Source organism: Bufo bufo, chromosome 4 (genome assembly GCF_905171765.1).
Source record: "Bufo bufo chromosome 4, aBufBuf1.1, whole genome shotgun sequence".
NCBI classification, from domain to species: Eukaryota; Metazoa; Chordata; class Amphibia; order Anura; family Bufonidae; genus Bufo; species Bufo bufo.
In genome coordinates this window covers 85,549,464-85,621,552 of record NC_053392.1, presented here as the reverse complement: position 1 = coordinate 85,621,552, position 72,089 = coordinate 85,549,464, and positions in this window count along the sequence as shown.

Sequence of the window (72,089 nt, the reverse complement as noted above, 5' to 3'; positions counted from 1 at the left end):
GATAAGCCTTCTATGTGGGACAGTATCAAAAGCCTTACTAAGGTCCAGATAAGCGATGTCTACTGCACCTCCGCCATCTATTATTTTAGTCACCCAATCAAAAAAATCAATAAGATTAGTTTGACATGATCTCCCTGAAATAAACCCATGCTGTTTTTCATATTTCAATCCATGGAATTTTAGATGTTCCACAATCCTCTCCTTAAGTATGGTTTCCATTAATTTCCCCACTATTTATATCAGGCTGACTGGCCTATAGTTGCCCAATTCCTCCCTACTACCTTTCTTGTGAATGGGCACAACATTTGCCAATTTCCAATCTTCTGGGACGACTCCTGTTGCCAGTGATTGGTTAAATAAATCTGTTAATGGTTTTGCTAGTTCGCCGCTGAGCTCTTTTAATAGCTTTGGGTGTATCCCATCAGGCCCCTGTGACTTATTTGTATTATTTTTGACAGCTGACTTAGAACCTCTTCCTCTGTAAAGACACATGCATCAAAAGATTCATTAGTCTTCTTTCCTAACTGAGGTCCTTTTCCTTCATTTTCCTTTGTAAAAACTGAACAGAAGTATTCATTGAGGCAGTCAGCTAGTTCTTTATCTTCTTCCATATACCTTCCTTCTTTTGTTTTTAATTTGGTTATTCCTTGTTTTAGTTTCCTTTTTTCATTTATGTATCTGAAGAATGCCTTATCGCCGTTTTTTCACTGACTGAGCTAATTTCTCTTCTGCCTGTGCTTTAGAAGCTCCTATAACTTGTTTGGCCTCTCTCTGCCTAATTTTATAAATTTGCCTGTCATCCTTGTTTTTTTTTTTTTTTTTTTTTTATAATTACTAAATGCTATCTTTTTGTTTTTAATGATTTTGGCTACTTCTGCTGAGTACCACAGTGGTCTCTTCCTTTTTTTGCTTTTACTGACAAGCCTAATGCAATTTTCTGTTGCCTTCAATAGTGCCATTTTTAAGTAGTCTCATTTCTCCTGGACTCCATTGAAACTGTTCCAATCTGATAGGGACTCGTATACCACTAATCTAATTTTAGAAAAGTCAGTTTTTCTAAAATCTAAAACTTTTGTTTTTGTGTGGTGTGACTCAGTCACTGTACTTATAGTAAACCACACTGACTGGTTGTCACGGAATCAAGAATAAGAGATAAGTGAAAAATAAGAAGGCTTTATTGAAAATAAAGCTGTAAAGCAAAAGTCCAAACGGATGGTGAAACCGAAGCAGAGTCTTTGAGAGGCCAGGGGTCAGGAACCAGAAGGGTAGTCAGACGAAGCCAGGATCAGGAACCAGCAGGGTAGTCAGACGAAGCCAGGATCAGGAACCAGCAGGGTAGTCAGACGAAGCCAGGATCAGGAACCAGAAGCAGCAGCAGTCTTAGAAGCATGTGAACACAGGAGGACCAAGCAAGGAACTGAAGCCACAGACCTCCTATATATATGAGCTAGGCATCCAGCTCCTCCCAGTGGGAAGGAGGAGCCGCAGGGTGGAAGGCTACAAGAAACCCAGAAACCAAGATGGCCGCCAGCACATGTCAAACGAAGGAGAACAGCAAGAAGGTAAGACCATGACAGTACCTCCCCCTCAAGGGCCCCTCCTCCGCGGAGCAAAAAACGGTTTCTGAGGGAAGCGTGCGTGGAAGGCTCGGAGCAAGGCAGGAGCATGGACATCTGCGGAGGGAACCCAGGAACGCTCCTCTGGACCATAACCACGCCAATGGACCAAAAACTGCACCCGACCGCGGACCAGGCGTGAGTCCAGGATATTGCTCACCTCATACTCCTCACGATTGCCCACTCGGACCGGACGAGGCCGAGGAACCGAGGAAGTGAAACGATTACACACCAGTGGCTTCAACAGGGAGACATGAAACACGTTAGAGATCCGCATGCCAGGAGGAAGCGCAAGGGCATAGGCTACCGGGTTTACCCTGCGAAGCACTCGGAAGGGACCAACAAAGCGAGGCGCCAGCTTGGGAGTGGGCACTCGAAGGTTGAGGTTGCGGGTGGACAACCATACACGGTCTACGACCTGGTAGGAAGGAGCAGGCGCTCGTCTGCGATCAGCCTGGAGTCTCTGGCGCTGCGCAGAGGCCTCAAGGGACTTCTGGATCTGTACCCAAGAAGCACGTAGGAGGGAAAGGTGATCCTCCACAGCCGGAATATCCTGGGGAGAGAATACCTCCGGTAACACGGCAGGTTGGAACCCATAATTGGCCATGAAGGGAGACGTCCCAGAGGAAGAGTTCACCGCCGTGTTCCTGGCAAACTCAGCCCAAGGCAGGAGGTCAACCCAATTGTCTTGGTGATCGGAGATATAGCAACGAAGGAATTGCTCCAAGGCCTGATTGGATCGTTCTGCGGCCCCATTGGACTGAGGGTGGTAGGCCGAGGAGAAGGAGAGATGAATCCCCAACTGGGAGCAAAAGGCGCGCCAGAACCTGGACACAAACTGACTCCCCCGATCCGACACAATCTCCTTGGGCAAACCGTGCAACCGGAAGACCTCCCTGGCAAAAATCGTGGCCAACTCTTGTGCAGAGGGTAACTTCTTGAGAGGAACACAGTGGCACATTTTGGAAAACCGATCCACAATCATGAGAATGACCGTATGGCCTCGGGATGCAGGGAGGTCCACAATGAAATCCATCCCCAGGTGTGACCATGGGCGCTCCCCGGTGGCTATGGGTTGCAGAAGACCCAACGGAAGGTGCCGAGGGGACTTACTCTGGGCACAAACGGAGCATGCCGCTACATATGCGGCGATGTCGGAACGTAGGGAAGGCCACCAGAACAGACGTGAAACAGCCCAGGACAGCTGATTCTTTCCAGGATGCCCCGCGGTCTTGGAGTTATGGTAGGTTCGCAACAACCGAGTGCGCAACTCCTCAGGCACAAAACATCTGCCGTTGGGTCTCCCAGAGGGAGCACCAGATTGAGCCGCCAAAATCTGCTCACCCAGGGGAGAGGTCAGGCTGGTGCGAATGGCGGCCAGGATCTGATTCGGAGGTATGACCGAAGTCGGAATCTACTCCTCCCTGGACAGCTCGGAGTACTGCCGTGATAGGGCATCCGCCCTGATGTTCTTGGAACCGGGTAGGTAGGAGACCACGTAATTAAAACGTGACAAGAACAGAGCCCATCTGGCCTGACGTGGTGTCAATCTCTTGGCCTCAGAAAGGTAGGTCAGATTCTTATGGTCCGTCAGGATGAGAACCGGAACCACCGAACCCTCGAGCAAGTGCCTCCATTCTTTAAGGGCCTGCACGATGGCCAATAACTCCCTGTCACCAATCTGATAGTTGCACTCCGCGGAAGACAGTTTCCGGGAGTAAAACCCACAAGGAAGCAGAGGACCCTCTGGTGTTCTACGCTGAGACAGAAGGGCGCCTACTCCCGTCTCAGACGCGTCCACCTCGAGGACAAAGGGCAACCCAGGGTTGGGATGCGACAGAATCGGAGCCGACACAAAAGCGGACTTTAGGGCCTCAAAAGCTCGGATGGCCTCGAGCGGCCAGACCTGGGAATTACTGCCCTTCCTGGTCAGATCCGTGAGAGGCTTGGCCAGCATGGAAAAGTCCCTGATGAACTTCCGATAATAATTGGCGAAGCCCAAAAAGCGCTGCAGGGAACGAAGACCACTGGGCTGGGGCCACTGTAAGACAGCCGAAACCTTCTCAGGATCCATGGAGAACCCCTCAGCGGAAATGATGTAACCTAAGAAGGTTACCTGGGATCGGTGAAATTCGCATTTCTCAAGCTTACCGAACAGCTTGTTCTCTCGTAACCGTTGCAACACTCGTCTGACATCCAGAATGTGAGCCTCCATGGATTCAGAATATACCAAGATGTCATCCAAATAGACCACCACACACTGCTGCAACAGGTCACGGAAAACATCGTTGATGAATTCCTGAAAGACTGCAGGCGCATTGCACAACCCAAAGGGCATAACCAAGGATTCATAATGACCGGTCCTGGTGTTAAACGCGGTCTTCCACTCATCGCCCGCCTTGATCCTTACCAGGTTATATGCCGCCCTCAGGTCGAGTTTGGTAAAGACCGTGGCCCCTTTAAGGCGATCGAACAGCTCGGAAATCAAGGGTATCGGGTAAGCGTTCTTGATCGTGATGCGATTGAGACCCCTGTAATCGATGCAAGGCCTCAACTCACCGCCCTTCTTTTTCACAAAGAAAAATCCAGCCCCTGCCGGGGACGAGGATTTGCGAATGTGTCCGCGTGAAAGCGCCTCCCTCACGTACTCCTCCATGGCCTCATTCTCCGCTACCGACAGTGGATAGACTTTGCCACGAGGAGGAACGGCACCAGGTTGTAACTCTATGGCACAATCGTATGGGCGGTGCGGAGGTAGGGCAACCGCGCGCACCTTATCGAATACATCCCGGTACTCCTCGTATTCAGGAGGCAACAGAGAGTCCGAGGAAGTACACAGCAACTTGACAGACCCATGGATGCAACTAGCCCCACACTGCGGTGACCACGAGAGGATCTCGGCCGATCTCCAATCGAAAGTCGGATTATGCTTCTGGAGCCAGGGGTACCCCAAGACCACCGAGTAGTGTGGAGACGAAATAACCTGGAGGCAGACCGACTCTTTGTGAACGGCACCAATGGCTATCCCCACTGGAAGGGTCTCATGAGTCACGTGTGGCGGCAGAAGGGGTCTGCCGTCTATCGCCTCAAGAGCCAGTGGGGAACCTCGAGCCTGCAGAGGAATGGAATTGGCGGCAGCGAACACACTATCAATGAACAAACCACCAGCACCAGAGTCCACCAACGCCTGGGTCGTCACCGAGCCCCCGACCCAGGAGAGGACAACAGTGATCAGTGGTTTGTCAACACGGGAAACCGGGGACGAGGAGACTCCACCCAAGATCTGCCCCCGACAGGATCTCAGGTGCGAGCGTTTTCCCGGACGGTTCGGACATGCCAACCGAAAATGCCCACCGAGACCACAGTACATGCATCGGCCCTCGCGTCTCCGGAGAACCCTCTCCCCCTCGGACAGGCGAGCAAACCCCAGCTGCATGGGTTCACCCCCAGACAAGTCATCCCCAGGAGGCGTGGGAGGAGAGGGAGGCACGGGTGGGACAGCAAACGTAGGCGCCAATCTGTTAGAAGACCTCCGCAGGCTCTCCTTAAAGGAAGGTCTCTCCCTGAGTCTGGTGTCAATCAAAATCAGGAAAGAAATAAGAGACTCGAGCTCCACTGGTAGGTCCTTAGCTGCAACCTCATCCTTCAAGGCATCCGAGAGACCATGAGAGAAAGCAGCGACCAGAGCCTCATTATTCCAGCCCACCTCTGCTGCCAGGGTACGAAACTCAATGGCGTATTCAGCTACGGATCGTGAACCCTGTCTGATGGACATAAGGAGCTTCGCAGCAGAGGCAGCACGAGCCGGCACATCGAATACCTTCCGAAGAGAAGCAACAAAACCGGAAAACTCGGCAACCACCGGATTGTTGTTCTCCCATAAAGGGCTGGCCCAGGCCAAGGCCTTGTCCGAGAGCAGCGAGATCAAGAAGCCCACCTTTGATCTCTCAGTAGGAAAGGCATGTGGCAGCAACTCGAAATAAATGCCCACCTGGTTAAGGAAACCTCGGCACTGAGTTGGCTCTCCCCCAAAGCGCTGTGGAAGAGGGGCAGAACCGGTCATACCCCGAAACACCGCAGGCGCAACAACAGGTGTCGGGGTAGACTCTGGCGCAACAACCGGAGCGGCAGTAGGAGCGACAACCGACCCATCGGCAACGGGAGCGAAATGAGCCGTGCGTTCAAGCAGGGTTAGCAACGCCACAGCGAACCGACCCAACAGGTGATCCTGCTGATCAAGTCTGGCAACCAGCATGGGTAGCGAGGATGGCCCTGTACCGTCAGAATTCATGGCTTGGTCCTAATGTCACGGAACCATGAACCAGACGTACAACAAGAGATAAGTGAAAAATAAGAAGGCTTTATTGAAAATAAAGCTGTAAAGCAAAAGTCCAAACGGATGGTGAAACCGAAGCAGAGTCTTTGAGAGGCCAGGGGTCAGGAACCAGAAGGGTAGTCAGACGAAGCCAGGATCAGGAACCAGCAGGGTAGTCAGACGAAGCCAGGATCAGGAACCAGCAGGGTAGTCAGACGAAGCCAGGATCAGGAACCAGAAGCAGCAGCAGTCTTAGAAGCATGTGAACACAGGAGGACCAAGCAAGGAACTGAAGCCACAGACCTCCTATATATATGAGCTAGGCATCCAGCTCCTCCCAGTGGGAAGGAGGAGCCGCAGGGTGGAAGGCTACAAGAAACCCAGAAACCAAGATGGCCACCAGCACATGTCAAACGAAGGAGAACAGCAAGAAGGTAAGACCATGACACTGGTGATCACTAGATCCCAAGCTTTCCCCTACAGTAATATCATATACCAGATTCCCATTTGTGAATACTAAATCTAAAATGGCCTCCTTCCGGTTTGGCTCCTCAACTACTTGCTGTAGAGATAATCCCAGTAGGGAATTTAGAATATCTGTACTCCTGGCAGAACTAGCTATTTTGGTTTTCCAGTTTACATCAGGAAGATTAAAGTCTCCCATAATGATAACTTCCCTCTTCAATGTCATTTTAGCTATTTCCTAAACTAGTAGATCATCTAATTCTTTGACTTGGCTAGGTAGTCTATACAGTGGCGGAAATAATTATTTGACCCCTCACTGATTTTGTAAGTTTGTCCAATGACAAAGAAATGAAAAGTCTCAGAACAGTATCATTTCAATGGTAGGTTTATTGTAACAGTGGCAGATAGCACATCAAAAGGAAAATCGAAAAAATAACTTTAAATAAAAGATAGCAACTGATTTGCATTTCATTGAGTGAAATAAGTATTTGAACCCTCTAACAAAAAAAGACTTAACACTTGGTGGAAAAACCCTTGTTTGCAAGCACAGAGGTCAAACGTTTCTTGTAATTGATGACCAAGTTTGCGCACATTTTAGGAGGAATGTTGGTCCACTCCTCTTTGCAGATCATCTCTAAATCCCTAAGGTTTCGAGGCTGTCTCTGTGCAACTCTGAGCTTGAGCTCCCTCCATAGGTTTTCGATTGGATTAAGGTCCGGAGACTGACTAGGCCACTCCATGACCTTAATGTGCTTCTTCTTGAGCCACTCCTTTGTTGCCTTTGCTGTATGTTTTGGGTCATTGTCGTGCTGGAACACCCATCCACGACCCATTTTCAGTTTCCTGGCAGAGGGAAGGAGGTTGTCGCTCAGGATTTCACGATACATGGCTCCGTCCATTTTCCCGTTTATGCGAATAAGTTGTCCTGTGCCCTTAGCAGAAAAACACCCCCAAAGCAAAATGTTTCCACCCCCATGCTTGACGGTGGGGACGGTGTTTTGGGGGTCATAGGCAGCATTTTTCTTCCTCCAAACACAGCGAGTTGAGTTAATGCCAAAGAGCTCTATTTTGGTCTCATCAGACCACAGCACCTTCTCCCAGTCACTCTCTGAATCATTCAGGTGTTCATTGGCAAACTTCAGACGGGCCTGCACATGTGCCTTCCTGAGCAGGGGGACCTTGCGAGCCCTGCAGGATTTTAATCCATTGCGGTGTAATGTGTTTCCAATGGTTTTCTTGGTGACTGTGGTCCCTGCTAATTTGAGGTCATTAACTAACTCCTCCCGTGTAGTTCTAGGATGCTTTTTCACCTTTCTCAGAACCATTGACACCCCACGAGGTGAGATCTTGCATGGAGCCCCAGAGCGAGGTCGATTGATGGTCATTTTGTGCTCCTTCCATTTTCGAACAATCGCACCAACAGTTGTCACCTTCTCTCCCAGCTTCTTGCTAATGGTTTTGTAGCCCATTCCAGCCTTGTGCAGGTCTACAATTTTGTCTCTGACATCCTTGGACAGCTCTTTGGTCTTTCCCATGTTGGAGAGTTTGGAGTCTGCTTGATTGATTGATTCTGTGGACAGGTGTCTTTTATACAGGTGACTAGTTAAGACAGGTGTCCTTAATGAGGGTGACTAATTGAGTAGAAGTGTCTAACCACTCTGTGGGAGCCAGAACTCTTAATGGTTGGTAGGGGTTCAAATACTTATTTCACTCAATGAAATGCAAATCAGTTGCTATCTTTTATTTAAAGTTATTTTTTCGATTTTCCTTTTGATGTGCTATCTGCCACTGTTACAATAAACCTACCATTGAAATGATACTGTTCTGAGACTTTTCATTTCTTTGTCATTGGACAAACTTACAAAATCAGTGAGGGGTCAAATAATTATTTCCGCCACTGTATATCACACCTACACAAGTTACCTTATGATTGTCAAGCTGCAAGGTAACCCAAACTGACTCTAAATTGGTATCGCTAACTTGTTTCAAATTAGATTTCATGCTATCTTTCACATACAGGGCCACCCCTTCCCCTTCTCGCCTTCTCTGTCTTTCCTGTATAGAGAGAACCCTGGTATTGTTATATCCCAGTCATTACTCCCATTGAACCACATCTCAGTAACAGCCACTAAATCTATATTCTCAGATGCCATTAAAGCCTCAAGTTCATTGATCTTATTCCCTAAACTGCGAGCATTTGTAGACAAGAATCTGAGCTTGTCATTTCTTAACCTTTGTGCTACTGGCATCTTCTGGCATTGTTCGGGGGGCAGTCAGACTGCTGGATTATCACTCTTTTGCCCCCCTTTCCTAGTTTAAATGCTCCTTAGCAAATACTTGGAACTGTTCACTGAGGACATTTGTTCCCTTGAGAGAAAGATGCAAACCATCTTTCTTGTACAGTTCTTTTCCATTCCAACGAGAGCTAACATGAGACACAAAGCCAAACCCTTGGTTCAAACACCATTCACCAAGCCATACATTGAATTCCTTAATGCGCATCTTCCTGTCATGCTGAAGGTTATGCACAGGCAAAACTGCAGAGAATGAAACAGTTGATGCAATCTCCCATATATCATTTCCAAGTGTGTGAAAAGCTTCCTTCACCTTTGAAAGCTCATTGCAAGCCAGATCATTTGTCCCAAGATGGACAATAACATCCACCTCCCTTTCCTGCTTTGCTTGCCTAACAATATTAAGGATCCGTTGTCTATCCCTGCTAGCGGTAGCACCAGGGAGACATCTCACAACAACATTTTCCTCAAACTTCACAACTCTTATGATGGAATCGCCCACCAACAGCTGCCTAATATCAGTCCTCACCTTCTCCTTTTTGTCTTTGGCTGCAGTTTTGCATACTTTAGGCATGGGAGATGGTTGTTTCTCACCCACTGTGCTTGAGCCATCCTCCATGTTGCTCTTGCACTCTGAAAGTGCTGCAAATTAATTATGGAGAGCCACAGACTGTGGGACATGTCTTCTATCAACAACTCTCAGTCTACCAGAACCTGCAGTAACCCATCTTCCATTTCTAGGGGGCCTCTGTGGCAGTGGCATTGCAACGTTCTCAGACTGAGTTTGTTTAACGGTTAAGTTACAAATCTCAGATTTCAAAAATGAAATTTCCTGCTGCATTATGGAGAGCTGTCTACAGATCAGACAGCATCCAAACCTCTGAAGAGTGGAACCTGAAATAAAAGCACAACAATTCCTGCACAGAACCAGATCTGCCATTTTAAAGAGGGGAAAGATTATAAACAAACAAATCTTACTTATTTAGATTGTATCCACCTCCAGAAATTAATGCTCGATTGGCGACAAATCTGGTGACCAGGCAGGCAAGGAAGTGTTTTATTGCTTTGTGTGGGCAAGCATTATCGTGCAAATGCTAGTTAAAAGCCCTGGCATGAGAGACAAAACATGTGGCCGCCTGATGTCCTGCACATATCGCTAAGGTGTTAGTGTCCCTTGCATAACTCCTAAGAGTGACCGAATGTCATATGTGATTGCTCCCCAAATCATCATACCAGCAAATGGGGCAGTGAGTCACGCCACATGAAAGGAATAAAGCACTTAACACGAGGCCTCCATACTATAACCCAACCATCATCTTTTCCTAAATAGAGCCTTGATTTGTCATTAAAGACAATATAGTTCCAGTCCTTTGCAGTCCAAGTTTCTTGAACATGACACCACTGCAAACAAAGACAATGGTGGCTGACTATCAATGGCAGGACACATAATAGGTGCCATGACACCAAATTTCCTTCTGCTGAGCACCTGGACACAGCCTGTGCAGAGACAGGGATGTGTAATGAAAGTCTCACCTGTCTGGATGGTGGACAACAGATCTGTGGGAGCTGCTTGTGCTTGTTGGCTGATCATACAATCCTCTCTCTACTGGTGGTCTGTCTGGGCTATCTGCAGCCTGTTCTACATGTGTGTCCATCCTCACATAACTACTGCTCCCAGCACCTTCTAACAACTAGGTCAGAATGGCCTAGATGGCGAGAAATTTATTTAAATGACCATCCTGCTTCTCAGCCCACTGATTTGACACATTTCAAAATCTCTCAGCTCAGCAAAATGTCTTCGAGTGTGTCATAGAAGCATATCTAGCACTCAATGATCTCTCATCAAGAGTTACACCCAAAAGTATCCTCTGAGAGCCTTTTTGTAGGGCAGTGGGGGGAGTACTTTTCTACCCTCTTGTATCTAATCAGACCACACCCGTCATTATTTACACATCTGACACAACTGCTTGCTGAGTTTTGCAAAAATCTGACATTTCTATTTTGGTGCGTTATTTTTTTGGCAATAAGTGTATTTACAAAGTATTAGGATAAAGGGAAAATGGCTTCCAAGTCACATGTAATATGACTGAATAAATAAAATATATATATATATTTTTTTTAAACGAATAAGCTACAAGTGTATTAAGCTTACCTAACCCTTCAACAAACTAGTAGTAATGTGTGTGTACATGAGGAGCAACACAATTCCTGACCATTATATCATGTGTATCTGGTATTATTAGATTTCTTATGTGTATACTTGGTCTTTAGTTTCCCGTCCACTGCACACAGAAATTAGAAGAGAATCTACTTACTAACTTTCTCACACTGACTCAAAAGCAGCCCTATGATCAGGGAGAACATTGCAGAGAAGGACTGGCATGTACTGATGTGAATAAAACACTTGGACTGAGATATACTGTAAACTTCCTATTTAGCAGCAGTCTCTTTGGTGTCTCTAATGAAGTTCTGTCTCACTTAGCTTTTGCTCATTCATCTCCCTTTCCCTCTCCATAGACTTGTACAAAATGATAATCTGATCCTTCAGTAAGTAAATATAGGAATATAAAAAAAGAGGATTAAGGTACAATTGAAGTTCTCTGGTCTTGGAGGCGGACCAGGCAATACAAAAAGAGTACCTGACGTAGAGGCTAGCAGAGGCGCCAAGGGGTGGAGGTGAAATTTCCAACAAGTAGTGTATATAAAAGTTATGCTCGTTTTCAACTATAGAATAGGGTAGGCCGCACAGGTGCTTCGGTGGGTCAAGGGTGTCCTTGCCCACTGTGGAAAGATAGAGGTGGTGTGGAAAGGAAAAAAAAAAAGGGGGAAGAACCCTTCACACCCGTTAAAAAGAAAAGGAAACACGTAATAGGCGCCTCCTTCAGTAAGTAGACAGAGACAAAGTCATTTTAGAAAAGGAGGGGCGGGGAAACAACTGCTAACTGTAGAACAAGGCATTTTCTCTGATAAGATATATTACACAGTTTCTTACTGTTGTTTGTACTATTGCTTTATGCAAAGTTGTGTGAAAAGTTAGTGACGATTTAACATAATAGATAATAATCATTTTCTGGCCCTTAGACACACCACTATATACATAGTTTAGGGTATAAATAAGGTAAAAGATAAGCAAATTTAAGTTCAGAGTATAGCTACAGTAACAGGGTCAAGCTTACTACATATAGAGTATATACTAAACGAAGCAAGCCCATAACAACTACCAATTGTTACCAGATGACTGATTCCTTAGGATCAACCAAATTTTTATTCCTAATTAGCTTTCCACTATTCTTTTCCTTTTCAAAGTTCTTTTTATTATCGTTTAAAATATATAGAACAGCAACTTGAGTAGATACAGGTTACCAAAGTTAGATATGCAGGTACAGAGGTCAAATTAGCCACACACAATTGGGCCGAGGAAACAATGAGACTTCAACTAATGAGAACAGTAAGTTGCTGTATAACATAGCAAGTAAGACCAGTTAGGAGGAGCTTTCCACTATTCTGTGCTGTTCTACAAACCAATTTTTTTTGTGTGTTCTTGGTATTGTTTCTATTTCTTTATTTTTGCTATAAATTCCTTGTTATAAGACCTGACGTTGACATTTACCAACTCTGTTCCAATTCTCCCTAAATTCCAGCTGATATGTCTTGCTATTCCATGAGTGAGACTAGCCAATGCTGTTTACAATACATAGCTCCTGTTAGGACCACAACCAGTGAACCCCTAAACAGACACCAATATTCTAAACAACTCTGGGTGGAAAATAATGCACTAACACAATAGATGCAAACATTATATATGGACTAAGCCCTCACTCTGATATGATAAAATCTGAGACTCTCAGCCAATATATTTTGATAAAACACATCTGTGCCCACCTACCCGCGCCAAAGCGGTCTCAGTCAGGCAGGTCCTACTCTAAACCTACCTATGCCGTTGGGCATCTATATTCAGGAGAGCAAACCCTGCACATATAGTGTGCTGCTCCAAGTTACCTCTATGTGTATCCAGCAATCAATGAGAGGAGGAGCACACACAGCTATATGTACCACCTAATCAAGGTCGCCTGTGGTATAGGCTGGGCAAAAGTGCACAAGAATGATACTTCCAAGATAAAATAGGAGTGCATTCACACCTCAACTCAGCTCTTTGGCTCTGCTCTAACAGACTTTAATGGAATGTCTGCTTCTGCAGGATGCTGCAACTTTTCTCTGTAGTCTGACTCTGGATTATGCAGGACATAGGTTAGAATCCTGGCAGGTCCAACATGGAGTCTCAACCAGAACACACCAGAACTTCCTACCTCCTTCTGGTAGCAAACGGGACTGGCCCACTTATGACCAAGAAAGAAGGGAAGAATGGAATGGTGAGTTCCATTCTCTCTAAGTGTAGCTCTGCCATAGTTGCTGCCACCTGCTGTTGAACCAGGCACATTATATGAACAATTACATAACATTATTATAAATGCACAATGTCTAGGGACCTGGAAATAAATGCATAAGATAACATTATATTAGTATTCACAGATAGAAGCAGGGCGTAGGAGTGGTAATGCGCCAAACTGCTATCCGCCTCAGGCCCAGCCACGACTGCATTTACCCAGTGTGAAGTTAAGGGAGATATAATGTCCCTGCCCGTGCTTACTGGTCCACATATCGGTTGCGCAGTGCACACCTGATTTTGTCCGCCGCTTGGTTGTGCAGGGCAGGGATGGCTCGCTTGGAAAAGTAGTGGTGGCTGGGAACCACGTACTGTGGGAAAGCCACTGCCATAAGGTTTTTAAAAGTCTTTGTCTCCACCAGATGGAATGACAGTATTTCAAAGGCCAGGATTTTTGAAATGCTAGCATTCAGAGCCAGGGATCGAGGGTGGTTAGGAGGGTACTTTCTCTTTCTCTCCAGTGTTTAGGGGATGGACATCTGAATGCTTCCATGGGACAGTGTGGACATGCTGGGTGACAGTGGTGGTGTCGCTGCCACATCATCTGTTTGCGGGTGGCAGGTGCCACTGTCACTCCAGAGGGGGAGGAAGAGGCCGAGACCGCAGCAGAAGAGCGAGCAAGAGGAGCCTGAGATCTTTTGTGGTTTTTCAGGTGTGTACTCCACTGCAGCTCGATCTTTGCATTTAGATGCCTGGTCATGCAGGTGGTGCTCAGGTTTAGAACATTTATGCCTCGCTTCAGGCTCTGATTGCACAGCATGCAAACCACTTGCGTCTTGTTGTCAGCACATTGCCTGAAGAACTGCCATGCCAGGGAACTCCTTGGAGCTGGCTTTGGTGTACTCAGTCCCTGGGTGCGGTGGGCAGTAGCAGGCATACTGGCTAGGGGATGGTCACTCTGCTTTTGCACCCTGCTCCCTCTTTTGCTGTGCGGCTGGCGCTGTGTGACCACCACCTCTTCCTCCAAACTGCACACTTCACTCGCATGACCTTGATTCCATGTGGGGTCCAGGACCTCATCATCCTCCACATCATCTTCCACCCACTCTTCACCCCTGCCCTCCACATGGCAGAAAGCCGCAGCAGTTGGCACCTGTGTTTCGTCATTATCAGAGACGTGCTGCGGTGGTCCTCCCATGTCCACATCATGAAGCATAAGTGGTTGGGCATCAGTGCACTCGATCTCTTCCATTTCTGGGGCAGAGCTAGGTGGATGGCCCACGGAAACCCCACCAGCAGAGTCATCAAAAAGCATAAGTGCCTGCTGCATGGCTTGGGGCTCAGACTGCTTGGCTGATTTGCAAGGGGGTGAGGTGAAAGACAGATGCCCATGGTTTCAGCAGGGGACCGGGTGCGACACAGTGTGAAGGAACTGGAGGCACTGTCAGCCATCCAATCTACTACCACCTCTACTTGTTCTAGCCTCACCATTCGTACATCGGTATTCGGGCCTACAAAATGACGCTGAACGTCCTGTCGCCTATGTGAACCTGAGGAAGGTGTTTCATTTGTGCGTGCAGCTGGCACAGATCGACCACGTCCTCTCCCTGCAACAGGAGCTCCACCAGCAGCACCACGATCAGGGCCACGTCCCTAATTTGATGCTCTCCTCATTCTTTGAGGTCACTCACCGAACTAACAGACAGATTAACTATATTAATTTCCCTGTCACTTATGCAGTGCAGATGTACCTCAAACCAAAAATGGATTTATGTCACCCAACGAACTAACAGACGGATTAACTATATTAATTTCCCTGTCACGTATAAAATGCACGTGTTTCTCACACCAAAAATGGGAATATGTCACCCACTGAACTTACCGACAGATTAACTATTGGTATATTTCTGTGGCAGGGGTACAAAGATGGTGTATTGCACCCACAAAAAATCATTATAGGTCACCCACAAAACAAATAGCCAGATTCCTAACACTTTCCCTCACTTCAGCTGCCTGCTGCCTGTCCCTGCACTACTCAGAGCTGATAGGCGGCGCTACACATAATCCAGCTTGTATAGAGCCTGAGCCACATGATGCATCGGCCAATCACAGCTATGCCATTACTAGGCATGGCTGTGAAGACTTCTAAGTGCCCGCAGCTTAAAAGCTTGTTGATTGGCTGCCATGCAGCCTTTCAAAAGTTTTATTAAATGCCCGAACACCGAACTCGAGGCCAAACTTTTCCGGCACTTTTTCGCTCAACACTAATTCTGAGCACAAACCAGCATGCAACACCATGTAAACATTGAAGAGGCTGCACCTATCGCTTGAGCCCCGCAGTCTCTTCAAACAGCTGATTGGTGAGGGTACCTAAATTCGGACATCCACCAATCTAATATTGATGGCCTATCCTGAGGATGGGTCATCAGTTTTACTTAGCTGAATAGACTTCTTTTACATTTTACTAGTCCATTTTTATTTAAATGGTTTTACAGGCTCCTGATAATGATTACTAATTCTTAGAATAGGTCATCAATATCTGATCAAAGGGGGCCCAACAACCTGCACCTCCGCAGGTCAGCCATTTCCAGCAGAATGCAACAGGAAGAACATGCTGAGTTACTACAGTTCAGCTCCCATTTACTTCACTGGGAGATGAACTAAAGAAATCTGACACAACCACTACACTTTGAATGGAATTGTGCTCCCTGCTCCATTCAAGAGCTAGTTCCTGCACTCGAGGGATCAATTGATTGTGCGTGGGGGAGCGGAGTGTCGGACCCTAACCAATCGAATGTTAATGACTTATCCTGAGGATAGCAAAGACAAAACATTGGGGGTTAGTCAGCACATCCCAGTATGCAGGTGCACGTCGCCAAAGCACAAAAGCAAAAAACAAACACAATGCAACAGCACTCTGCAAACACAAATAATGTAAATACAATCATACCATACTCACTATAGAAACTGTACTAATGCTAATTCTAAGTTATAAATGTAATATTCTTGGCAAATACATTTAGTACAAAATTATTTGTGCCTGTCTGCCAACAACAAGGCGATCTCTTTAGGACAGGAGCCTACACTAAATACTACCTCCTCTGGTGCAATACTGGCCTCCATTAAATTCAGGGAATGCAGGTTCCACGTGCATGCTGATCCCACACTATATCATACCTCTTTTGGTGCCACAGTGGTTTCCATTCTGTTCAGGGAATGTAGGTTCCGGAGGATAGGTCATTAATAATGTTGAGCGAAGTAAAGCATTTGAGGCACGCCATCCTCAGGACAGCGATACAGATGGCTGTGCTGCGGCAGGGGAAGGAGAGGTGTGTCCCTTCCCCTTCCTCTGATAGGCTGACTTCATCGCGCCGCCTGAGCCGTACAGCGCGGGACACAGGCCGGAAGAGGCCTGCATCGCTGACATGGAGGTAAGTATAAGTGTTTACTTTTTTGATTTTTTTTATATGTACAATAATTTTACTGTCACATTAGGGGGGCTCTTGTTACTGCCACATTAGGGGGGGCTCTTGTAACTGGCACATTGGGGGGCTCTTGTTACTGGCACATTGGGGGGGCGCTTGTTACTGGCACATTGGGGGGGCTCTTGTTGCTGGCACATTGGGGGTTCTCTTGCTCCTGTCACATTGGGGGGCTTTTGTTACTGGCACATTGGGGGGCTCTTTTTACTGGCACATTGGGGGGGCTCTTGTTACTGCCACATTGGGGGGGACTTGTTACTTGCACATTGGGGGGGACTTGTTACTGGCACATGGTTGGGGGCACTTATACTGGCACATTATTGGTGGGCACTATAGGGGCATCTACTGAGGCCACAAAGAAGGGGTATTTTATATGGGGGGCTCTGTACAGTAGCATTTTATACTGGGACACATAATGGTGGGTACTATGGGGAAGGGGGGAGAGGAGTATTATGGGCTCATCTACGGGGGCACTAAGAAGGGGTATTTTATACTTGCAAATTATGAGGGACACTAAGGGCATCTACTGGGACACTATATATGGGGAATTTTATACTGGTACATTATGGGGGGCACTAGGAGGAAGGGGGAGAGGAGCACTATGGGGGCATTTACTGGGGGCACTATATAGGGGTATTTTATACTGGCACAATTTGAGGACACTATGGGGACATTAGCTCAACTGGGGGCATTACAACGGGGTATTTTTCTACTGGGGGGCATTATGGTGGGCTTTATTACTTCCCCATGGTATGACCCCCTAGTAGCAGCACCAGCCTCTCCCTGCTCTGCTATCCCTCTGCCCCTTCTCCAAATCCTTATTATGATATCTTTCTCATTAGGATAAAACACAACATCAGCTCCACCGAGCCCCCGGCCAAAGTGTTGAAGTGGTGTCCGAGATCCCCAAGGGCCAAGCCAAGTAATTGTAAGTTTTTATGTGAAATGTTTGTTATACACATATAGCATACTACACTGTGCCACACAATATACAGTATACCTCTACACTGTGTAGTCTGTTCTATAAGCACCATTGTTTTGTGGCGGCGTAAAGAAAATAATCTGGAAACGCCCCTCCCGAGACCAGGCTCTGCATCCGCCACTGATTTGAAGCAGAATTCAGTACAAAGTTTAGAAAAACTTTGATTCGCAATGAAGCCAACTTTCCTCGAACTTCGTGTTAATGAATCAGGTTTCCCTAAAATGGCGGCTGCACATGTTACAAAGTGAAAGTAAGAGGCCCGGGAACATCAGATCACCCATAATGCCATGCAGCCAGCCAATCCGCAGATAGCCATCCCCTGTGATGTTACAGCCCTATAAAACCCTCATCCTGTGCAGTCCTGCCATTGTCCTGTGAGCTGAGCATAGGGAGAGACGTGGCAAGCGCTATTACGCTAGGGACACTGTTGCTGCAATAATCCAGCAGCCATGTTTGATCCATCCACAATGTTTGGCATCTGGTTTTAACCCTAATAATTTTTATTCATAGGAGGTAGGGATCCACATGGGATTATGGTCATCCCTGTTGTGAATACCTCAATTTTATCGATTTGAGGAAGGTTTTCTCGCCTAAATGCTGTGTACCATCACACAGGAGGACTGGGGCTGCTGCATACACGCCGGGGGGAGCCAGAGCACAACCGAATGACCACGACATTTGAAGGGTTAAGAGTCCACGACTGGCATTACCGCCGGTCGTGGACATTAGTGCCGGGTGTCTGCTCTATAAAACAGTAGACATCCGGCAGCGGGCACCACTTTAAAATGATCATTTAGGTGGAAATCATGATAATGTTCATAATTTATTTTGTCTATTTTTGAATATGCAAATCAAGGAACTTTTCTGAAAAATGTACAGAATGGGTGGTACTGGCACCATATAATATATAGTGGGGGGGGGGGTGTCTAGCTGAGTTAATTGAGATTAGAATGTAGTCATAGTAAGGAGAAGCAAGTCCATGGAGGAGAAAGACAGGCCAAAGTCACCATGTAGCTGCTTCACTTTCCTCTGGGCCCTGATCAAGCCTAGAGAATATATCTACAGAGGACAAGCACCAGACAGTGAGTCTATACACCAAGATACAGAGAGACTAGTGAGGGTAACAGCTAACTAAGGCCTCATGCACACGACCGTTGTGTTCATCCGTGGCCGTTGTGCCGTTTTCCGTGATTTTCTGCGGACCCATTGACTTTCAATGGGTCCGTTGAAAACTCGGAAAATGCACCGTTGTTCATCCGCGGCCGTGTTTCCTGTCCGTCAAAAAATTATGACCTGTCCTATTTTTTTGATGGACAACTATTCACGGACCCTTTCAAGTCAATGGGTCCGTGAAAAAACACGGATGCACACAAGATTGGCATCCGCGATCCGTGGCCGTTGGCAACTTTCACACAGACGGATCGCAGATCCGTCTGCATAAAAGTTTTTTCAGATATGAGTTTTCACTTAGTGAAAACTCATATCCGACAGTATATTCTAACACAGAGGCGTTCCCATAGTGATGGGGACGCTTCAAGTTAGAATATACTGAGAACTGTGTACATGACTGCCCCCTGCTGCCTGGCAGCACCCGATCTCTTACAGGGGGCTGTGATCAGCACAATTAACCCCTCAGGTGCCGCACCTAAAGGGTTAATTGTGCGTATCATAGCCCCCTGTAAGAGATCAGGTGCTGCCAGGCAGGAGGGGGCAGACCCCCTCCCTCCCCAATATTATATTCATTGGTGGCCAGTGCGGCCTCCCCTCTCCCCCCCCCAAGTTAAATTCACGTTTCGAATCCCGCATCATTGATGGCCAGTGCGGCCTCACATCCCCCCCCTTGTTAAAATCACGTTCCGAATCCCCCATCATTGGTGGCCAGTGCGGCCTCACCTCTTCCCCCCCCCCTTGTTAAAATCACGTTCCGAATCCCCCATCATTGGTGGCCAGTGCGGCCTCACATCTCCCCCCCCCTTGTTAAAATCACGTTCCGAATCCCCCATCATTGGTGGCCAGTGCGGCCTCACCTCTCTCCCCCCCTAGTTAAAATCACGTTCCCCCATCATTGGTGGCAGTGGAGAGTTCCGATCGGAGTCCCAGTTTAATCGCTGGGGCTCCGATCAGTAACCATGGCAACCAGGACGCTACTGCAGTCCTGGTTGCCATGGTTACTTAGCAATTTTTAGAAGCATTATACTTACCTGCGAGCTGCGATGTCTGTGACCAGCCGGGCGCTCCTCCTACTGGTAAGTAAAAGGTCTGTGCTATAAGCAATGCGCCGCACAGACCTTTCACTTACCAGTAGGAGGAGCGCCCGGCCGGTCACAGACATCGCAGCTCGCAGGTAAGTATAATGCTTCTAAAATTTGCTAAGTAACCATAACAACCAGGACTGCAGTAGCGTCCTGGTTGCCATGGTTACCGATCGGAGCCCCAGCGATTAAACTGGGACTCCAATCGGAACTTTCCACTGCCACCAATGATGGGGGAACGTGATTTTAACTAGGGGGGGGGAGATGTGAGGCCGCACTGGCCACCAATGATGGCGTGATTTTAACAAGGGGGGGAGATGTGAGGCCGCACTGGCCACCAATGATGGGGGATTCGGAACGTGATTTTAACTGGGGGGGGAGAGGTGAGGCCGCACTGGCCACCAATGATGGGGGATTCGGAACGTGATTTTAACTGGGGGGGGAGAGGGGAGGCCGCACTGGCCACCAATTAATATAATATTGGGGAGGGAGGGGGTCTGCCCCCTCCTGCCTGGCAGCACCTGATCTCTTACAGGGGGCTATGATACGCACAATTAACCCTTTAGGTGCGGCACCTGAGGGGTTAATTGTGCGGATCACAGCCCCCTGTAAAAGGGGGCAGTCATGTACACAGTTCGTAGGATATTCTAACTTGAAGCGTCCCCATCACTATGGGAACGCCTCTGTGTTAGAATATACTGTCGGATATGAGTTTCACGATCTAACTCAAATCCGATGGTATATTCTAACATAGAGGCGTTCCCAAGTTAAAATATACCATCGGATTTGAGAAAACTCTGATCCTATGGTTTATTAACTCCTGACTTTACATTGAAAGTCAATGGGGGACGGATCCGTTTGCAATTGCACCATATTGTGTCAACGTCAAACGGATCCGTCCACATTGACTTGCATTGTAAGTCAGGACGGATCCGTTTGGCTCCGCACGGCCAGGCGGACACCAAACAACTTTTTTTTCATGTCCGTGGATCCTCCAAAAATCAAGGAAGACCCACGGACGAAAAAACGGTCACGGATCATGGACCAACGGAACCCCGTTTTGCGGACCGTGAAAAAATACTGTCGTGTGCATAAGCCCTAAGGCTTATGGATCTCATTAGCACAAGTGACCAGGAGTAGCTTTCCGAGTACCTGGACACAACTAGACGATTAAGGTCCAGAATTGTCTCTATCACTAACTAAACCTTCCGGGTAGTAGTGAAAACCTAAACCTTTCTACAAGAGTTTCCTGCCAAAGAATGAAGCAGATGTGTTTGCCTGTGAGGGGAACGACCTTAAAGGATACAGTTGTGTTCAAAATTATTCAACCCCCAATGCTGTAAAGGGTTTTAGGGAATTTAGTGTACATTTGTAATTGTGTTCAGAATGAAATCTTACAAGGACTTTTTAAAGAACCAAATGCAACTAAAATGACATCAATTGTTTTTGTAATACAGTATTAAATGTTTTTTTTCTGATTTCTTTATTGACACAATTATTCAACCCCTTAAAGACTACCACTCTTAAGAACAGAGGTTCATTCAAGTATTTTCGATCAGGTATTGAAAACACCTGTGGATGTCAAGGAGCAGCCATCAAGCATAATAAGCACCAATTAGGCAGATTTAAAAGGACTGTGATACTCAGCTCCTTCTAGACATTTACTGGTGTGTTTACAAACATTGTGAAGTCAAGAGAATGGTCCAGGAAGACAAGAGAAGAGGTGATTTCTCTTCACAGGAAGGGCAATGGCTATAAGAAGATTGCAAAGATGTTAAACATAGCAAGAGACACCATAGGAAGCATCATTCGCAAATTCAAGGCAAAGGGCACTGTTGAAACGCTACCTGGTCGTGGCAGAAAGAAGATGCTGACTTCGACTGCTGTGCGCTACCTGAAGCGCAAAGTGGAGAAAAGTCTCTGTGTGACTGCTGAGGAACTGAAAAAAGATTTGTCAGATGTGGGTACTGAAGTTTTAGCTCAGACAATAAGGCGCACACTGCGTAATGAAGGCCTCCATGCCAGAACTCCCAGGCGCACCCCCTTGCTGTCTCCAAAGAATAAGAAGAGTCGACTGCAGTATGCCAAAAGTCATGTGGACAAACCACAAAAGTTTTGGGATAGTGTTCTGTGGACTGATGAAACAAAATTAGAACTGTTTGGGCCCATGGATCAACGCTATGTTTGGAGGAGGAAGAACAAGGCCTATGAAGAAAAGAACACCTTGCCTACTGTGAAGCATGGTGGGGGAGGGTCAATCATGCTTTGGGGCTGTTTTGCTTCTACAGGTACAGGGAAGCTTCAGCGTGTGCAAGGTACCATGAATTCTCTTCAGTACCAGGAGATATTGGATGAAAATGTGATGCAGTCCGTCACAAACCTGAGGCTTGGGAGACGTTGGACCTTTCAACAGGACAATGATCCCAAGCATACCTCCAAGTCCACTAGAGCATGGTTGCAGATTAAAGGCTGGAACATTTTGAAGTGGCCATCGCAGTCACCAGACTTAAATCCGATTGAGAACCTCTGGTGGGACTTAAAGAAAGCAGTTGCAGCGCGTAAGCCTAAGAATGTGACTGAACTGGAGGCTTTTGCCCATGAAGAATGGGCGAAGATACCCGTAGATCGCTGCAAGACACTAGTGTCAAGCTATGCTTCACGTTTAAAAGCTGTTATAACTGGAAAAGGATGTTGTACTAAGTACTAAGATTGAATGTCACTTGGGGGTTGAATAAAACTGATAATGATGTGAGCACAGAAAAGACATTTGTGGTTATTTCATTATAAATGTTATGTTATATTTGTCTGACTTACAAGTGCCTCTTTGATGTAATTGTAAACAAGATGACTGAAATGATCAAAATCAATGTCAAACTGGCCAAAACACTCAATTTCAGTGGGGGTTGAATAATTTTGAAAACAACTGTAACTCCTAAATAAATAGTTAATAGCATCTTTAGTGCCAGAGTACGGTAAAGAGTGAACTTAGGATTACCACCAGAATCCTTGCCTGTAAAGAGTCTACATTAAAGGGACAGTCCCTCCATGCCTGACTATAGGAATACCAGTGAACTTATTACTTATGCTATGTAAAAAGCTTTCCATTGATGAACTGTACCAACTATCCAGAGACAATTGATTTAGTAAATGTTCAACTGGTTTACAATAACCGACTCCTCGTTCTTACTACTACGACTCTCAACATTTGCACCTAACGGTGCTGGCGTCACGAACAAGGGGCCCAGCCGCCACAAGCACCCTAAACACCACCACCATCAAGGGCACCTCAACTTCCATCTGACTGGTGTTCCCTGTAACAGAGAGTGCCCCGGAGGATTTCGTGCTGTCTTCCCATCAACTGTATGCCAGCCCAGGGAGGCATCTGTTAACCGTGAGTACATGAACTATTGCACCCATTGGCCCACCGTGTTTTTCCCTGTGGTTTGGTATGCTACAATTATTCCTATTGCTTCCTTTGCTGGCTGGATTCATTTTTCCATCACATTATACACAGCTCGTTTCCATGGTTATGACCACCCTGCTATCCATCAGTGGTGGTCATGCTTGCACACTATAGAAAATAGCACTAGCCTATGTGCGTTCCCACAGTCCCAGCCACCAGATAGGCCGGCACTTTTTCCTATAGTGTGCAAGCACGACCACCGCTGATGTATTGCAGGGAGTTCGTGACCATGGAAATAAGCCTATAAGGCGATGGAAATATGAATCCAGCCAGCAAAGGAGGCAATATGGACAATCACAATACATTAGTAAGTGCCTTTTATTTACTTCCTCTACATAAACTTTCACACTCGCGTTTTGGCTTTCCGTTTGTGAGATCCGTTCAGGGCTCTCACTAGCGGTCCAAAATGGATCAGTTTGCATTCTGAATGGAAAAGTATCCTCTCAGAATGCATCAGTTTAGTCTCCATTCCGCTTTGGAGACGGACACCAAAATGCTGCTTGCAGCGTTTTAGTGTCTGTCTGATGAAACTGAGCCAAACCAAATCTGGCACAATAGAAAACGGATCTGTCCTCCATTGACTTTCAATGGTGTTCAAGACGGATCAGTCTTGGCGATGTTAAAGATAATACAAACGGATCCGTTCTGAACGGATGCAGACGGTTGTATTATCTGAACCGATCCGTGAAAGTAGCCTAACTGCTATTTGCTTAAGTAACACAACCCCTTTAAGTATTTCATGTCTCATAAAACAGCTATGAAATAAATAAAAAATTCTCCTCATAATTTCGTACAAACAATAAAGGTACTTGCACATTGTGCAGATTTGTATGCAGAAAAATTGTGTGAAATCCGCACCAAAACAGCACAAAAAACGCACATATATTCTCACTATTTTGCTGTCTTTTTTCGGCTTTTGTTGTCGACTTTCATTCAGATTTTCACTTTGTTAACAACTCCATTGAATTCTGAGGGGAAAACCCCTTTACATGCTGAGGATATTAAAATCCGCACAACAGGTCGATTTCTGCACCGAGTTAAACCGAGCACCGAGTTAAAAAGCAAAGTCTACATGAGATTTGTCTATTCTCATACACTTCACTTGTACTGTGTAAGGGCTCTTTCACACTTGCGTTATTGTCTTCCGGCATAGAGTTCCGTCGTCGGGGCTCTATGCCGGAAGAATCCTGATCAGGATTATCCTAATGCATTCTGAATGGAGAGAAATCCGTTCAGGATGCATCAGGAGGTCTTCAGTTCCGGAACGGAACGTTTTTTGGCCGGAGAAAATACCGCAGCATGCTGCGCTTTATGCTCCGGCCAAAAATCCGGAACACTTGCCGCAAGGCCGGATCCGGAATTAATGCCCATTGAAAGGCATTGATCCGGATCCGGCCTTAAGCTAAACGTCGTTTCGGCGCATTGCCGGAGCCGACATTTAGCTTTTTCAGAGTGGTTACCATGGCTGCCAAGACGCTAAAGTCCTGGCAGCCATGGTAAAGTGTAGTGGGGAGCGGGGGAGCAGCAGTACTTACCGTCCGTGCGGCTCCCGGGGCGCTCCAGAGTGACGTCAGGGCGCCCCAAGCGCATGGATCATGTGATCACATGGATCACGTCATCCATGCGCATGGGGCGCTCTGACGTCACTCTGGAGCGCCCCGGGAGCCGCACGGACTGTAAGTATACCGCTCCCCCGCTCCCCACTACTACTATGGCAACCAGGACTTTAATAGCGTCCTGGGTGCCATAGTAACACTGAACGCATTTGGAAGACGGTTCCGTCTTCAAATGCTTTCAGTACACTTGCGTTTTTCCGGATCCGGCGTGTAATTCCGGCAAGTGGAGTGCACGCCGGATCCGGACAACGCAAGTGTGAAAGAGGCCTTAGGCTACTTTCACACTACTGTTCAGAGCGGGTCCGTCTGATGTCTGCTCAGACGGATCCGCTCCTATAATGCAGACGTTTGGATCCGTTCAGAACGGATCCTTCTGCATTATAGTTTAGAAAAAATTCTAAGTGTGAAAGTTGTTCAGACGGATCCGTCCAGACGGATCCGTCCATTGAATGTCAATGGGGGACGGATCATTTTGAAAATTGAGCCATATTGTGTCATCTTCAAACTGATCCGTCCCCATTGACTTACATTGTAAGTCTGGACGGATCCGTTTGCCTCCGCACGGCGTTCGGGTGTCCGCCTGCTGAGCGGAGCGGAGGCTGAACGCTGCCAGACTGATGCATTCTGAGCGGATCCGCATCCACTCGGAATGCATTGGGGCAGTACGGATGCGTTCGGGGCCGCTTGTGAGAGCCTTCAAACCGAGCTCACAAGCGGAGCCCCGACGCTAGTGTGAAAGTAGCCTTATGCTGCGGTTTTGCCGCAGAAGAATCCTGATGGATAAACCGAGCATAATCCGCAACATGTGCATGTGGCCTTAAGGGATCATTTATTATTTGCTGTGTTTTTTGTGTCAGTTTTAAGTCTGTCTTTGGTTTGTGAGGTTGGTCCTAATTTATAAAATGCTGCATAGTGTAATGAACTTGGCGTAAGTGTAATGTGGTTTAGCCACTGTCAGTGAAAATACTCCAAGGAGCTGCCTGGCGTGGAGAGGTGACTTTAAAAAAAAATTGCATATCATAAATGAGGCATAAAAGTGTAGTAATCTGTAATCCCAACCAACTTTTCACTCCACTTTTGAAAGTGGCAAAGCTTATCAAATGTTGCAAAATTTGACGAAAATTGCAAAAATGCTAAACAAATCATATAGCAGATTTGATAAATGTCCCCCTAAGAACCTAAACCTTCATATAAATCACTGTAAAACAAATGCTGTAATAGCATAATATTCTAATAGTCTAAAAAACAGAGTCGACATAGTCTAATGGCTGAGTAAGGCCTCATGCACACGACCGTTCTGTTTTTTGCGGTCCGCAAACCGTGGATCCCCAAAAAACGGAAGCCGCCCATGTGCCTTGCGCAATTAGCGGAACGGGAGGCCCATTGTAGAAATGCCTATTCTTGTCCGCAAAACGCACAAGAATAGGACATGTTATATTTGTTTTGCGCGGCTACGGAACGGAGCAACGGATACGGACAGCACACGGAGTTGCTGTCCGCATCTTTTGCGGCCCCATTGAAGTGAATGGGTCCGCATCCGAGCCGCAAAAACTGCGGCTTGGATGCGGACCAGAACAACGGTCGTGTGCATGAGGCCAAAGTCTAAGAAGGGAATCTATAAAATGAGCTTCTTCTGATACTGGAAATTGTCCAGTAATTGTCCACCATGAAAATAATGGTTCTCCATTTTTCACGCTTGTTCTCTCATCACAGCAGCCTTCTGTTGATTAGTTTTCTATTAAAATGAAGTTGTGGTAGGAAACGTTTGAGGTGAGGACCTTTGATTCTGTAGGTATTAGATGTACAGCTATACAGTATATTAGTAATGAGGAGCTGTAACTGTCACCAATAACTTACGTCCATAGTGAAGATGAAGCCTGAAAATAGACATTTCCCCTACTATATCCGTAGCATTTGTCCTATGGATTTGATTCTATTTACTTGATGTTTAAACACAGGAACCAAAGTGATGGAAACCAGATGACACCCATGAACACGTCTGATGTACGGCCATACACAATCTGATGTCACAGCCTTCCTACCTTAGATTGAAATTATTTTTACAGCCTCTTCAGGAATAGGTACGCTACGCAAGAGTTGCTGCCTTCACACATAAAGACCTTGACACAAAGAATTCTGTTATTAAAGTGGTTGTCTGGGATAACAGTTTTTTGTCTTTTGTTTTGTTTTGTTTTTTGCTTTTTTTTTTCATTGTCATCTTATTCAAGAAGAATTAAAAGTGCCCTTTTTAATATAAAGCTTTTGTCGTGGTCTTGGCTGCATCAAAAATGATAAAATCCCTATCTCTGTATATGCGATAAGGGTACTTTCACATTTGCGTTAAAGTTTTCCGGTATTGAGTTCCATCACAGGGGCTCAATACCGGAAACAAAACGCTTCAGTTTTATCCTAATGCATTCTGAATAGAAAGCATTCAGTTGAGGATGCATTGGGATGTCTTCAGTTCAGTCACTCTTACGGTATTTGGCCGGAGAAAATACTGCAGCATTCTGCTGTATTTTCTCTGGCCAAAATTCTGGAACACTTGCCGGAATGCCGGATCTTTATGCGCAGACCTTTAAAAATGTGAAAAAAATAAATACTGGGTCCGTTTTTACAGATGACACTGGAGAAATGGATCAGGTGTTTCAATGCATTTGTCAGTCGGATCCGGATCCGGAAACAAATGCTAACTATTTGCATACGGATTTGTGCCTGCCGGAGTCCAACAACGCAAGTGTGAAAGTACCCTTAAATGTATTGGCTCTGATGGCGATTAGAGATGAGTGAATTTCTAAAAAATTTGATTCGGTAAGTTCGCCGAATATTCCAAAAAGATTTAACTAGATCTGAATTTATTTGTGGCGAATCGCATTAAAAAACAGCTATTTCCTGGTTGCAGAGAGCCTTTCTAGTGGTGTAGAACACTGTGCCTTGCAGTGACATGCATAGGGAGTCTGCTGTGGTAGTGAAACAATACTGTGAGTCCATATGACATGCAGATGACAGGCGTCACTCTTAGAATCACTGCACACTTCACTTATTTGGCCAAAACTGACCAACTAACTCTAGTATGAACTCAGCCTTACAGGTCGATGTTAGCGTCCAGAAGAAGCGCACTCCTTTTACACCGTCGTCAGCTGATTCCACATAGATGTCTACAGAACCTGTTCTATTAAAAGATTATACAAGAAGAACCCCCCCCCCCGAACAGAGTGGAGAGGGTGTCAGCAGTAAGTTTGTGTTGACGTCACTCACTGATTATTTTGCCCTTCATCTGAACCAATAACCCACAAAAAAAGGATCCTGTCTGTTAAGCATCTGCCTTCACTCGGTCAGCATTTGGTGAGTAATCCATCAGTATTGCTAATGCCAAAAAAAACTAAAAACTGCAGTGGATCTAAAACAGAGATGACGCATGAATGGAATATTTGCATGTCTTCTGTGTTTTTACCCACTCCTGCTTTTCGCTACCAAAACATAAGCCAATTCTGATGGGACCATACAGGCCTTACAGCTGCTACATAGACAGGATCTGTTGTGCGTCTCATTTTTCCTTCCTTCTGACAGATCAGAAGAAGGGTCAAATAAATGATGATGTCAACCAGGCAAAAAAGGCAAAATAGTGGACCCATTCATGAAGTGGGGAGGGTGGCAACCGCATGAGATGTCCACAGAGTGGCCCAATGACATAGTGAGGAGGTGGCAGCAGCATGAGGAGACCGCAGAGTAGTGATGTGGCAGCAGCATGAGGAGACCGCAGAGTGTGGTCTCCTCATGCTGCTGCCACATCACTACTCTGCGGTCTCCTCATGCTGCTGCCACATCACTAGAGTGGCCCAGTGACATAGTGTTGGGGTGGCAGCAGCATGAGGAGACCATAGAGTAGTGATGTGGCAGCAGCATGAGGAGACCACAGAGTAGTGAGGTGGTAGCAGCATGAGGAGACGACAGAGTGGTGAAGTGGCAGCAGCACGAGGAGACCACAGAGTGGCACAGTGACATAGTGTTCAGGTGGCAGCAGTATGAGGAGTAGAGATGGCCTTGCGGTTCGCCCGGCGGTCGTTTCGTGGCGAACTTTGCTTGTTCGCGATTCGCCGAACATATGGAGATATTCACGCCCGCCATATTCTTTTACATTGTGAAGAACTTTGACCCATGACACATGCATCAGGTGGTACAGGACAGCCAATTGAGACGTTTCAGCACATGGACATACCCCCTACCTTATAAATAAACCTGATCTGGACGCCATTTTACATTCAGTTTTTTGCCAGTGTAGGGAGAGGTTTCTGTGTGGAGCAGGGACAGGCTGTTAGGGACACCAAACGCTAGCTAATAGGGCCACAAAAGTATTATTTAAGCACTGGTATAGGTGTGCTATCGATAGGTGTGATACACAGAGGGGTGCGATATACTTATAATATACTTTTATAATGAGTCAAGAACACATAGAACTATATAGTGATCACCTGGAAGTCAGGGGCCTAGGGGCTTACTAGGGCCATTTTTGTATAGGGTAAAGTTCCGGACGGGGTCGCTCTTATCAGGGCGGGTGGTCTGTGGTTAGTCTATCAGGGCCAGAATAGCACCCCCTGTAGGGCAATATCAGGGACAGTTCTTCGCCCACCCTGTCCTTCAATACCACATCATCATCTAGCCCAGGGATAGATGGTGTTTGCCTTCCCGCCGGGATTCATGGGTGTGCACTGGAACCCCCTGGATTGTGGTAGGACATGTGGTTTCTGATTTGGTGCCGCTGAGCACCTGATTTAGTGCCGCCGAGCACTTGTTATTGCCTACCACATCTATGCTTTTTGCTTAACTTTAATAATTTTATTTATTTTCAATTTGAGGGATGTCTTTTCCATTCACACGTCCGCAAAATAGGTCCGCATCCGTTCCGCAATTTTGCAAGGCCGGTGCAGACCCATTCATTTTCAATGGGGCCAGAATGGGCTCTCCGCCTCCGCATTTGCGGATCCACATCAGCATTTGCGGATCCGCACTTCCGCATCCGTGCTTCCGTTTCCGCAAAAAAATAGAACATGTCCTATTCTTTTCCGCAATTGCAGACAAGATTAGGCATTTTCTATTATAGTGCCGGCGATGTGCGGTCCGCAAATTGCGGAATGCACATTGCCGGTGTCCGTGTTTTGCGGATCCGCAAAACACTTTCGGACGTGTGAATGGACCCTCATAGTAACATTATTAAAGGTTACGTTTTATCTTTATGTATATTCTAATGGATTGCCTTCCTTGTACAATGGTATAATATACTTTCTATGTTAGAAAGTACTGTATATTATAGTGCATTTGTATTGTGCGGCAGTTGTGTGCGGTTTTGCTGTGATACTGCAGGTATATAGAGGGACAAGCGTTATTGGAACAAATAATTTCTACTGGTGTGATATACCAGTCACCCCCCAAAAAACTGATTGAAGCGGGATGTTATATACCAATATACTTTCTTTATAGTGCTGTCACGGGTGAAGTTGCAGATAGCTGGAACTTATAAATGAACGACTGACTGGCTTGATCCCAAAATAAGGAGCATATAGATGAGCCCTATAAAACCCTAAAAGCTCTACCTGACTGCTAAGCACATGCAAGGGTCTCAATGGTAGACGATTGCATGCCCACGTACCTAAGACTGTGTGACACCTGAAAACCCTATAATAGTGAGGGGACATGACCACCGGCTCCCTGCACTTAATACGGACGGAGTCAGGGTCACCTAGAATCAAGCCAGCAAGGAAACACAATAAAGAAAAAGACTTATCTGAGCAAACAGCAGCAGCAGCCTCCAGCAGTGAACACTTCATCCAGGAAGTTGTGAGGCAGTATGGGAGGGAATATAAAGGGAGACGATTAGTCTAAATAAGTGACACCTGGCAGAAGGAAAGGAGATGGCAAAGTGAAACCAAAACAAAGAACGTCATATAAGAGGTAGAGAAGAACGTCTGTCAGACCTTCTCACAGAACTGGCGGTGACAAGTGCATTTGGGTACTATATAGTGCATTTGCGCATGCGCGTCCGTGAAAATTATATTGCCGATATTTCGCATTGAAAAAAATAATGACTGGAGATCGCAAATTCAAATAATACATCTGGTATGTCACTGTCCATGTTGTGGGACTATTTGTGCACTTCTAGTAATTATTTCTTGGCTGCAAATATGAGCTGAAGGTTTTTCAGGTTCGCCTGCCCTTAAAATAAATGGGACCCGCCGCAAACTTGCGGCTCACGAACATTTGATCGCGTTCGCGAGATAGCGTTCGCGAACCATCCTGTGTTGTAGAAATTTTATTAGGATGTGTTTCTAATATATTGTGTATTGTCATCATGTCTCTCAGTGTCAGGGTAAACCATTGGAGTGGATATCTTCCTGTGTATGTCCTTTCACAGCTGCTGGGCGCAGAGGTCTCCGTCGGCGAATGGTCCATGTGCTAAGCACCGGGCTCTGGGCCGGGGGAGACTGATGTGTTCAGCAGAGCAATGTTTTGTTGGCTGATGCATGGACGGCGGCTAGGGCCCCCGCGCAAGACGTGGATTTATTGGCTTGGTGTGGATGCATTTGTTAAGAGAACAATATATGAAAGGAACGTGCGTTTGTTGTCTCTAGTGCGCCTGATCAGCCGCTGGAGACAATGACGTTGTCCTGTAAATAAACATGTATGAGGATCATAGTAACTTTATCTGGCATTGATCACTGAGCAAGGCTGGATGAAGTTAACTCCAGTGGTTATAGGATACATGTGTTTGTTAGCTGGCTATGTTATTCTAAATGATGGTGTCTTGTCTTCCTATGTCATCACTTCCTGTATATCATCACTTCCTGCATCCTTGTTACATGAAGTAAGTGGTCGGGTGATGGAACAGCCCCTTTTCTATTGTTACTGTGACTAAATAAAAGGTGAACAGACTGTGGAGGAGGGGAGGGCTCAGCAAGAACTCAAGATGGTAACACCTGTGTCTGACTCTGACTGCGGTTGAGATTTTTACCTTTCCTTACGCAAAGTCTGATGCGAGGGGATTTCTAATATTAATATTTCTACAACAGATGGCGAGCTTGGAAGGATTCAACAGGTTTTTTCTCTGTACAGCAGGTAAAAGGGGAAACTCTAACTTTGTCTGCTGCGTCAGAGAAAATTTCTGCTTGTTAAAAGAATGTTTTTCGCTCTATTTGTGTAAGGACAAGGTAGGGGTTTTTTCGTTGTGTCGTTTTTGGTGGATCTGAGTTGATTGTACAGAGATTGTATGGTGAGATTGTGATGTGTTTGCTGAGCAGTACAGGGTATTGTGTTTTTTTGTTAACTTCTTAACTTTTATATTACTGAGAGGCGATTTTATAGAGGTTTATAGAGGCAGCAATTTGTTTTAGTGTTTGTACATTAGAGACAGCATTTAAAGAGTATTTTTCTATTGTTAGCCTGTAAATCACCCACAGAGTGAAGGTTTGCTCTGGTTTCGGGGGTGGGGAACAGAGAATATAGAAACTGTTTTGTTTTGTTTGGTTTTCCTATTGCTGGATATTGTAGATACTATCTTGTCTTCCTTTGTGTGAAGGCCATGTGGGTTTGTCAGCCACCTTTGATGTCCTTTGTGTGTGTGAAGACATGAGGTTTTGTCGGCCATCTTGGTTAGTTTGGTGCTGCAGGTTTTAACAAGGATTTAATTTAAGTTTGAGCTGGTTCATTTTTAGTTTTGGTGTCTATGAAAAGCAATTTGGTTGCTTTTGCCTCAAATGTCAGTTTTGTCCAGAATAGTTATCTTGTCTTTTTGTAACCTTTCTATGTACAGTTTGATTTTGTGTTGGTAAGTTTTGTGCTGGATATCAGTTCAGTGTTCGGTTATGGTATAGCTCAGTGACCAGTCTGATACAGGAATCATTGTGTGAGCATAAGGCCTCATGCACATGACCGTATTTTTTTGCGGTCCGCAAAAACGGGTCCCGTTTTGCCGTGATCCGTGACCGTTTTTTCGTCCGTGGGTCTTCCTTGATTTTTGGAGGATCCACGGACATGAAAAAAAAGTCGTTTTGGTGTCCGCCAGGCCGTGCGGAGCCAAACGGATCTGTCCTGAATTACAATGCAAGTCAATGGGGACGGATCCGTTTGACGTTGACACAATATGGTGCAATTTCAAACGGATCCGTCCCCCATTGACTTTCAATGTAAAGTCAGGAGTTAATATACCATCGGATCGAAGTTTTCTCCAATCCGATGGTATATTTTAACTTGAAGCGTCCCCATCACCATGGGAACGCCTATATGTTAGAATATACCGTCGGATTTGAGTTACATCGTGAAACTCAAATTAGACAGTATATTCTAAACCAGAGGCGTTCCCATGGTGATGGGGACGCTTCAAGTTAAAATATACCATCGGTTTGGAGAAAACTTCGATCCGATGGTATATTAACTCCTGACTTTACATTGAAAGAACTGTGTACATGACTGCCCCCTGCTGCCTGGCAGGTGCTGCCAGGCAGCAGGGGGCAGCCCCCCCCCCCCCTGTAGTTAACACATTGGTGGCCAGTGCGGCCGGCCCCCCTCCCTCCCCTGTAGTTAACTCGTTGATGGCCAGTGGTCCCCCCTCCCTCCCCCCCTGTAGTTAACTCGTTGGTGGCCAGTGGGCCCCCCCCTCCCTCCCCCCCTGTAGTTAACTCGTTGGTGGCCAGTGGGCCCCCCCTCCCTCCCCCCTGTAGCTAACTCGTTGGTCGCCAGTGGGCCCCCCCTCCCTCCCCCCCTGTAGTTAACTCGTTGGTGGCCAGTGGGCCTTCTCCCCTCCCTCCCCCTCCTAATTAAAATCTCCCCCTATCATTGGTGGCAGCGGAGTGTACCGATGGTCTGCGTCCGGTCGGGAGCTCCTCCTACTGGTAAGTGACAGGTCCGGCTGGGAGCTCCTCCTACTGGTAAGTGACATGACCTGTCACTTACCAGTAGGAGGAGCTCCCGACCGGACGCAGACCATCGCAGCTCGCAGGTAAGTATAATGGTTCTACAAACTGCTAAGTAACCATGGCACCCGGGACTGCAGTAGCGTCCTGGTTGCCATGGTTACCGATCGGAGCCCCAGCGATTAAACTGGGACTCCGATCGGTACACTCCGCTGCCACCAATGATAGGGGGGAGATTTTAATTAGGAGGGGGAGGGAGGGGAGAAGGCCCACTGGCCACCAACGAGTTAACTACAGGGGAGGGAGGGGTGCCGGCCGCACTTGCCACCAATGAGTTAACTACAGGGGAGGGGGGGGCCCACTGGCCACCAATGAGTTAACTACAGGGGAGGGGGGGGGCCCACTGGCCACCAATGAGTTAACTACAGGGGAGGGAGGGGGGTGGCCGGCCACACTGGCCACCAATGTGTTAACTACAGGGGGGGGCTGCCCCCTGCTGCCTGGCAGCACTTTCCAGGCAGCAGGGGGCAGTCATGTACACAGTTCTGTTAGTATATTCTAACCTGAAGCGTCCCCATCACCATGGGAACGCCTCTGTGTTAGAATATACTGTCGGTTCTGAGTTTTCACGAAGTGAAAACTCAGCTCTGAAAAAGCTTTTATGCAGACGGATCTTCGGATCCGTCTGTATAAAAACTAACCTACGGCCACGGATCACGGACACGGATGCCAATCTTGTGTGCATCCGTTTTCTTTCATGGACCCATTGACTTGAATGGGTCCGTGAACCGTTGGCCGTGAAAAAAATAGGACAGGTCATATTTTTTTCACGGCCAGGAAACACAGATCACGGATGCGGCTGCAAAACGGTGCATTTTCCGATTTTTCCACGGACCCATTGAAAGTCAATGGGTCCGCGAAAAAAAATGGAAAACCGCACAACGGCCACGGGTGCACACAACGGTCGTGTGCATGAGGCCTTAGTGACAGTTTAGCGGTGAAATTGTCCTATGGTTGATGATTCTGCTTAATGTTTGTATATCTGTAGCTGTTACACTGAATTGTAGACTTGTTTGACATAATTAATATGGGTACTACAGTGTAGAACGGAGGTGCGTGTAGTTCTGTGCCAAAAGTATTGGGACAACTCCTAGAAATTGGTACCAGTGTTTTGTTTTCTTGTGCAATGGAAAGTATTTTTACAGAAGTTGCAAAGTTGAAGGACACAGCGGCCATTCTTCAAGCTATGCAGGGATCTACTGATCCATGACTGCAGGCTCAGAATTGTGTAGCAAACCTGATCGGTACCAAAAAATGGCGCAAAAGGAAAGGCAAGTATGCTCTGATTTTTGCTGCTGGGTGGATAGCGGATAAATATCAGGAGTCTTGTAGGCTGAATCTGAGGTTGGAAGGAGAAGTAGAAAATTTAAAAGTGGAAATTGTTAAATTGAGAACTCTTGTCCAGAAGGCAGCTGAAGCTTGCACTGATTATGAATGTACAGGGTGGGCCATTTATATGGATACACCTTAATAAAATGGGAATGGTTGGTGATATTAACTTTCTGTTTGTGGCAAATTTGTATATGTGAGGGGGGAAACTTTTCAAGATGGCTGGTGACCATGGCGGCCATTTTGAAGTCAGCCATTTTGAATCCAACTTTTGTTTTTTCAATAGGAAGAGGGTCATTTGACACATTGAACTTATTGGGAATTTCACAAGAAAAACAATGGTGTGCTTGGTTTTAACGTAACTTTATTCTTTCATGAGCTATTTACAAGTTTCTGACCACTTACAAAATGTGTTCAATGTGCTGCCCATTGTGTTGGATTGTCAATGCAACCCTTTTCTCCCAATCTCCTACACTGATATCAACACCGCAGGAGAAATGCTAGCACAGGCTTCCAGTATCCGTAGTTTCAGGTGCTGCACATCTCGTATCATCTGAAGGCAATCGTCTATGCTGTGAAGATACGAGATGTGCAGCACCTGAAACTACGGATACTGGAAGCCTGTGCTAGAATTTCTCCTGCGGTGTTGCTATCAGTGTGTGAAGAGTGGGAGAAGAGGGTTGCATTGACAATCCAACACAATGGGCAGCACATTGAACACATTTTATAAGTGGTCAGAAACTTGTAAATAACTCATGAAAGAATAAAGTTACGTTAAAACCAAGCACACCGTTGTTTTTCTTGTGAAATTCCTAATAAGTTTGATGTGTCACATGACCCTCTTCCTATTGAAAAAACAAAAGTTGGATTCAAAATGTCCGACTTCAAAATGGCCGCCATGGTCACCACCCATCTTGAAAAGTTTCCCCCCTCACATATACTAAATTGCCACAAACAGGAAGTTAATATCACCAACCATTCCCATTTTATTAAGGTGTATCCATATAAATGGCCCACCCTGTACTGTGAGGTGTAATACTGAGCTCCAAAACAAGAATGAATGGTTATCTGAAAGCCTGACGCACACACAGGGTGCTGTAAGGGAATTGTCTGCTCTCTGCAGGAGGACAGAGGATGAGCATTCTCGGTGCTTAGTGCAGCCAGAGTCATTGAAGCAACCGTTAGAGAGTAATGTGTCTAGGATTAGAGGAAATGTATGGGCTGTAAGCATGGAGAAGTCTGAGGACTGTGGGTCACATAGTGGATCCGACTAAGGGATGGAGATGGACAATGTGTCTGACCCTGGAGTTGGAAGTATTAACACAATGCCAGAAGATTCCTCAAATGAGTCCGTGGTAAGTGGACTCAATACAGATAGTAGTGTGGGATCTAGTCATGCTAGGATGATTAATGTTGTGCACCAAGTCAAATCACCATGTGCCCAGATACGGTATTGTGCAGGGAGACAAGCTATTTGTTGTTTTACATGCAGGTAATACGGGCACATTGCACGATATTGTGACGTTGCTAATGGCAACAGACACAGGCATGTTAAGTACCCCAGAACCACACCTAGAAGTAAAGTGGTTTATTCAGCAAGGTGGGGTAATGGTCCCAGACATGCTTCTTTGCAAAGGCATAGAAGCCAGGGACAGCCAAGGTCATTAATCAATTAAGCAGATTTTAAATCACAATATGAACGGTTAAAATGTGAAAATGTGAAGCTCAGAGAGGAAAGAGATCGGTTCCTGGAATTGAGTAGAGTTTCTAATTTTTGTGTGCCAGAGAAGGGTGAATTAAGGTCTTTGTAAACCATTTTACTGTTTGTATTTAAAGAAAATGGAGGAACTCTAAGACCTAATTTAAATAGATTTTTCCCTTCCCCTAAAAAAAAATGGTTTTGGGACCTTGTAATGGTAAATCCTGTTTCTTTGGTAAAATGAATCTGAAGCTGGTTTGGGGCTGGGCAAATTAACATTTCAATGACTGGGTGGGTAGAAATTTTCCTGCTCACGGTTTTAGGTGAACCCTCCAAGACATTGATTTGTTAATTCAGTCCTATACAGTTGTATGTGTTCCAAAGGTTTTTTTTTTTTTTGTGTTTGAGGTTTGGTTTTAAGTTAACATTTACTTTTTGCTGAATCTCAATGTATATAGCAAGACTTCCTGTAACTGAAGTTTTCTTCTTTTTCGGTTTTATTTTCAGTCATTTTTGTCTATTTTTGTTTGGGTATTTCTTTGATTAATTTATATTTACATTTTTCTGCAGTTCTATATTCAATCTTAGCATACTTTTTTCCTTCTATTACTCTTTTCCAAGTGACGGTTCTACACACCAGGACTCTTCTCTCTTTAACAACCAGAGGTTAACCCCGTATTTATTTTTACTTTATCAGCAGCAGATGGACTGGAGGAGCCACATTGAGCTGGAGAAAAGCGGGTCTCATTTATTGGCTCGCCATTGCTGACCAAACACAGGCGTAGCTCAGCTGTGTGTATAGCCCTTTAGGAGGCATACTGGGAATCCAGCAAAAGGAGCTCTGGCTTAAATGCCCTGTGGGAGTGGAAATAGCATTGAGAGTAGCAATAGGCCGCTTTCAGTGCACGAGATTTCTAGCTGTCCGACATAGGCTGTGTAAAAGTCGGGGTCGGACAGACGTACCGTAAGAATGAGCTGGGCGGTACCCTCCGTGTACGGTCAAAAGCGTGTCCCTGGACGCAGGCAACACTGGTAAGGCTTGGTTAACCAAGGATGGGTTGTGGCAGATCCATTTTTCGGGGTGGGGGGGGAAAGAAATAGTCCCCTCGTGGGGTCAGATGGCTGCTCAGTACATGAGATCTAGTTATGGGGTGAAGGCCACAAAGCCCCTTAAAGAATGGAGTAGGGGGTCCAAGGGAACTAATTGGAGTATCCCTCTGGAAGGGAGGTAGCGCAATAGTGGCTGCAAAAGTCAATCATGGTAATTAAGCAGGACGTACAGAACCCAGTTTCAATCCAGAAGAACCGAGTGATGTACGCCTGGCCTGAGGGGTAAACTGAGTTTAGGGATCCGATGCAGGAAGCAGAGGAGGCTATGTCTGGGCTAACTTTGTTGAAACAGGCCGGATCCACTAAACCCGGGCCTACTGAAACAACCAGGACCCGAGGTAAGTGAGTCCCCAACTGTCACTTCCACCTCCACTACTGACAGGGTCGCTTCTATCTCTCTCTTTATCTCTTTCTCTCTCATCCCTCCCTCATCTCTCCATCTAACCTTGAGATGATGCACCATGTTAAATCCAGCTTCTCTTCGTCCTGGTTTTAAGGATGATGAGAAGGGGGGGGGGGAGTGGTGCAGAAAACAACGATCTTCAAACTTTTTACTAACCATTCTAACCTCTCAAATGTAAATCAATTTTCTAACATAGTAGGGAATTATGTTGAGAACCATTACGACTGCCTTTTCTTTGATGGTACTTGGGTCCGAATTTTGCAAAGAAGGTAAAAGTCACGGCTGATCCATGGCCTGAATGTTTCGCTATAACCCTTATTCCATCAGGGATGCCCCCAGCCAGCCCCACTGGTTATCAGCCTATGTCCACCACCAGGCTCAATAACCAATGTTCATTGTAGTCAACCAGGTGATTGGGTAGTGCTAAAGAAACATCCGAGGTCGGGACTAGAGCCGAGATATCTTGGGCCATTCCAGGTGCTGCTGATGACGCCAACCTCTCTGAAGTTTGAGGGATGAGACAACTGAATCCACACCAGTCACTGCAAGAAGCTGCTGTCACAGCCAGACAGCTGAGCAGCGCTCACAGGAGCTTCTCAGATCCTCCTCCTTGAATTTCTTTGTTTTGGTTTAGTTTCTCATCTCGTTAGTCTATCTCAGCTGTCATGCAGTTGGACTGATTGCTACCCTTTAAGTTCCTCCCCATAATGCAGTAGTGTGCGGCTGATACAACTTCTTGGAGTGTGTGTGCATGCAGTTCCCAGTTCCCAGTTCCCAGTTCCCAGTCGTCAGTCGTCAGCAAGATAAGTGCTGTTTATGTATTTATGATTTTGTCTTTTCTGGATCCAGGTGACCCTGACTCCCTCCGTGTCAGTGTAGGGAGCCGGTGGTCGTGTCCCTTCACTATTGTAGGGTCTTCAGGTAATAGATAGCCGAGGAACGTGGATATGCGGCCATCCACCTTTGGGGTGTTCGCATAGGCTGAGCAGTGAGGGAGAGCGGCAGGTCTATTGCAGGGGTCTCCCTTTGTTCCTTAGTTGTGGATCCAGAGAGACATTGTTTATATGGTATTGTCTTGTTTCCTGTACACCATCCGTGACATTATCAGCCGCCAAAACCGTCTCAAGCATGGATCCGGTTTCACTTTTGGCTGAACGCTTTCAGGGTCTTTCTTTGGAGGTAGCTGATCTCCGTAAGACTTTTTCTCAGTTTCAAGTGACCGGTTCAGCTTGCGTTCATGGAGTTTGTGCTGAGCCTAAGATCTCGCTCCCGGATACGTTCTCCGGGGGTAGTGAGAATTTTGTGTGTTTTAGAGAGGCTTGCAAACTCCATTTTCGCCTTCTTCCCCATTCTTCTGGTGATGAAGAATGGAGGGTGGGGATCATTATATCGCTGCTCAGGGGTAACGCTCAGTCCTGGGCCTTTTCGCTGCCGGAGGGGGCACGGCCCCTTCGTTCAGTGGATGAATTCTTTTTAGCCCTGGGTCAGATATATGATGATCCGGATCGTATTGCTCTGGCTCAGTCTAGACTACGTCTGTTATGCCAGGGTAAACAATCCGCAGAGATATACTGTTCAGAATTTCGGAGATGGGCAGCAGATACGGGTTGGAATGATGCTGCACTCCGAAGTCAATTTTGCTATGGTCTTTCAGAGGAATTGAAAGATGCATTTGCCTTTCATGAAAGACCTACCTCCTTGGATTCTGCTATGTCTCAGGCTGTTCGTATTGACAGGCGTCTTAGAGAGAGAGGAGAGATCTCTCCTTCCTGTCATACTCAGTCCCGGGACAGTGCAGCGGTCTCATTCTGTGCACAGGGGTCTCAGTCGCTGTCAGCCCCTTCTGAGCAGGAGTCCATGCAGCTGGGGTTGATTGCCTCTGACAATAGAAGATTCAGCCCGCATGGGAGGGTTTGTTTTTGTTGTGGAGGTATAAATCATCTGGCAAATGTTTGTCCCTCTAGGAGATTCAGGCAGTTTTCTGGGAGTAATAAAGAGACAAAAAGGAAAAAATCGTTTAAAAATGTTCCGTCTGTTACTATTGGCAGGGTTGAGGCGGAAATTGAGGGTTTTCCGTTTGCTTGTAGTTCCCGTTTTGTCCTGCCTGCTAGGGTGGCGCTAGAGAGCAAGAGCATTTTTTGTGAGATTTTTGTGAATAGTGGAGCAGCTGTCAACCTCATTGATAATCAATTTGCAATAACTCATGGTTTCCAGGTATGTACTTTGGGAAAGGATATTCCTGTTTTTGCTATTGATTCAGCTCCACTTTCTCAGAAATCATTAAAGGGCATAGTTCACAATATCCGTTTAATTGTGAGTGATGCTCATGTTGAGGATGTGTTGGTTTCGTCCTTAGCGGTTTGCCTACTCCTCTAGTGTTGGGGCTACCCTGGCTCACTAAACATAACCCCACCATTGATTGGCAAGCGAGGCAAATAAATGGTTGGAGTAACTTTTGCAGAGAGAATTGCCTCATAACATCTGTTTCTGAGGTTTCTACTAAGACTGTACCACCTTTCCTCTCTGAATTTTTGGATGTCTTCTCTGAGAGTGGAGTTCAGGGTTTACCTCCGCACAGGGAGTATGATTGCCCTATTAATCTCATCCCAGGTCCCAAGCTGCCTAAATCTCGTTTATACAATCTCTCCCAACCTGAGAGGGTCGCTATGCGGGCTTATATCTCTGAGAGTCTGAGAAAAGGACACATACGACCCTCGAAGTCACCTGTTGCCGCTGGTTTTTTCTTTGTTAAGAAAAAAGATGGTTCTTTAAAACCTTGTCTGGATTTCAGGGAGCTGAACAGTATCACTATTCGTGATCCTTATCCGCTTCCTCTGATCCCGGACCTGTTTAACCAGGTTGTTGGGGCTAAAGTCTTTTCCAAATTAGACCTAAGAGGGGCATACAACCTGGTTAGGGTCAGAGAAGGAGACGAATGGAAGACGGCTTTCAATACCCCTGAGGGCCATTTTGAGAATTTGGTTATGCCTTTTGGTTTGATGAATGCCCCAGCCGTTTTTCAGCATTTCGTCAACAGCATTTTTTATCATTTAATGGGAAAATTTGTATTAGTGTATTTGGATGACATTTTGATTTTTTCTCCTGATTTCAAGACTCATAAGGAACACTTACGTCAGGTCTTGCTCATCCTGCGGGAGAATAAATTATACACGAAACTGGAAAAATGTTTGTTTGCGGTTCCAGAAATCCAATTTCTGGGGTTTCTTGTCTCCGCTTCTGGTTTTCGCATGGACCCCGAGAAGGTCCGCGCTGTGCTTGAGTGGGAGCTTCCTGAGAATCAGAAGGCGCTGATGCGTTTTTTGGGCTTTGCCAATTATTACAGGAAATTTATTTTGAATTATTCCTCTGTTGTTAAACCACTCACTAATATGACCAGAAAGCGGGTAGATTTTTCTTCCTGGTCGGTAGAGGCGCGTAAGGCCTTTTCTAATATCAAGGAGAGTTTTGCTTCCGCTCCCATCCTAGTACAACCTGATATTTCGTTACCCTTCATAGTTGAGGTTGATGCTTCTGAGGTAGGGGTGGGTGCGGTCTTGTCTCAGGGTTCCTCTCCTGCCAAATGGCAACCGTGTGCCTTTTTCTCAAAGAAACTCTCCTCCGCAGAGAGAAATTATGATGTGGGAGATAGGGAATTGTTGGCCATCAAGTTGGCTTTTGAGGAATGGCGCCATTGGGTGTAACTATAAACTGGATTTTGCGTATAAATGTGAAAATATGTTTAACTGCCTGAATATACGCTTAAAAGAAATTTTATTAATCATAGATTAAAAATCGTGGCGAACTTGCCACATGTAGAATTCATCAGGCTAAGCCTGGATGGGTGGCTCACTCCACAATTGTATGGGTACAGCCACTCAAACCACGCTGGTAAGACGTGCAGAGCTGGAATATCGGTATGGTATACTCAAGATGCCTATTCTGATATGTTCACAGATGCACTCCCATATGCTCACTAGAGGTACTTGGATTGCTGATGATATATCAAAGATACCAGCAATGACATTAGTAGCAGCTAGAACAGCAGGCTGCAACAATGTATCCACGTAGTGAGTATGGGTAGATAGAAGGAGGGGTGGGTGAACTGTGGGTGAGAGCTTTATGTTCGAGCTCTACTTACAACCCAGCTAGTCTGAATCCCTATTGTTCCTTCACTATCTAACGAAAGGACCGTCTCTGCAGGTATATGCGTCTGCTCGACGCGTTTCTATGTCACTCTATATGTAGTGACATTTCCTCAGGAGCAGAATAGCAGTGGCATAGGTGCAAATTCTTATAGTCTGAGACAACTTGCACTATGCACACTGATGAAGAACGCTGCACGCTGCTGTTTGCGCGCGTGCAGCTCCAAGAGATACAGCCTCCGGCAATGTGTTAGCAGCCGTCTCGCGGCCGCTCAGCCGCCGATCTCATATTGAAGTCGCCCCTCCCACTGGGCGGAGCTACATCGGAAGGCGGTGACGTCACCCAGGAGAGGTAAGACGTACTGTTTATCCGCTCTTCCTGATTTCCTATGCTGACCGCTGTTGTGGGGATTGTTTCTTATGGGCAAAAATTACCTACCATCGTAGGGGGACACTGGGGGTTGGTATCTTTATCATAGGTGATCTTTAGACAGTAAATGCCAACACATAGGGAAACTTATACTTATAAGTCCCATATGACAATTGATGCATGGGATAGATATAAATCACCATGTCTTACACATACAGAGCGCAGAGATACGATCCCGTATACACATGCAGAGCTAGAGACTACTCATAAGTTATTGTGACGTATCTCATATATCTCATTCTCTGCATATTATAGTGACTGGGGCGTAACTAATTGATGCATGGGATAAATATACATCACCATGCCTTACACATCCAGAGTAGAGGGAAGGAACCCTGTGTACACATCCAGAGCTAGACACTGCTCATGAGATATTGTGGGGTATCTCATATATCTCATTCTCTGTATAGTGTAATGACTGGTGCGTAACTAATTGATGCATGGGAAAGATATAGATCACCATGTCTTACACATCCAGAGTACAGGGAAGGAACCCTGTGTACACATCCAGAGCTCGACACTGCTCATGAGATGTTGTGGGATATCTGATATATCTCGTTCTCTGTATGGTGTGGTGACTGATGCGTTACTCATATGTGTTATTCATGACACATTATGTAGATGGAGTTCTCAGGGGGGGAGAGAATATACATCAGATGAAGCAAGTGTATGATATATGATCATTAAGACCAAATGGTTTCACTGTACGCAATGTAAAGGTCCATTGGGCCTCTTTTTTAAGTAATAGATTATCTATATCTCCACCTCTTGGAGATGCTCTGACATGTTCTATGCCCTGGAAAGAGATGCACTGTTGTATTCCTGGATGGCACTCCACGACATGCTGGGCAAAGGGTGTATCATCCTCGTTTGCAATATTTAACAGATGTTCCCCAATGCGTCTCCTAAACTCCCTCTTTGTCTTGCCTACATACTGCTTAAGGCAGATACATGTGGCCACATAGATCACTCCTATTGTTTTACAGTTTATAAATGATCTGATGGTGAAATCACGTCCTGTGGTTGTGCACTTGACCACATTGCCCTTTTTGATGGCTTTACAGGCAATGCACTTCCCACATTTGAAAGTGCCGGGTGGTCTATTTGGAAGCCATGTAGTTTGTATTGAGGGGCTGTATAGGCTGTGCACCAGTTGATCTCGTAGGTTGCTTCCTCTTCTATAAGTGATCAATGGGACATCACTTATGAGGTGTCCGACTATTGGGTCAGATTTGAGGATGCTCCAGTTCTCCCTGATAATGTTTCTTACCTCCTTATTGGCCAGATCGTAAGTGCCTATAATTCTTATTTTATTATCTGTGGCTCTTGTTTTGGGGACCAGGAGGTCGTCCCTATTACTGGCTGAGGCATGTTGATATGCCTTGGCGAGACAGGGGCCAGGGTATCCTCTCTGACTGAACCGTTGTTGTAGATCAGAGGATGCTCTCTTAAAGTCAATCCATTCGGAGCAATTCCGACGAGCTCTCAGATATTGTCCCTTGGGTATCCCAGATTTTAGATTAGTGGGGTGTGCACTCTCCCATCTGAGTAGGGTGTTAGTGGACGTCGGTTTCCGAAACATTTTCGTGATGATCTTTCTAGATTCATCAATGCTAATGCATAAGTCCAGGAATGTCAGTTGCATATTATTGATCTCACTTGTGAAGAAAAGGCCCAGATCATTTTGGTTGAGTTCCTTGACAAAATTATTAAAGGCTGTGCTTGTACCATTCCACAGAATGAACACGTCATCTATGTATCTTAACCATAAGGCAATAGATGACGTCCATTGTTCCATTGTCTCACTGAAGACGCATTCCCTCTCCCACCAGCCCAAGTAGAGGTTGGCATAAGTCGGGGCACATGGACTTCCCATGGCCACTCCCCTGAGCTGGTGGTAGAATTTGCGATCAAAGGTGAATACGTTGTGGTTCAAAATGAACTCGAGTAACTCGATCACAAAGCCGTTGTGATTGGTCAAATGTGATCCTCTTTCAGTGAGGAAAGCACCCACTGCCTGGCAGCCCCTGTCGTGGGGTATAGAGCTGTATAATGCCTCTACACCGAGGCTCGCCAGTAGGGTGCCTGGATCACAGTAGATGTCATTTAGGCGTCTCAGGACATCCATAGAGTCTCTAACGTAAGATGGAAGGTTTAAAACAAAGGTTCTCAGTACCTCATCTACATATAGACTGATTTTTTCAGTTAAGCTATTAATGCCAGACACAATGGGCCTGCCCTTTAGCGGGCTCAGCCCTTTGTGGACCTTAGGCAGACTATAGAATGCTGCTGTCACCGGATGTTCTGGTAGCAAGAAAGCAAATTCGTTCTTGTCTATGAGGCGTTTCTGCATACCTTTATTGAGGACACCTCTGAGTTTATTTTTGAACACTTCCATAGGGTTATGCTCTAAACGCCTGCCGGAGGCTGTATCTCTTGGAGCTGCACGCGCGCAAACAGCAGCGTGCAGCGTTCTTCATCAGTGTGCATAGTGCAAGTTGTCTCAGACTATAAGAATTTGCACCTATGCCACTGCTATTCTGCTCCTGAGGAAATGTCACTACATATAGAGTGACATAGAAACGCGTCGAGCAGACGCATATACCTGCAGAGACGGTCCTTTCGTTAGATAGTGAAGGAACTATAGGGATTCAGACTAGCTGGGTTGTAAGTAGAGCTCGAACATAAAGCTCTCACCCACAGTTCACCCACCCCTCCTTCTATCTACCCATACTCACTACGTGGATACATTGTTGCAGCCTGCTGTTCTAGCTGCTACTAGTGACATTGCTGGTACCTTTGATACATCATCAGCAATCCAAGTACCTCTAGTGAGCATATGGGAGTGCATCTGTGAACATATCAGAATAGGCATCTTGAGTATACCATACCGATATTCCAGCTCTGCACGTCTTACCAGCGTGGTTTGAGTGGCTGTACCCATACAATTGTGGAGTGAGCCACCCATCCAGGCTTAGCCTGATGAATTCTACATGTGGCAAGTTCGCCACGATTTTTAATCTATGATTAATAAAATTTCTTTTAAGCGTATATTCAGGCAGTTAAACATATTTTCACATTTATACGCAAAATCCAGTTTATAGTTACACCCTATACGAGTACTTCCAATATAATATGGCAGGCTTCCTATCGGGGGACTTTAATACTGAAAAATGGTTGGGAAATCCTAAAGAAGTGTTCTCGGACAAAGAATTGCCAGCACAATCTAAAACACTGAGTGTCAACTCTATATTTAAAAACCTCACCAGAGTCTATAAAAATCAGGTGCGCTCGTGGTGGGAGGTACAAACTTTAGAGACTTATCTGAAAAATAAAATAGTCCCACGGGGGTTGAGAAACCCGATTCTACCAAATGGGAGAATTAGATCAGAATCATTTATGAAGAAATGGGAGAAAGAGTCCATTGAGTCATCTCTTAGACTTATGAAATTACTTTTAGAGGAAGAAAGGGAGCTATTAACCAAAAATACATCTGAGCTGCAGGAATGTATTGAGTCAGCAAAGAAATTGGCTGCTGTCACGGACTTCGAGAAAAGAGAACTAGTACTTCAGCAATCTGTTGAAAGATTCACTGGGTTCCTGAAAGAAAAGAAACACTTCCAATTCATAAGGGACACTAAGGACTTTAAAGAAGGAAAAATATTTGACTTCATTAAAACAGATAAAAAAGCTGCAAGTGAAAGTGAAGCTGAACAGTCATCCTCGGACTGTGATTTTGAATCTGACAGTCAATCTAAGAATAACTTCGGGAATAGAGGGAGAAAAAAAGGTGGCTATAGAAATCGTGGCCGTGGCCGTGGTGGCAGTGAAAGGGGAAACAGAGGTGGTTTTTTAGGATCAATGCCAATGACCTCAGAGTATCCACTGAGGAACAGAAGGGGCAATTAGAACAAAAAGATACCGATAAATTGCAAGTCATCAACATCTCCAAACGCCATATATCTGACGTGGAAATGGACGTCCTCTGTAAAGGCTTATCATTCGTCCCTGACTGCCACTATAACCCCTTCAACTGGGTGAAGGACTTAAATTTATTTATACGTAAGCTTAAATGGCGGAAATTCTTCCTCACCAATGACAAGGAACAATGCCACAAGCTAGGCATTGATCCTGAAGAACTACAGGATGTAAGACTTTTAGCGGGTCTCTTTGAGGAGGGTGAGAGAGATATTGGTGAGGGCCCATTCACTAACCTTCGCCTACCCTCACGTAGGCCTCCACCCACAAATGAATATTCCCCACTGGATGCATTCCTCACCACAACCACAGAAAAATTAAGAACACTCAGTATGCACAGATCTCACATATCTAATATTACAGTAGAAGAAAAATATGCATTAGACACTCTAAAAAAGGATACTACCATAGTGATCAAGCCCTCGGACAAAGGGGGCAATGTGGTGGTTCTAGATGACTGTAGATTTGTGGAGATGTGCACTCGGATCCTTGATGATAAGTCCTGCTACAGGCGTTTAGAGCATAACCCTATGGAAGTGTTCAAAAATAAACTCAGAGGTGTCCTCAATAAAGGTATGCAGAAACACCTCATAGACAAGAACGAATTTGCTTTCTTGCTACCAGAACATCCGGTGACAGCAGCATTCTATAGTCTGCCTAAGGTCCACAAAGGGCTGAGCCCGCTAAAGGGCAGGCCCATTGTGTCTGGCATTAATAGCTTAACTGAAAAAATCAGTCTATATGTAGATGAGGTACTGAGAACCTTTGTTTTAAACCTTCCATCTTACGTTAGAGACTCTATGGATGTCCTGAGACGCCTAAATGACATCTACTGTGATCCAGGCACCCTACTGGCGAGCCTCGATGTAGAGGCATTATACAGCTCTATACCCCACGACAGGGGCTGCCAGGCAGTGGGTGCTTTCCTCACTGAAAGAGGATCACATTTGACCAATCACAACGGCTTTGTGATCGAGTTACTCGAGTTCATTTTGAACCACAACGTATTCACCTTTGATCGCAAATTCTACCACCAGCTCAGGGGAGTGGCCATGGGAAGTCCATGTGCCCCGACTTATGCCAACCTCTACTTGGGCTGGTGGGAGAGGGAATGCGTCTTCAGTGAGACAATGGAACAATGGACGTCATCTATTGCCTTATGGATAAGATACATAGATGACGTGTTCATTCTGTGGAATGGTACAAGCACAGCCTTTAATAATTTTGTCAAGGAACTCAACCAAAATGATCTGGGCCTTTTCTTCACAAGTGAGATCAATAATATGCAACTGACATTCCTGGACTTATGCATTAGCATTGATGAATCTAGAAAGATCATCACGAAAATGTTTCGGAAACCGACGTCCACTAACACCCTACTCAGATGGGAGAGTGCACACCCCACTAATCTAAAATCTGGGATACCCAAGGGACAATATCTGAGAGCTCGTCGGAATTGCTCCGAATGGATTGACTTTAAGAGAGCATCCTCTGATCTACAACAACGGTTCAGTCAGAGAGGATACCCTGGCCCCTGTCTCGCCAAGGCATATCAACATGCCTCAGCCAGTAATAGGGACGACCTCCTGGTCCCCAAAACAAGAGCCACAGATAATAAAATAAGAATTATAGGCACTTACGATCTGGCCAATAAGGAGGTAAGAAACATTATCAGGGAGAACTGGAGCATCCTCAAATCTGACCCAATAGTCGGACACCTCATAAGTGATGTCCCATTGATCACTTATAGAAGAGGGAGCAACCTACGGGATCAACTGGTGCACAGCCTATACAGCCCCTCAATACAAACTACATGGCTTCCAAACAGACCACCCGGCACTTTCAAATGTGGGAAGTGCATTGCCTGTAAAGCCATCAAAAAGGGCAATGTGGTCAAGTGCACAACCACAGGACGTGATTTCACCATCAGATCATTTATAAACTGTAAAACAATAGGAGTGATCTATGTGGCCACATGTATCTGCCTTAAGCAGTATGTAGGCAAGACAAAGAGGGAGTTTAGGAGACGCATTGGGGAACATCTGTTAAATATTGCAAACGAGGATGATACACCCATTGCCCAGCATGTCGCGGAGTGCCATCCAGGAATACAACAGTGCATCTCTTTCCAGGGTATAGAACATGTCAGAGCATCTCCAAGAGGTGGAGATATAGATAAACTATTACTTAAAAAAGAGGCCCAATGGACCTTTACATTGCGTACAGTGAAACCATTTGGTCCTAATGATCATATATCATACACTTGCTTCATCTGATGTATATTCTCTCCCCCCCTGAGAACTCCATCTACATAATGTGTCATGAATAACACATATGAGTAACGCATCAGTCACCACACCATACAGAGAACGAGATATATGAGATATCCCACAACATCTCATGAGCAGTGTCGAGCTCTGGATGTGTACACAGGGTTCCTTCCCTGTACTCTGGATGTGTAAGACATGGTGATCTATATCTTTCCCATGCATCAATTAGTTACGCACCAGTCATTACACTATACAGAGAATGAGATATATGAGATACCCCACAATATCTCATGAGCAGTGTCTAGCTCTGGATGTGTACACAGGGTTCCTTCCCTCTACTCTGGATGTGTAAGGCATGGTGATGTATATTTATCCCATGCATCAATTAGTTACGCCCCAGTCACTATAATATGCAGAGAATGAGATATATGAGATACGTCACAATAACTTATGAGTAGTCTCTAGCTCTGCATGTGTATACGGGATCGTATCTCTGAGCTCTGTATGTGTAAGACATGGTGATTTATATCTATCCCATGCATCAATTGTCATATGGGACTTATAAGTATAAGTTTCCCTATGTGTTGGCATTTACTGTCTAACGATCACCTATGATAAAGATACCAACCCCCAGTGTCCCCCTACGATGGTAGGCAATTTTTGCCCATAAGAAACAATCCCCACAACAGCGGTCAGCATAGGAAATCAGGAAGAGCGGATAAACAGTACGTCTTACCTCTCCTGGGTGACGTCACCGCCTTCCGATGTAGCTCCGCCCAGTGGGAGTGGCGACTTCAATATGAGATCGGCGGCTGAGCGGCCGCGAGACGGCTGCTAACACATTGCCGGAGGCTGTATCTCTTGGAGCTGCACGCGCGCAAACAGCAGCGTGCAGCGTTCTTCATCAGTGTGCATAGTGCAAGTTGTCTCAGACTATAAGAATTTGCACCTATGCCACTGCTATTCTGCTCCTGAGGAAATGTCACTACATATAGAGTGACATAGAAACGCGTCGAGCAGACGCATATACCTGCAGAGACGGTCCTTTCGTTAGATAGTGAAGGGACAATAGGGATTCAGATTAGCTGGGTTGTAAGTAGAGCTCGAACATAAAGCTCTCACCCACAGTTCACCCACCCCTCCTTCTATCTACCCATACTCACTACGTGGATACATTGTTGCAGCCTGCTGTTCTAGCTGCTACTAATGTCATTGCTGGTATCTTTGATATATCATCAGCAATCCAAGTACCTCTAGTGAGCATATGGGAGTGCATCTGTGAACATATCAGAATAGGCATCTTGAGTATACCATACCGATATTCCAGCTCTGCACGTCTTACCAGCGTGGTTTGAGTGGCTGTACCCATACAATTGTGGAGTGAGCCACCCATCCAGGCTTAGCCTGATGAATTCTACATGTGGCAAGTTCGCCACGATTTTTAATCTATGATTAATAAAATTTCTTTTAAGCGTATATTCACGCAGAATGGCGCCATTGGCTAGAGGGAGCCAGACACCCTATTACCATGTTTACTGACCATAAAAATCTGGCCTACTTGGAGTCAGCCAAGCGTCTGAACCCGAGACAGGCCAGATGGTCTTTGTTCTTTTCAAGGTTTAATTTTGTTGTTACGTTCCGCCCTGGGGTTAAGAATGTGAAGGCAGATGCCCTGTCACGTTGTTTTCCGGGAGGTGGGAATTTTGAAGACCCGGGTCCCATTTTGGCTGAAGGTGTGGTGGTCTCTGCTCTTTTTCCTGAATTGGAGGCAGAGGTGCAGGCAGCCCAGTCAGAAGCTCCTGATCTTTGTCCTCCTGGGAGGTTGTTTGTGCCTCTCGCTTTGAGACACAAGATTTTTAAAGAACACCACGACACGGTCCTTGCTGGGCACCCGGGGGCAAGAGCCACACTGGATCTCATCGCTCGGAGATTCTGGTGGCCTGCGCTTCGTAAGTCGGTTGAGGGTTTTGTGGCAGCTTGCGAGACTTGCGCTCGTGCCAAGGTCCCTCATTCACGGCCATCAGGTCCTCTCCTTCCTTTGCCCATTCCTTCCCGTCCTTGGACACATCTGTCCATGGACTTCATAACGGACTTGCCTCGAGCCTCGGGGAAGTCTGTGATTCTGGTGGTGGTGGACCGTTTTAGCAAAATGGTGCATTTTATCCCTTTTCCTGGTTTGCCCAATGCTAAGACGCTGGCACAGGCATTTATTGACCACATTGTCAAATTGCATGGGATTCCTTCAGACATAGTCTCTGATAGGGGCACGCAGTTTGTTTCCAGATTCTGGAAGGCTTTCTGTTCTCGCTTGGGGGTTCGGTTGTCATTCTCTTCTGCTTTCCATCCGCAGTCGAATGGCCAGACAGAGCGCGTCAATCAGAATCTGGAGACATATCTGCGCTGTTTTGTGGCGGAGAATCAGGAGGATTGGTGTTCTTTTTTGTCCCTTGCTGAGTTTGCTTTAAATAACCGTCGTCAGGAGTCCTCTGATAAGTCACCATTTTTTGGTGCATATGGGTTCCATCCGCAGTTTGGGACTTTCTCGGGAGAGGGCTCTTCTGGTTTGCCTGATGAGGACAGATTCTCCTCGTCTTTGTCATCTATTTGGCAAAAGATTCAGGATAATCTAAAGAGCATGAGTGAGAGATATAAGCGTGTGGCGGATAAGAGACTTGTGCCTGGTCCGGACCTGAATGTTGGTGATCTGGTGTGGTTGTCTACCAAGAATATCAAATTGAAGGTTCCCTCCTGGAAGTTGGGTCCTAGGTTTATTGGGCCTTACAAGATCCTGTCTGTCATCAATCCTGTTGCCTACCGTCTCGATCTTCCTCAGACTTGGAAGATCCATAATGTTTTTCATAAGTCCTTATTGAAACCTTATGTTCAACCTATTGTACCCTCGCCTTTGCCTCCTCCTCCGATTATGGTTGATGGAAATCTTGAATTTCAGGTCTCTAGGATTGTGGATTCTCGTCTTGTCCGCGGTTCCCTCCAGTACCAGGATGTGGGTCCCAGTGACGGACATTAAGGCCTCTCGTCTCATCAGGGCTTTCCATAGGTCCCATCCTGAGAAGGTGGGCTCTGAGTGTCCGGAGTCCACTCCTAGAGGGAGGGGTACTGTCACAGCCAGACAGCTGAGCAGCGCTCACAGGAGCTTCTCAGATCCTCCTCCTTGAATTTCTTTGTTTTGGTTTAGTTTCTCATCTCGTTAGTCTATCTCAGCTGTCATGCAGTTGGACTGATTGCTACCCTTTAAGTTCCTCCCCATAATGCAGTAGTGTGCGGCTGATACAACTTCTTGGAGTGTGTGTGCATGCAGTTCCCAGTTCCCAGTTCCCAGTTCCCAGTTCCCAGACGTCAGTCGTCAGCAAGATAAGTGCTGTTTATGTATTTATGATTTTGTCTTTTCTGGATCCAGGTGACCCTGACTCCCTCCGTGTCAGTGTAGGGAGCCGGTGGTCGTGTCCCTTCACTATTGTAGGGTCTTCAGGTAATAGATGGCCGAGGAACGTGGATATGCGGCCATCCACCTTTGGGGTGTTCACATAGGCTGAGCAGTGAGGGAGAGCGGCAGGTCTATTGCAGGGGTCTCCCTTTGTTCCTTAGTTGTGGATCCAGAGAGACATTGTTTATATGGTATTGTCTTGTTTCCTGTACACCATCCGTGACAGCTGCTCAACTAAGTCAAAGAATGAAGAGTATCACTTTTGTTTATTTGTTTAGTTTAATGTTTAGGGAGGGAAACGCACATTAAACTAGCCAGGGCCACAAGGAGACATTTGTTGATAGCACTGCTTTTCCATTTCTAGAGGGTAATATCAGCTATAGGTTTAATAATAGCTCTGGCTCCTGCTCCTCGCTTGTTAATTCTGTATTGGTGTCTGGGCAGCTGGGCGACCCATAGATGTGGTAAAGGTCATAATTTTGTGGGATCCTCCAGTTGTGAGGAAGGTATAACGGTCAACCTTACTAATAAAACCCCCGATCTCTTTAATAACACCCATAGACCAGATTATATCTGCTGGAAGGAAGGGTGTGACGTTCAGACTCAGGGAGCGATCCCTCAGTCTATTCAGTTATTACTGGAAGCCCGTGACCGTCAGAAGTTCTTGTGTGGAGTTGACGGGTCCATACTATTTCCTATGCGAGTTAGCCGCTTATAAGGTAATTCCCCCTAATGTCAGAGGTTCATGTGTCCTGGTGAAGCTTGTCCCTGTATCTTACGTTGCAGCCGATTGTGAGAAACTGATGGTGTGGAAGGAGGTAAGAAGGGCAGGAAGAGCTGGAAGGGATTTGTTTTCTGGCTGGACAGGATGGAGAGTTGGACTTATGAAGCGATTGAACAATTTCTCGTCCATGGTGGATGAGATGTTCAAAGAAACCGTTGAGGCAGTGAGAGAGATCACCGAGAAACATCAGTAGAGCATCCAGAGGAGGGTTTCTGTGAATTAGATGACGGTTATGCCTGGCTAGCAGACACCATTGACAAGGGTCAGGCCCATACTGACAGGAGCAGGGCAGAGGCGGAGCTATGACTAGTGAGGGTTGGAATCCTTTTTAAAGCTTTGGGAGGTCTTGGGGCTCACTGGTTTTCCATTGGATCCGGGAGAAAGGAAATAGGACATGTACTTATCTATTTTTGTTTCCATTCCTTCTATACGCCGGAGTGAGATGTTCCTGATGTCTAATCGACTGAGTTACCGAAGCCCGAACAGACAAGATACCCTGAAGACCAAACCATGGACCAGATGCAGAGGATTCCAAACCAGCCGGCGACCAGCGTAAAACACCACCTCCTGAGTCAGCTCCCGAAGAAATGAGTCAAGATTTGTTTTTGAGCTACGTGTCAAGATTGACTTCCTGTTTTCCATCATCTGTTTTGTTTTATGGATTCAGGACTTTTCGTAGACAAGAATGTTTTTTTCAAAGAAGAAGATCGAGATTCGTCGAGAGACACTGGGGAGCATATAACAAAGAGGAGGGACTGTTGTGGAAATTTTATTAGGATGTGTTTCTAATATATTGTGTATTGTCATCATGTCTCTCAGTGTCAGGGTAAACCATTGGAGTGGATATCTTCCTGTGTATGTCCTGTCACAGCTGCTGGGCGCAGAGGTCTCCGTCGGCGAATGGACCATGTGCTAAGCACTGGGCTCTGGGCCGGGGAAGACTGATGTGTTCAGAAGAGCAGTGTTATGTTGGCTGATGCATGGACGCCGGCTAGGGCCCCAGCGCAAGACACAGATTTATTGGCTTGGTGTGGATGCATTTGTTAAGAGAACAATATATGAAAGGAATGTGCGTTTGTTGTCTCTAGTGCGCCTGATCAGCCACTGGAGACAATGACGTTGTCCTGTAAATAAACATGTATGAGGATCATAGTAACTTTATCTGGCATTGATCACTGAGCAAGGCTGGATAAAGTTAACTCCAGTGGTTATAGGATACATGTGTTTGTTAGCTGGCTATGTTATTCTAAATGATGGTGTCTTGTCTTCCTATGTCATCACTTTCTGTATGTCATCACTTCCTGCATCCTTGTTACATGAAGTAAGTGGTCGGGTGATGGGCCAGCCCCTTTTCTATTGTTACTGTGACTAAATAAAAGGTGAGCAGACTGTGGAGGAGGGGGAGGGCTCATCAAGAACTCAAGATGATAACACCTGTGTCTGACTCTGACTGCGGTTGAGATTTTTACCTTTCCTTACACAAAGTCTGATGCGAGCGGATTTCTAATATTAATATTTTTACAACACCTGGCAGATGTTCGTCCATCACTAATGAGGAGACCACAGAGTGGTGAGGTGGCAGTAGCATTAGGGGACCACAGAGTGGCCCAGAGACATAGTGTTGATGTAGCAGCAGCATGAGGAGACCACAGAGTGGCACAGTGAAAGAGTGGTGAGGTGAGGGGCAGTACCAGCGGAAGATGGTGGCTGGCAGTAGAAGCAACTGGCATCAGGTGTGGCATCAGGCGGGTGGCAGCATCAGAATAGTAGCTGAAGAAGGTAGCCAGAAGAAACAGGCCTCTTTGTCAAAGTGTAGGTATGGCACCATGGATGATCTACAGTAGTCTGATGCATCAGGCACTGGTGTTTGAAAACCCTGGCTGATCCACGCCTGATTCATCTTCACAAAGGTTAGTTTCTCCACATTTTTGGTGGACAGGCGAGTTCTCCTTGGGGTAACTATGGCCTTGTTCGCACTGAACACTCGCTCTGATGCAAAACTGCTGGCCGGGCAGGAAAGCTTGTCCTGGGCAAACTTGGCTAGTTGCGGCCACAAATCGAGTTTGGCTGCTCAGTAGTCCAGGGGATCTTCGATGTGGGGTGGCAGGGTGCGCTCCAAGTATTCCACAACCTGCTGGTTCAGGTTCTGCTCTATGTCTAGCTGTTGCTGGTGAGTAGTTTCTTCAGTAGGTGGGTGAAGAAAACTGCTCATCAGTGACTCTAGACTTAAGTTGCTGCTGTGGACATGTCATGCTGTTCCCACCCTCCCCACCTCTCTTAGCCAACTAAGAGAGGCAATAGGCCTAAATAACTGCGACAAAGTCCTAAAATCTAATTGTGAGAGGTACATACCTTATGGGAATAAAAGAATAAGGAACAATAAAAAAACGATGTGAATAAATAGAAATGTAAAGAAAGCAATAAATTACAAAAATAAAGCATTTAAATCACTAAAACAGGAGGGTAGCGAGAAAACAGGAAAAAAATAAATTATGTAAAAACAAATAAAAGCAGCCAAAAAAGAGACCAAGAGATTAATTGCCAAAGATAGCAAAACTAACCCTAAAATGTTCTTCAATTATATACAGTCAGGTCCATAAATATTGGGACATCGACACAATTCTAACATTTTTGGCTCTATACACCACCACAATGGATTTGCTTTAACTGCAGACTGTCAGCTTTAATTTGAAGGTATTTAAATCCAAATCAGCTGAACGGTGTAGGAATAACAACAGTTTGCATGTGTGCCTCCCACTTGCTAAGGAACCAAAAGTAATGGGACAGAAAAATTATCAAAAATCAAACTTTCACTTTTTAATACTTGGTTGCAAATCCTTTGCAGTCAATTACAGCCTGAAGTCTGGAACGCATAGACATCACCAGACGCTGGGTTTCATCCCTAGTGATGCTCTGCCAGGCCTCTACTGCAACTGTCTTCAGTTCCTGCTTGTTCTTGGGGCATTTTCCCTTCAGTTTATCTTCAGCAAGTGAAATGCATGCTCAATCGGATTCAGGTCAGGTGATTGACTTGGCCATTGCATAACATTCCACTTCTTTCTATTAAAAAACTCTTTGGTTGCTTTTGGAGTATGCTTTGGGTCATTGTCCATCTGCACTGTGAAGCACCGTCCAATGAGTACTGAAGCATTTGGCTGAATATGAGCAGATAATATTGCCCGAAACACTTCAGAATTCATCCTGCTGTTTTGTCAGCAGTCACATCATCAATAAATACAAGAGAACCAGTTCTATTGGCAGCCATACATGCCCAAGCCATGACACTACCACCACCATGCTACACTGATGAGGTGGTATGCTTAAGATTAGAGGTGGAACGAATCCAATTTTTTTCAAATCCGAATCCGAAAAGGTTCTCGAATATATTGAATCTTTCGAATCTCGAATCCTACGAATCCTGTACATAATTGTGGGAACGGTGTAAGAAACAAAGTCAGACCGCGTCAGTTTGTCTGAACCTCCACCTCCCAGTCACGGTCGCACCATATATGACCGCGATCGTTACGCCCATGCTCCTATCACTACAGAACATACAGGGTAATACAGCGCCACATACCTCTTACATCCAGTGACGTCTCCTTTGATGTAGATGTTCTCTTTCCTCATCTTCTCCTTTCAGACCAGACCACCATTTTTCAGCCATTTTTCGTCTGCAGTTTGACAAAAAAAAATCTTAGTTTACTACTTTCCATCATCCTCCCATCTTCTGGACAAATCATCCTAACACCCCCAATACTGTTCCACTGTGCTCCCCAATATTATACTGCAGAAACAGATAATACCCCTGATAATACTAGTACCACACAGAGCCCCCCATATAAAATACCCCTTCTTTGTGGCCTCAGTAGATGCCCCCATAGTGCCCCCAATAATGTGCCAATAAGAAGTGGCCCCACAGTGCCACCCAATAATGTGCCAGTAAGTGTCCCCATAGATGCCCCCCTAATCATGTGCCAGTATCAAATGCCTCTCTCCTCCCCCCATGTGCCAGTATCAAGTGCGGAGTGCCTCTCTCCTCCCCCCCATGTGCCGGTATCATAGTGCCATCTCCCCCCCAATGTGCCAGTATCATAGTGCCATCTCCCCCCAATGTGCCAGTATCATAGTGCCACCCCCCATGTGCCAGTATTATAGTGCCATCTCCTCCCCATAATGTGCCAGTATCATAGTGCCATCTCCCCCCAATGTGCCAGTATTATAGTGCCATCTCCTCCCCATAATGTGCCAGTATCATAGTGCCATCTCCCCCCAATGTGCCAGTATCATAGTGCCATCTCCCCACCAATGTGCCAGTATTATAGTGCCATCTCCCCCCATAATGTGCCAGTATCATAGTGCCATCTCCCCCCATAATGTGCCAGTATCATAGTGCCATCTCCCCCCAATGTGCCAATATCATAGTGCCATCTCCCCCAATGTGCCAGTATCATAGTACCATTTCCCCCCATAATGTGCCAGTATTATAGTGCCACCTCCCCCCATAATGTGCCAGTATCATAGTGCCATCTCCCCCCATAATGTGCCAGTATCATAGTGCCATCTCCCCCCAATGTGCCAGTATCATAGTTCCATATCCCCATAATGTGCCAGTATTATAGTGCCACCTCCCCCCATAATGTGCCAGTATCATAGTGCCATCTCCCCCCATAATGTGCCAGTATTATAGTGCCACCCCCCCCATAATGTGCCAGTATCATAGTGCCATTTCCCCCATAATGTGCCAGTATTATAGTGCCACCTCCCCCCATAATGTGCCAGTATCATAGTGCCATCTCCCCCCATAATGTGCCAGTATCATAGTGCCATCTCCCCTCATAATGTGCCAGTATAATAGTGCCATCTCCCCCCATAATGTGCCAGTATCATAGTGCCATCTCCCCCCAATGTGCCAGTATCATAGTTCCATCTCCCCCATAATGTGCCAGTATTATAGTGCCACCTCCCCCCATAATGTGCCAGTATCATAGTGCCATATCCCCCCCATAATGTGCCAGTATTATAGTGCCACCTCCCCCCATAATGTGCCAGTATTATAGTGCCACTTCCCCCCATAATGTGCCAGTATGATAGTGCCATCTCCCCCATAATGTGCCAGTATTATAGTGCCACCTCCCCTTATAATGTGCCAGTATCATAGTGCCATCTCCCCTCATAATGTGCCAGTATCATAGTGCCATCTCCCCCCCCCCAATGTGCCAGTAGTATCAGTGCCATCTCCCCCCATAATGTGCCAGTATCATAGTGCCATCTCCCCCCATAATGTGCCAGTATCATAGTGCCATCTCCCCCCAATGTGCCAATATCATAGTGCCATCTCCCCCAATGTGCCAGTATCATAGTACCATTTCCCCTCATAATGTGCCAGTATCATAGTGCCATATCCCCCCCACCAATGTGCCAGTATTATAGTGCCATCTCCCCCCATAATGTGCCAGTATCATAGTGCCATCTCCCCCCATAATGTGCCAGTATCATAGTGTCATCTCCCCCCAATGTGCCAATATCATAGTGCCATCTCCCCCAATGTGCCAGTATCATAGTACCATTTCCCCCCATAATGTGCCAGTATTATAGTGCCACCTCCCCCCATAATGTGCCAGTATCATAGTGCCATCTCCCCCCATAATGTGCCAGTATCATAGTGCCCTCTCCCCCCAATGTGCCAGTATCATAGTTCCATATCCCCATAATGTGCCAGTATTATAGTGCCACCTCCCCCCATAATGTGCCAGTATCATAGTGCCATCTCCCCCCATAATGTGCCAGTATTATAGTGCCACCTCCTCCCATAATGTGCCAGTATCATAGTGCCATTTCCCCCATAATGTGCCAGTATTATAGTGCCACCTCCCCCCATAATGTGCCAGTATCATAGTGCCATCTCCCCCCATAATGTGCCAGTATCATAGTGCCATCTCCCCTCATAATGTGCCAGTATAATAGTGCCATCTCCCCCCATAATGTGCCAGTATCATAGTGCCATCTCCCCTCATAATGTGCCAGTATCATAGTGCCTCCCCCCCAATGTGCCAGTAGTATCAGTGCCATCTCCCCCCATAATGTGCCAGTGTCATAGTGCCTCCCCCCCCCAATGTGCCAGTAGTATCATAGTGCCATCTCCCCCCATAATGTGCCAGTATCATAGTGCCATCTCCCCCCAATGTGCCAGTATCATAGTTCCATCTCCCCCATAATGTGCCAGTATTATAGTGCCACCTCCCCCCATAATGTGCCAGTATCATAGTGCCATATCCCCCCCATAATGTGCCAGTATTATAGTGCCACCTCCCCCCATAATGTGCCAGTATTATAGTGCCACTTCCCCCCATAATGTGCCAGTATCATAGTGCCATCTCCCCCATAATGTGCCAGTATTATAGTGCCACCTCCCCTTATAATGTGCCAGTATCATAGTGCCATCTCCCCTCATAATGTGCCAGTATCATAGTGCCATCTCCCCCCCCCAATGTGCCAGTAGTATCAGTGCCATCTCCCCCCATAATGTGCCAGTGTCATAGTGCCTTCCCCCCCCAATGTGCCAGTAGTATCATAGTGCCATCTCCCCCCATAATGTGCCAGTATCATAGTGCCTCCCCCCCCCAATGTGCCAGTAGTATCATAGTGCCTCTCACCTCTCCCCCTCGCCAATGTGCCAGTAACACGGGATGTTCAAATGTGGCTCCTGTAAAGCATGTGCTTTTATTTCCACCGCAAAATCAATCATTTGCTCAGTCACTGGTCAAGCCTACCAAATTAGGGATTTTTACAACTGTAGGAGCAAGGGTGCGGTATACATATGCCAGTGCCCTTGCCCTATGGACTATATAGGCAAAACCATTAGAGAGGTCAGGCGTCGAATCTGTGAACATGTGAACGACGTGGTGAAGAAAAAGATCACACCCGTCGCGTCACATGTAATTGACGTCCATGGTGGTGACCCCAGCTGTCTGCGATTTTCGGTCCTTAAAACCATCCCATTGTCACCAAGGGGTGGAGATTGGGACCGTAAAATCCTTCAAAAAGAGTGCGTCTGGATTTACCGCTTTAGATCCCAGGCACCACTTGGGATTAATGAGAGACTCACTTTTTCTTGTTTCCTGTGATCTATACCCGGGGGGGGGCCTGTGTATGTATATGTTTCCCTTGTCTCTCTGTCTAAAAATAACGCCACTTCGGTAATTTTATCAAGGCCAAGATGAAATAACTAGGATACATTCTGTATCCAGACTGCACATTAGCCATCCAATGTGCCCTAGGTGTCACCTTTATTGTAGGGAATACACCCGAGTGAAAAGCATGATAGTGAACCATTATTATCATTCTTCACACCTTATTCTCCTGCCCCTACCAATAGTATGCTTAAATATACACTTCTATGCCAGATGATTCTTGCTGCATATATATACACATTGAGCGTCGCCTGGCCTGTTGGGCTGCCCCCTATGTCATAGCATCTTGATGTACTGCTAATGATTCGGCTTATAGACCGGATGTGACGCGATCTTGCGTTCCACAGGACCGGATGTGGCCGCTCTGTGCGTTTCACCTGGGATAGGCGTCGCACAGACCGGAAGTGACGCAACTATGCGTTCCATGTGACCGGATGCTACCACAGAGTGCGTTCCACCTTACCTGATCGGTGCCTAGAGATGGGAGTAACGCCCCTGGCCTCTGGAGGGACGGATGGATACATGTATATGCGGCGCACAGACCGGCAGTGACGCTGGCAGTGACGCCACTTTCTGGCATGATCTGTTTTTGCATGCTAATCAGCGCGAACTCTGTACAGCTGGTAAGTGGGTATTTAGGGGAATGTGAGCGAGTGTGAATGAAAGGAGGAACAGGACGCTACCAGGACGCAGCTCAAATGTAAGTAAGGACCGTCTATTGATAGTTGAAACCATCATGGCATGCAATGTGCTTCATATTACATGCAATTTTTTGCTCACAGCTTCCTGGGTGAAGTGCTGGCCCTTATCTTTTGGGCCCTCTAGCCTCCTGATTGCACAGGACACTAAGTAAGTGCTGATATGAAGGAGTTGTAGGATATAAATTGATATCCAGCACCCAATCTGAGAATGTCTTTATTTCTTACAGGTGGGACATATCAAACGGGTCCCTTGGTCCTATGCTTAATATCATCTGCGTCTCTGGTCCTGTTGCCTCAACTATATCCTAAGTATCTTTGATTTATCATTTGATGATGGTTGTATCTCTGACCGTGAATGCCCCCTGATGAACCTAGCAATAGGGGAAACGCGTAGGGGCTTTTTGTGGAACCAGCCTGGGAACGCACCGTTATGATGCCCCTGTGCTTGGTCCCTCACTTATATAGGTGATATTTATCCAATTCACCTGCTAATTGATCTGGTCTTTATCTATCGGTGTCCCTGAGGGTATTTAGGTACCAGGGACGCATTACTACACCCGTCAGCCTCCTGGGGAGCATATTTTGTTATTGTTGGAGAGGAGGGTAAACGCAGGGCAGTCAGCCCAGGAACGAGGACAGGGAGTCTCCACCATCAGGGGACGTCCCTGGGCTGAGGTCTTAGCCAGGGTGAGCGTAGGGATAGTATAGTTTCACCCACTGCTCCCCCTAGCTGCCTTGTGTTTACTCACCACTTTATAGGTGTATCCACGGCGGGCTCCCAGAAGCATTTTGTATTTTTGATTATTGTTGTTCGTCCTATCTTTGTTCACTGGTGAACCACTACGGTGGTATTATTTTATAAATTGATCAGTAAAAGTTATGTTTTAAAGGGATCAATACTGCTGGACATTGTATTCTGGATAGCACTGAATATATTGCATATGCAAATATGTCTTTAGTGCTAGGTACTGTCACGGACGTCCCAAGACATACGGCCGTCCCGGCGACAGCGAGTGACAGGAGATCTGTAAGACTGGCAACACATGGTTTGATCTGACAGGTTTTCCTTGTGGATCAATAGGCGTCTGTGTTGTATCTGGTAATGGCCACACCCCTTGCCTCCAGGTGTTGCTAATGTGGTCATTTAACCTTTCTTATTTATAGTTGCTTCTCCCACAATGCGGTGCGGTTTATAGCTTCTCTGCCTGTGGATGGTTTGTGGTTGGATCTTGGCTTAGTTCCTGGTGCTTCCATAGCTTCTTTGAAGTTAAGTATTTCCTTTCCCTTTTGTATTTTGTTTGGGTTATGTGGGTTGCTTTTCCCTATTGTTTGTATTAGACCTGTAGAAGACTCCTGTTAGTCCTTCCTTTTGGAGGCACAGGTAGTCTCGTCTCTGCCATTAGTACCAGGGTCCTATAGGGCTAGATAGGTATTCCTGCGTATGAACTCACCTACCTTTGGGGTCTTTTCATACTGGTAGTCAGTCAGTATTTTGGTTAGGGTTTTCACAAGGAGGTGTCCATCTTCCTTACCTATTTCTCAGGCCTGATTCCCTGTTTAACCCTTCCCTCCTATGCTTGGTGTGGTGTTTTCCTCCCACACCGAAGCGTGACATTATAAACTGCCAAAACCGTCATGTTTTGTTTGTTTGTGTGCAGCCATGGATCCTTTTGCTGCACTGGCAGGTCAGCTGCAAGGGCTGTCTTTGGAGGTAGCTGACCTCCGCACAACCATCTTGCAGATGCAGAGATCACAGGCTGTTGGTCCTGGTGTTAGTGGTGGAGTCCAGGTCTATCTGGAGCATAAAGTTGCCCTCCCAGTAAGATTCTCTGGGGGACATGATAATTTTATTTTGTATAGGGAGGCGTGCAAACTGTATTTTAGTCTACGTCCACACTCATCTGGGGATGAGAAACAGCGAGTTGGTATGGTTTTTTCTTTGCTTAAGGGGGATGCACAGTCATGGGCTTTTTCTCTGCCGACCGGATCGCAGTCTCTCCGGTAGGTAGATTAATTTTTCAAAGCTTTGGGTCTTATCTATGATGATCCAGATCAGACCTCTCTAGCCAATACCAAGCTGTGCGACCTTCATCAGGGTGATTGTCATAGCTCCTTAGTCTTTTTAAAAGTTGGGTGGTATGTGTGTGCAGTGTATATATGGTGTGTTTATGTGCATGTGTGTGGCATATATATGGTGTATGTATATGTAAACATGTGTCATGATGACACGTGTCCGTGGTTGAGTAGGGAACCTGTTGTTAAAACTTTGAATCCCACCCCTGGTTACAGCTCCGCACATCGGCGCTGCCGCGCACTTTGGCAGACACACGAAAGGCTCAAGGACTGGCCCACCTTCTGTTCTACATTGGCAAATAAATGACGGCTTTGGAATCTCTGGCTCGGCACATGCCATCAGTTCTCTGAAAGGTGCAGAGTCCACCACTTGGAAAGGGAGGGACTGCAGCACCAGCAACTTGGCCAGGAACACGTTCAGGTTCTGCGCCGTTGGATGAGTGCACGCATACTGTTGTCTCTTGGCAATCGCTTCAGTGATCGATTGCTGACGGAATGACTGACAAGGAGTAGGAGGAGGAGCAGGAGCATCAGGACCAGCAGATCCCTTGACTGCGTGAAATTGGGTGCATGCCACTGGGTGATGCAGCTGGGTTGCTGCTGCAGGCTGGACTACCACATCAGTGCCACGGTTCTCCCAGGCCACTTTATGCTGACGCTGCATGTGTTAACGCAGGGTGGTGATGCCAACATTGGCATTCTGCCCACGCTTAACCTTCTGCCCACAAATTCGGCAAATGGGCATGTTCACCTCCTACGGTGGCCTAACAAAAAATTGCCACACCGCCGACTATGGCATTTTTCCCCCAACACTCCGTACTGACTGCCTGCTACCGCTGCCTCCGTGAGCCCCTGCACCGCTACTTCCCGGACAGGTAGTCTCCTGCGAAGTGGGTGGTCTACCCCGAGCACGTTTGGCTCCCGACCTCCTCCTGCTACCACCCTGCTGACTCAGCCACTGCCTTATGCGTAAGCTGCTAGCCTCTTCTCCTGATGATGATGAAGCCCCTTCTTCACCCGTCTCCCAAGTGCGATCGGCTACATCAACATCATCCGCTACTGTATGAACATCACTGATGTCCCCCTCAACGGTCCCAGGGCCAGAAGCCTGACCGATTACAACACCTGCTCCCACGCGACTCTCATTATCACTACTTGCCTGCCTACCGGAATAAGCGGCGGATGTCTCCTCCAGACCTTGGCTGGGCAGTAGCTGCGGACTGACCTCTAGTAGCTCGTCCTCGCTGAAAAGTGGAGCCGAGCCTACGGCATATAATACTTCTCGCGCTGAGGGAACTTAAAATGACAGAGGAAGGTTGAAGACAGATGGGGGCACAGGGCAATTAAGGCGTATTCTTTTTCCTATTTCTACACCCCAAAAAAGACATATAACAAACACAATTTACCGCAGAACGGGTGATGAGACGTAGGTATATTTTCTTTTTCTACACCATGTAAATGTCTGTAGTACAATGTGACTTCACCTCTGAATGCCAATTATGACATATATTTTCTCATTTTTTTTTCCTATTTCTACACCACAAAAAAAAAAGAACAATATGAAATCAACACAGAATGGCTACTGGGACGTAAGTATCTTTCCTATTATTACACCATGTAAATGGCTGTAGTGCAATGTAACTTCACTGCAGAATGGCACTTGACATACATATACACTTATGACATACATACATACACTTATGACATACAGACATACACTTATGACATACATACAGTATATATATATATATATATATATATATATATATACTCACCTAAAGAATTATTAGGAACACCATACTAATACGGTATTGGACCCCCTTTTGCCTTCAGAACTGCCTTAATTCTACGTGGCATTGATTCAACAAGGTACTGATAGCATTCTTTAGAAATGTTGGCCCATATTGATAGGATAGCATCTTGCAGTTGATGGAGATTTGAGGGATGCACATCCAGGGCACGAAGCTCCTGTTCCACCACATCCCAAAGATGCTCTATTGGGTTGAGATCTGGTGACTGTGGGGGCCATTTTACTACAGTGAACTCATTGTCATGTTCAAGAAACCAATTTGAAATGATTCGAGCTTTGTGACATGGTGCATTATCCTGCTGGAAGTAACCATCAGAGGATGGATACATGTTCTCATTCTGTTGACGCCAAATTCGGACTCTACCATTTGAATGTCTCAACAGAAATCGAGACTCATCAGACCAGGCAACATTTTTCCAGTCTTCAACAGTCCAATTTTGGTGAGATCGTGCAAATTGTAGCCTCTTTTTCCTATTTGTAGTGGAGATGAGTGGTACCCGGTGGGGTCTTCTGCTGTTGTAGCCCATCCGCCTCAAGGTTGTGCGTGTTGTGGCTTCACAAATGCTTTGCTGCATACCTTGGTTGTAACGAGTGGTTATTTCAGTCAACGTTGCTCTTCTATCAGCTTGAATCAGTCGGCCCATTCTCCTCTGACCTCTAGCAACCACAAGGCATTTTTGCCCACAGGACTGCCGCATACTGGATGTTTTTCCCTTTTCACACCATTCTTTGTAAACCCTAGAAATGGTTGTGCGTGAAAATCCCAGTAACTGAGCAGATTGTGAAATACTCAGACCGGCCCGTCTGGCACTAACAACCATGCCACGCTCAAAATTGCTTAAATCACCTTTCTTTCCCATTCTGACATTCAGTTTGGAGTTCAGGAGATTGTCTTGACCAGGACCACCCCCCTAAATGCATTGAAGCAACTGCCATGTGATTGGTTGACTAGATAATTGCATTAATGAGAAATAGAACAGGTGTTCCTAATAATTCTTTAGGTGAGTGTATATATATATATATATATATATATATATGTGTGTGTGTAATTAAAAATTTTTTTTTCCTATTAACACAACCCCCCAAAAAAAGTAAAACAATGTAAAATCAACGCAGGACAGCTAATGGGATGTAAGTATCTATCCTATTAATACACCCCGTAAATGGCTGTAGTACAATGTAACTTTACCGCTGAACGGCAAGTATGACATTCCTAATAATAACCCCCTCCCAAGAAAAATGAAAACAATGTAAAATCAACGCAGAACGGCTAATAGGATGTCTGTATCTTTCCTATTTATACACCCCTTAAATGGATGTAGCACAGAACTTGCACCCATTCACAAGCAAAGTTTTCTGGCATTAGAGATGTATCATGTAGTGCAAACAGGGCCGTCTTTACCAAGGGGCAAAAGGGGCAGCTGCCCCGGGCCCAGTTGCTCCTGGGGGGCCCAAGGCAGCTGCCTCTTGAGCCCTGCTAGCCACTGCCTCGGGTGTCAAGCTGTCAGCTACACAGGGGTGCTGCCGTGCCTGCCTGCACTGAGTCCAGGCATCATGATCGTACTGTGTTAAAGTTGTGATCACTTCAGGACCTTAATGACATCTTCACCATGTGACCAGTAACCTAGCAATTACTGGTCACATGGCTATGAGGTCATCACAGGTCCTACCAGGAGTGTTGCTGTGGAGCTTTTTTGTGTGAACATTACATCAGAAAAAGGTGACAGGAGCTGTTATGTTAATAGACTGTAAACTACTGTATAGTGGTGGGCTGTATACTGTGTGGGGGCCTGTATACTGTGGGGGGCCTGTATATTGTGTGGGGGCTGTATACTGTGTGGTGGGCTGTATACTGTGTGGGGGCCTGTATACTGTGTGGGGGCCTATATATTGTGTGGGGGCCTGTATATTGTGTGGGGGCCTGTATATTGTGGGGGGCCTGTATACTGTGTGGGGGCTGTATACTGTGTGGTGGGCTGTATACTGTGTGGTGGGCTGTATACTGTGGGGGGGCTCTATACTGTGTGGTGGGCTGTATACTGTGTGGTGGGCTGTATACTGTGTGGGGGCCTGTATACTGTGGGGGGGGGCTGTATACTGTGTGGTGGGCTGTATACTGTGTGGTGGGCTGTATACTGTGTGGGGGTTGTATACTGTGTGGGGGGCTGTATACTGTGTGGGGGGCTGTATACTGTGTGGGGGGCCTGTATAGTGTGTGGGGGCCTGTATACTGTGTGGGGGCCTGTATAGTGTGGGGGGGGCTGTATAGTGTGGGGGGCCTGTATAGTGTGGGGGGCTATACTGCTGTACTGTATACTGTGGGGGTCTGTATACTGTATACTGTGGGTGCGGTATAGTGTGGAGTGCTATACTGCTGTACTGTATAGTGTGGGGGGCTGTATCGTGTATAGTTTGGGGTGCTGTATACAGTGAGGTGTTGTATACTGTGAGATGCTGTATACTGTGGGGTGCTATACTGCTCTACTATATACTGTGGGGTACTGTATAGTGTGGGGTGCTAAACTGCATACTGTGTGGTGCTGTATACTATAGGGTGCTATACTGCATACTGTGGGTTGCTGTATACTATAGGGTGCTATACTGCATACTGTGGGGTGCTGGGGTGCACTGTAACGCTAGGGTGAGCCGAGCCCTGGTCTCCTTCCTGCAGAGCGGTGCCCACTTCCAGCCTGAGTCCAGCTGCCCAGAGCACTGACCCTGAGCCGCTGGAGTCTTCAGAACTGGAAGTATTTACAGTCATTCACTGTACTCTACCAGATGTGTGGATTTTTTTTGTGTGTGTTGTGGTGGACGGCGTGATTGCCTAAGGTGTGGGAAGGCGGCATCCAGGGGGCCCAAGTAAATTTTTGCCCAGGATCCAATCAATATTAAAGACGGCCCTGAGTGCAAACTACCTAAAAGCAATTTGGATCCCCAATAAGTGCAGCAATGTTTAATAGAATCGCTCCTATTGCACCCTGTTCTCCTTTTATAGTGTAAATGATGCCTCCCTATCCTTTCCCTACACTATGAATAATCTTTCCCTGAACTTGTAAATCGTTTTTTCAGCACAATGAAGTCTAGCACTGTCCCTAGCGCCTGCTGACATCTCTCCCTGCACTAAGTACACTGGAAAATGGCAGACTCCAAAAAGGCTGAGGGTATTTATAGGGCTGTGACATCACAGGGGCTGGCTGGCTGCTGATTGGCTGCATGTATGGCATTGTGGGCGATCCATCGTTCCCAGAGTTCAATGAAGCGCAAGGAAATTCGGATTAGGTGCAAATCGAATTCCACTTCGTCAACTTTGATTCGCTCATCTCTAATGGCTATGTAGTAAGATGGCCGTGCATGCGCTGCTACTGTGAGTAGTGGCGTTTGCATAAATGTATTTCATAACGAATCTAAACCTGGAATTCGTTAATGATTGTGGAGCGTGCCACAAATCCAGGTTCATATTCGTTATGAAATACAGTTACACGTTCTGCTACTCACAGTAGTGGCCCATGCATGAGACTTAGAAAGAATCACGATAACGTTGTCCATCTTAATACAGCCTCATCAGAGCAAATACATTTTACATCATGTATGGAGATTTTAATGAAATTCAGTTATTGAGATCAACGATTCCAATTTGTCCAAAGCAGGCCGAACCCAATTCGCTCATCATTACAATCAAGCGAGCAAAGGAGGCAATATGGGCAGTCGCAATACATTAGTAAGTGGCTGGTATTAACTCTTTTCAGTGCAGGCTGCTCCGAATGCAGACCTAAAGATCCCATCCGGATATCCTCTGTCTGTGAAACTAGTCCTTAAGTCATGAGCCTACATCTTGAACTTATTCATATTAGAACAATTACGACGTAGCCTAAGGTACTGGCCTTTAGGTATGCCCCTACGGAGAGTAGGGGTGTGCACTTTCCCACCGAAGTAGGCTATTGGACGCAGTTGATTTGCGATACACTGACGTCGTGATGTTGTTATCAGGTCCTCTCTCAATCAGTACATCCAGGAAGGGGAGGGACCTATGGTCACACTCTGAGGTGAATCTAAGTCCTACATCGTTCTCATTGATTATTTTCACAAACTCAGTGAAAGAGTGTTCTGTCCCCTTCCATAGTACAAAAACATCATCTATAAATCTAAGCCATAGAACTATATTTTCATGCCACTTGATTAGATGCTCTGACCAGATGTAATTGGCCTTCCACCAGCCCAGAAATAAATTTGCGTAAGATGGCGCACAGGGACTGCCCATCGTGGTACCCCTGAGCTGGTGGTAGTAACGGTCTTCGAAAATAAAGTAGTTCCGGGTTAGATTAAAATTTAGAAGGTCCAGTACAAATGCATTGTGTGATGCTAATCTCTTATCCCTAGTGGATAAATAGCTCTCCACAGCCCTTAGGCCCAAATAGTGTTGAATTGAGTTATAAAGAGCTTCCACATCTATGGAGGCGAAAAGGATTGTCTCATCTATACATACGCCATTAAGCCGCAAAAGAAGATTGGACGTATCGCGTATGTACAACGGGAGAGCTTCCACAAATGGTCGAATCAGTTTATCAACATAGATGCCTACATTTTGTCCCAGACTCCCTACCCCCAACACAATTAGACGCCCCTTAGGTGGCGTTGTGCCCTTGTGAATTTTGGGTAAGGAGTAAAATTTAGCTGTGACTGGATTTTGAGGCAATAAAAAGTCATACTCTGATTGATCTATCAGTTTCAGACCATCCGTCAGGATATTTTTTAGTTCATGAAAAAAGACTGGACCCGGGTCATTAGGTAGCACTCTGTATGACAAAAATACGTGGTCTCAAAAGGCAGGAAATGCTCAACCCCAAATGCAGTTGAGCATTTATGCTCAGTGGAGCAGATACTGCGCTTGTGGTCTGTTGCTAAGGGTGATCCCCAGCAAAAAATGTATACAGAGGAGGATGCCCGCAGCAGACCAGAAGTGCTACAGAGACATCCTACACCAGATGGTGAAATGTGTGAATGTGGAATGATATATAGAATAAATAGTTACAAGAATAGGTGCACTACTGTGGTGAATAAAAACAGTAACATCTGACTAAACCCTCACACTGATGTTAAAAACTAGACTTTAGCCAGTATATCCTTATATTAAGGACATACCTGAGCCCGCGCATCACGCCAAGGTTTCTCAAGTGGCACGGGACCTAACGTTAAACCTACCTGTACCGTATGGGTAGTACCAGGAGCCAGTGGGCAAATTACAGCATCGTAAGGTCTGATTTGACAGCAAACAGCTCCCAGTTCACTCCAGTGTGACTAACCACACCTACAATGGGAGGAGGGAGGAGGCACCTATTCTTGTAACTCTATATTCTATATATCATTCCACATCCACACATTTTACCATCTGGTGTAGGATGTCTCTGTGGCACTTGCGGTCTGCTGCGGGCATCCTCCACTGTATGCATTTTTTTGCTGGGGATCGCCCTTAGCAACAGACCACAAGCGCAGTATCTGCTCCCCCGAGCATAAATGCACCACAGCATTTGGAGTTGAGCATTTCCTGCCTTTTGAGACCACGTATTTTTGTCATTTAAATCGTATATTTATATGTGGAGGTGTATAAACTCCAATCTAAATGCGCATTGATTTCCATCCATAGGCAGCATTTAGGTGCACCTGTGAGGCCTGCAACATATCAGCCAGCCATGGGTGGGACTCTAAGCCTCCTCTCTCCTCCCACTGTATGTGTGGTTAGTCACAATGGAGGGAACTGGGAGCTGTTTGCTGTTAGTCGGACCTTAGGTAGGTTTAGCGTTAGGTCCCGTGCCACTTGAGAAACCTTGGCGTGGTGCGCGGGCTCAGGTATGTCCTTAATATAAGGATATACCGTATTTTTCACCCCATAAGATGCACTTTTTCTCCCCCCAAAACGGGGGGAAAATGCCCCTGCGCCTTATGGGGCGAATGCTGGCAGTTTTACATCGCAAACTGCGATGTACGAGCGAGCGGGGACTCGGGGAGGGACTGGGAGGAGGAGCTGGGGGCCAGCAATTGCGGCGGGGCAGTGCAGTCAGTGTACTATAGCCCCGCCCCGCCGGTATACTAATATAAGATGTCTTATTCAATTAATAGTTTTTAAACATGCCCCCTCACTCCTAATAGTACCTTACATCCTAACCGCTTCAGTAGAATGCAGGCAGGCAGGCCGGGCGGGCGGCAGCGTAACTCCCTGATGTCACGTGCCTGCGACGCCTACTTTATGAATGAAGCAGGCGGCGCAGGCAAGTTACGTCAGTGAGTGACGCGCCGGCCGTCCGGCTTGCCTGCCAGCATTGTACTGAAGCGGTTAGGATGTAAGGTACTATTAGGAGTGAGGGGGGCATGTTTAATAACTATTAATTGAATAAGACATTTTATATTAGTATACTGGAGCAGCGGGGGGGGGGATGATCTGTGGATGACATTTTTATGGGGGACATCTGTGGATGGCACAGTTATGGGCTGGGGGGGTCTGTGGATGGCACTGTTATGGGGTGGGGGGTCTGTGGATGGCGCATATATAACAGTGCCACCAACAGATCCCCCTCTAACAGTGCCACCCACAGATCCCCCCTCTAACAGTGCCACCCACAGATTCCCCCCTCTAACAGTGCCATCCACAGATCCCCCTGTAACAGTGCAAGCCACAGATCCCCCCATAACAGTGTCCGTCACAGTTCCCCCCCCCATAACAGTGTCCGTCATCCACAGATCCCCCCATAACAGTGTCAGTCATCCACAGATCCCCCCCATAACAGTGTCCGTCATCCACAGATCCCCCCATAACAGTGTCCGTCATCCACAGATCCCCCCATAACAGTGTCCGTCATCCACAGATTCCCCCATAACAGTGTCCGTAATCCACAGATCCT